Raw genomic sequence first — 60,948 nt, 5'->3', positions numbered from 1 at the left:
GCCATTGTGAAAAAGACAAAGTTCCTCTTTGAATGGGACAAAAGATGGAAGAGAACTAGCAAAGTAAAACAAAAAAATCAATTCCAGGGAGTATCAGTATTTCTTTTGCCAATGTTTAATTGAGTCAATCACAAATATTGGCAAAATGCTGTATCAGAAATGATGGTTGACTTGTTCAAAATCAATTCAAATAACCATCAGCTGCAAAAAGAGAAGAAATCATATTATCACTTGGTAATGCTGTACTTTAAGAGCACAAAGTGATATACACTTTAGACCTATAGTTGCTTCTTGATAAATTTCTGGAGTGCCTTTTGCACAAATCTCTTCACTTACCATACTTTGTCATTATGTCAGCAGTTTACAAAAAGCTGAAGCTGTAAAATGGCTCCTAAAATAATGTGCCACTGCTGAATTCAAGCTGCATCCTAAATCTACCAGAAATGGGAGGGGCAGGGGAGGAGGAGTTCACCTCTGTAACACCACTGCATCTCCTCATCAGTGAAAAGAGGGCCCTCTCCCACTATTAACCTCTAGAGCATACCTTAAAGTTCCTTACTCCATTGATTACAGAAAACCTGTGAAAACAAGTTATCATTGCCTCCAACAAAAATGACCAGCTCCCCCTCCCCCCCCCCCCCACATGAAAATTGCAACTACACTAACTAGATCGCCCTTTGATTAATTTGTAAAGAACTATTTCCAAACTTGACTGATGACCAAAGCAAGAATGACCATCCCGACGGCAATCATTCCCAGCATCCACCAGCTGGAGTTGCCCTTCCCCTGTTGGCGGTCCTTGGAGGACAAATCGTCCAAAGACCTGAGAACGTTGCTGACCCTTGGACACTGTTTCGGATCGAGTCTCGATGCCACTTCATCCGCTGCCCGCAATCCGGACTGCACAGCCCCACTCAGGTAGCCGTTCCAGTAAGTGGCCGTCTCAGTACCAGCCCAGTGGATTCTGCACAGGTTGGAGGTTAGATTTTAGAATGGTCAGACCTGTCCAATTGTATTCAATGATAATCACCATGTTCACATATGGAGTTTGAAATCTCTCTCTCTCTCTGTCTCCTTTTTCTCCCTCTTGTGAAACCAGCTATAGATTTGAATTTTGTGCATACTTTTTAAAAAACTTTCTATGTCATTGACTTTCAAAACTTTGCACACTAGATTTTCTAATTCCTAGCTATGATCAACTTATTCAACAATATGTTTAATATATGAAAATCACTTTTAGTTTTTGTTTTTTGTATTCTTCTGCAAGTCTTTTTTTTCATATTTTATAATCATATTTCTGAAGATACTGCAACCATTAGTGTAGTGTCAATATAGGGCTTCTTGGAGCCGTATATCCACATCTAAATAAGACAGCTTTTATTTAACTGATATATTACTATGTGCTCTTATACTGAGATTTCCACGCAGGAGCTCATGTCCTTTTCTGGAGGTCATTATGAGTAAAAGTGAAGATCAAGACTTCTGAGAAGATTAAATGAAGCATGAGAGACTTAGGGAGCTAAATGAGGATGATGATGATGACCTTGCCACCTCTGCTCATATGAAGAGAGGTGATGCATCACTCTAGAAGCTCACCTTCCAAAAGGTTCCCTGATCGCATCCCAGAACTCTGCTGCTCCGGTTATACACAGGTTGACAGGGCACCCTCCATTGTATGGCTCTGTGATCCAGTCCTAAAGGGGTGAGCCACACCCAGTGGGGGAGTGGGGGAGGGGGGTGGTAAAGGGGAGAGAAGAGATGTAAGGATGATGCAGAGATGGTATGTCATACACACTACACACTTTGGTCCGATGTACTATGGTAGGCCTTCTGTAGGACATTCTACAGAAAGTTTACCATTCATTTTATTACCATTATTTGTATCATCAGCATTATATCACTTAATCAATCAGTTATTTTCTCTTTGCGATGTTTCAAGTATGTGAATAGATTATTTCCTTTTCACTAACATTTATGTCATCACTGTATATATCTTTGTGAAGGCCTCATTGAGTAGAATAACCCTACTACTGACTTCAAGCATTCAAGCTTTTAGTAGAAAAAAAAAAGGTAATGTACACTTTGGCCCTGCATAATTCTTGTAAAGTATATTATATTCATGAAAAACTCTTCGTTGTGTGAAATATTGAAGTTACGACACATACAAAAGCTGGTTCTAAAAAAAAAAAAAGACGAAAAAACATTCGTAATGGGGGTTAGGGCATATAGAAAAAGCGTGTTTTCAATAATAGTTTCTTTCCTTTTACTGTTTCAAGACCACTAAAATACAGCAGTTAACCCAACTATGCTGTATGCCCGGGGAAAACATAACTGCAAGCTACTGAAGAACTGCCTCTTTATTTGTCTTGCAATAATCATAAATTCCATCCAAAATATATTACAGAACAATACTGTTTTTCCATCCTTGGATCCTAAGAAGACAAGCGGAACAATAAAATGAAGATATTGAAAGGAAGTTCAGGTTTTTTTTTTCTTTCAAAGTGTAAACCCAAAGTTTGAATCCAAATTTGAGTGAAAAATGTCTAGAAGCAAGACTAGCAGCATGAATGCAGTGACCCAGATTGCTTTCACTCAATATGTTATGTGTATTGCTTATAGGGAAATGCTGGAAAATAGCAATTAGTAAACAAGGAAAATGTTTCTTACCTTGTCCCTGAACTCAATCGGGGATTTAGCTTCCGGTCCAAGGAATTCTGCTACATGTTCTAAGACAGCTGCCTTCCTCTCCTCATACTGAAAAAAAAAACCCACAGCGATTCAAGTCTTGGCAAAAATATTTCATGTGTCAAAAAATACATCAAAAATGTTGTATGCTGTATAACGAAGTGACCTATACAATTATTTAAGAACACATTGTGCAGACTGCTATTTCAGACGACAAATGGAGAATCCATGATGGTAAAATTACAGGTATATTTTTATTCCAATATCCTACCTGCATTGAGAGTGTAAAAAGATATACAATCACCTCCTTTTTTTTTTACTCCTTGAATACTGCAACTCTACTTATCATCAAAATCAAATCAAATTGAACAGAAGTGACTGAAACCTCCTATCTAGACAAATCACAATAATTACAGAGTTTCGCCATGAAGGTAAATGTGTTTAGAATTTGGGTGCTGAGTAGAAAACTTCGGAAAATCCATACCAAAATAAAAGCTCCCAAACTTCAAACATTTTTCTAATCCACATTTTTTCTTCAACTAGCCTTGCTACCATGCTATGTGATTATAAATTCACACTCTCTTAAAAAAAATATATAAACAGCAAAGGAGAACATACACAAAACAATATCATTTAGAAAGATCTGACATAACAAGGAGTTGGTCAGTGGGTGGGGTTTGCATCAGTTGCCAGGCGACAGTTACCTTCTTCGTGCCCCAGTGATCGGCATTGTTGTAGAAGCCAACCAGACCTGGGCTTTCATTGGACGTTGTGCAGTCAGCAACATACAGCACTGGTCCGGCGTAGCTTCCTCTTTCCACCTTCTCATGGCAGAAATTCATGATCTCCCCAGAAAACCCCTTTTCTCTCCAAAAGGCCTGAAAAAAAAAAACACACCAGTATCTTCATTTGCCTTTGTTTTTTTCTTAACATTTACTCATTTTGTGTACAAAATACACTTCTCATTACAGCTTTTTTTCCCAATAATTCTCCAATAATTTTATTCCATGGTCAATATCTTTTGAATAGTTATTAGAGTGCTTACCCACATGGAATCGCACTTGATTATGGATTGTTTGTCGTTTTGTGTATTATTGACAGCTTCTACTTTGCGAAAGAGCACTAGCTTATCTCTTAATCAAACAATGTTAAAGAAGTGAGGTGGAGAATAGGAATAATGGGAGATAAATAGCAATTGAATGAGAAGTGCAGTGAGTAAGCCACAAGAAAATTAGAAACAGACAGACAGACATACAGACAGACGGTGTGGAAAAAGAGAAAGCCAGAGATATGTCTGCATGGTTGCAATGTGTTGACAGATTAACATCGATCCTCAATCTGAAACACCATCAAAGTCAAAGTGGTAGAATGACCAGTGATGATAAGTTAACAATGCACTTTGCAGTATGTGAAGAGTTGCTTTTTGTGATAGTTCTACCACTCACTGTCTTGTAGGTGATGATGAATTTGAAGAGGTTGCCCATCCTCATGTAAGACGCCATATTCTGTCTCCTAATGGGAACAGGCGAGTACTGGAGGGAAGCTGGGGGTGGGGGGAGGTTGTCCATGCAACAAAAACAAAGACAAATTTCACTCATTAATTTGTGTGAAGATAAAGCTGAGTGAAGAGTTGCTTCAATCACCTCACTCAATCAACATTACACACTCACAAACTCATTCTAGGTCACTTATAACATACCTACAACTGTACATACTCATCATGAATTCACTCAATTAAACATTCCCTAACATACACACAGTCTCTCTTCTATTCACTCACTTACACACAATGCACATTCCCTCACTCATTCATTCAGCATTCCACAAATCTCCTTCAAAATTGGTTATAGATCCCATTCCCTTGTCAAAAAAAAAAAAAAAAAAAAAAATTGGTAAAGACCCAAAGATCTACTCAATAGCAAGCCTGGCAATTCAAGTGTAACAATGCCCTAACCCAACAGACGAGCCATGATGACATGATAATAATTAGAGGGATTTAGGTAATCTCTATTCATGAACAATTAGTTTTCAGATATCTGAGCCAATCGCTGGGGCTAATCGGTGAAGAAAGAACTTGCGAAGTGCCAATTGGTACACAAAGCACAATTCAGGGCTATTTAAGTAGCCACATTCCAGTCATCATGGGCACTGGAAACTGAATCATCTCTTTTACAGGCCTCTCAACGAGTGTTGAAGATATTCATTCCTTCAACACTTCAGAAAGCAAAATCTAGTCATGCACTCTCTTTTCCACCCCTTTTTCCGTTGTATACTTGAAGGACAAGTTCACCATTATAGACATGTGGGTTGAGTGAATACAACAATATTAATAGAACACATCAGTGAGAGTTTGAGGAAAATTGGACAATCCGTTCAAAAGTAATGAATGTTTAAGTTTCTGCTCAGTCATGGCTGGATGACAAGACTACTATAGCTTGTGATGTCACGATATAAAGAAAGAATAGAGAAAATTGAACATATTTCCAGTTTTCTCAAATAACGAAAGAACACTCGACTTCTCTCTTTCATAAGGCAGGGGAAATAATATTACCCTTAACATATGTCAGTAATAAGTCAAAGAAATGTGCACTTTATTCAAAAAGTAAAGTTTTGTGAAATTCTCTTTTTATTTTCTTTGTATTGTTTTATGCATGTGACATCACACACTGTAGTAGTCTTCTCATCCAGCAGTGACTGTGCAGATACATATTCATAACTTTTGAACGGATTGTTCGATTTCCCCCAAACTCTCACTGATGTGTTCTACTAATATTCTTGCCTTCACTCAATCCACATGTATTTTCTGTTGAAAATTGATGATGTCAGTGAGGGCTTTATTTTGACCGATAACAAAGTAACACATACACGTCTGGTACCAGTATTCAAGCTTTTAAGTAGACTGCGACACTCTTACCTGCCAAAGCGTGCTGAATGGCATATGAAATAAGACTTGATAACTGTTACTTAAAAGTTGCTTTCCTGGCAGCAGACGGCTCCCTGCGCATGAAATCTTAATTATAAAGTATCTCATTTATTTATTCATTTTCTGAGTAATTGATCTTATGTACATTATTGCTATTATGCAGAGGAAAGGAGCAAATATTCAAATGTAAATAATGCACCTCCTAAACATAACGACATCAACAACAAAGAAGGTTACTTACCTGCACAGTTGGTTGGCATGGCACTAATGACATATTTGCAGGAGAACGTCTTGCCAGACAGAGTTTGAACCTTGACCTTTCCATCAACCTCGGCATCGCTCTGGTCAATGCAGAGGACCGGTTCGGTGAAGTGGAGATTGGACGAACCAATTTTTTCTGCAAGCTTCTTGCTAACGATTTGGGCTCCTCCCTTTGATTTTACACACACACAAAACAAAAAAAAAATCACACACACACAACAGAGAATATTGTGAATAAACACAGCCTCACACATAACACACATCGGGGGATCAGGGATATGAACGTGGATGCAAATATCTTCCTTTTCTTTAACAAGTCGGGTCATTCATGTATGCTCCATTATAGCGTTGAAACACCTTAAGAGTGGTGCCTTATGGATATAGGACATGACAGGGAAAGAAAAATGAAATCCAGCCATCCAATGCAAAAATGACTATAAATCACAAATGCATCTTCAGCTGATTATTATGCAGCAAGTCCAACAACCACCATGCAGATGCAGTTCTATCAATATATCATCTCAGTCAGAAACTATAAAAGATATCACCTCTTCCACAACAAAAACTTGAAGTCCATTATAAAAGTAAATTCAAAACACTTTGATTCAAACCATTAACCGTTTTGGGGTGAGTTCTTGATGAGTGACAATGACAATCATTTTGGTTTGAAAGTGGCAACACATTATGAAAAAGAACAGTATTGCTTGAAAACATAGTGTAGATCTTGTAATTTTTGGAAATCATCAAAAACTAGACAAATTTGACTAACCAAGCAATTTGACTTGGATTCCTCTGCTTCTCATGTATAATTATGTGCACATGGTCCTTTACTAACATTACGAGATGTCAGATGAAATTCATTGACCCTTGACCACTAATGAAGTATTGACCATTAGCCCTCTTGCATAAAGGAGATATATATCCGATTCATTTTTATCTGTTACATAAAATAGCATTATCATTAATCGACCTATCTGGCAAAAATCATAGACAACTTGACATTTCAACTTCATTTGTGTGGCCTCTAAACATGACCTTTGACCTTACTTCCTTCCTAGCTGCAGTTACAGCTGGAAAAAAGTATTAAAAGACCTTTGATCTTTAACCATCTATACTACCACTATGTTCAAACAAATAATTGTGAATCTATTTTCCAGTCCATTGACTTTAATCATCACAGAATATTTCTGGCTGATGAGTCCATTGCTGGATATGGCATTTTTGTGCAAATTTGATTACAGTGACCTCTGGCTAATTATCTATTACCACTTTGATTACAAGTACATATTATTTTTACCAGTCTGATATGCCAAGTGACATTATTACTGGACTTTGGCATACTAGGTGAGGTTGTACAGCTGAAAAATGTTCTTTTTGGCCTAAATTCAGTAACCAATGACTGTTCCACTTAAAGCGATTTTGCCAAAACCTAATGTGCACAACTATCGTACACCACATGGTCTTGTATTCAGAAAATTTACCTTAATCCTACTCTCTTGTGCTGCTCCGTCTTCATTGAAATACAGCATTCTATTGCTGATGCCAGAGTTGAGATAAAACAGATAGTTGAGGGCGCTGTAACCTCTTTCCTCTGAACCATTAACAGCGTAGAACACTTTACCTATTAGATCCCTGGCACCTTGTTCACCACACAAAGTAAACATTTGAATATTAAACAGAAATAAACAAAGACAGCAATTCACAAAAAACAAAATTCATTCCATAACAAACTGCAACCTCTTGCTACCTTAAAGATAATATAAAGTTTTGGTACCTCGAAAGTTTCCCTGAGTTTCCTTGTCTTAGTTTGTGTTTCAGGTTAAAGTACCTTTCATATAACTAACACTGTGAGACTTACTCGCCCCAAAGTGCTCTCATGTCTTAGTAATCATGCAATAATGGTTTCGTACAATACGTTTATAGTGATTCTCGCGGTACCGCGTCGAGTCAAACTAATGGCTCGTTCGCATTTTTCAGAGCCCGCTCTGCTCTGGTACGAAACCATTATTGCATGATTACTAAGACATGAGAGCACTTTGGGGCAAGTAAGTCTCACAGTGTTAGTTATATGAAAGGTACTTTAACCTGAAACACAAACTAAGACAAGGAAAATCAGGGAAACTTTTGAGGTACAAATGTACCAAAACTTTATATTATCTTTAATCTTGATTTCTTTAACCCGTTGAGGACGGTTTGATTTTGCCACAACACGCATTTCCCATAGACACCTGCCCGAGTATACTAGGGACTCGTCCTCAATGGGTTAAAGAACTTTTATTTGCATAAACTTTTTCATGTCAGTGAATGAATCCTGATCATTGCCAACATGTACATTTGAATAAATGAGGCCAATGTCCATCACAAAAGTAGTCTCTCATTAGGGGATCGAAGCCTAGTAACGAATCCATAAATCATCATATGTGTATATACATAATGCTGATACATGCATATCAAAGTGCAGAGGTGCCTTTTTATAACAGCAGACAGCAGAATCTGATTAAGATACCTATATCATAGTGTTCTGTGTTAACACTTTAGAACACACTCATTCCCAGTGGTGACTTCCTGTAGATAAGATATCTCTTCTACACAACTAACCGGAAACCTGCATCCTTATATTGCATAGCCTCACTTTGGATTTTATCAGGTTAAAGAGAGGTATAAAGGGACAGGGGAAAAACAATAATGTGTCTAAGATGTGTGGTTTGTTTTTTCAGATGTGAAAAGGATTGTCTACTACAATTAATACCACTGGCTCAAATGTGACCCAACATCACAAAACCAACAAAAAGTCGCCAGACATGGATTTTTAATTAAGGGCAGATTCTGAAAAAGCAGACTCTAAGCTTTAAAATGATGTATAACTCAATTCAAATGGACTCTCTTAACGTATCTAAATATTAGAAAGAAAGCACACGCTCTGGAAAATGTGAACTCGGAAGTACAGGCTCTGAAGTACAGGGTCTATTCAAACGCTAATCTTCACCAAGCCATGCTGGCTGTGAGATGAATGGAACAAAAAAACAGGATGTAAACCACTGGAGCAACAACAATGAAGGGATTATCAGATTAAGCTGAGATTGAGCATGCTCCATTAAACACATTCTGCCCATGATTAATGCCAACTTTCAGATCACTAGCATTATTTTTTTTTCAAAAAGTTATTAGAGTTGAAAGTGCAACAGTGTGCAAAGGATTTTCAAGAAATGAAAAGGGGCCTCTAACACATACCTGATCACACTACTCTACAAAAAAGAGGGGTTGTAGAAAAACTGATGAAAACACACTTTCCCATTATTTTATGATCCCAAACTTAATAAAGCATAATCCAGAAGAAGAACAGCTCTTTCAGAAAATATGGGAAACTCAAATTGACTTGGTTGACCCTTTTCACCTTTTTTGAGTCCTCGCATGAAATCAAGGCATGCGACTTTTTGTTGATTTTGTGATGCACGGTCACAAATGTCTATAAATCAATATTGTGTGAGCCAATCAAGGAACAATTGGAAGAATATATTTAGGTTATGCGTGACTGTGATATCACCTGCATAAAATCACTAAATCTGTTTGTCAGGGCAGTGTCACACGTTCTAAACTTTCTCAGAAGAAGAAGAGCTTGTTTGTTCTTTCTGTACAATTTTGTTGAAAATATATCAACTGCCATGTATATTGCTGCACCTCATAGAAAACCAATGCAAGTATACTCTATCAAAGCCATTCATCACAGAAAATAATCTTTCTGTCATTTTGTTGGTGGGGACAATGAGGAATGTTTTATCATCAAGTTCATGTGACTTATCAGGGTTTTTCCCATAAAATTAAGCAATTTTCAAATGATGGTAACATTCAAATTACAAATAATGACATTCAAATATTTTAGTTTCATATTTTAGTTTATCAATACTTTCTCTGATTTGTTCCTCTGTTATAACACACACACACATACACTGTGTGTATATACATATATATATATGTGTATATATATTTTTTTTTTCAACAGAAATTATCATCAAGAGGCATATAATATTTTCCTTTCATGTTTAAAATGTTTAACAACAGTATTGTGTTGCAGGTAATTGATACTGCCTGTGTTGCTGGTCCCTCAAAACAAGCCAGGTTTTATTTCAGTAATACAAGAAGTTATTTTGAAATCTATACAGAACTCATCAAGGAAGTTTGATTCTTTGTTCCATGGACAAAATAAGTAATTTTACACAGGAATAAATTGTATGATCATTTTCCCCTTCTCTTCTGTACCTTCACGAAGACAAAGTTGATATTTAAAGCATCATACACATGACCTACACAAACTAGATCACAAATAAACATAGATTATCATCACAAAATATTTTAAGATAACAGTTCCATATTTCATGGAATATTCTAATGGCAAATGCCAACTGCAGACAAAATCATGCAGCCTTTGGGAAATACATATGTCCTATGTTTGATATTGTGTATGTTATTTGGGTCTACTGTTGAATGTGTATTAGCTGATGCCTGTATGCATCACAGTAGGATCCAAGGTATTTAAGTGCCTGTAAAATATACCCGCACCGGCACTTGCAGACATTATGTACATAAGGCAGTATCTACGAGCAGGCTAATAAGGAGCATGTGATATTGCCTATCATGTATCACTGTAGGGTCAACGTATTAAAAGTGCCTGTACATTTGTATGCATATTGGCAGTGTCTATGAACAGGCTGGCCAAATAGGCATGACAGGGATAAAAGTACTGAGAGAAGTACAGCAAGCAAGGAAGTTATACTTACTTTTGGTCCAAGTATTTTGGGCAACATAGGTCTCAAAAGTCATGTTGTCATAGCGATCAGCATTGGGTGCTTTCCAAGGGGCATCGCAGGGCACAGTCTTGGCCACTGAATCTGTCTAAAGTGTGGAGAAATTAAATCATCAGTACACTTCTTAATGCAATATAAAACATAAAACCATTTCGGCCATGTACTGCCTATGGTACGTTATGCCTTTTGGACTTCCCAACAATTTTGCAGTTGGTTAAATTAGGCCCATAATTGGCATTTTTATGGGAGGGTTCAGAATTAGAAAAAGTGGACCTTTTTATATCCACTTCTGGGTTATATCAGCTGACAAGCAAAAAAAAAAAAAAAAAGGCTCGCCGTGCAATTTTTTTCGTTTCTTGTGCCACTTCTGGGTTTCATCAGCATATTATTAGTTTTGCATGTCTTTTAATTCCCATTAGCACCCAACTAAAAAAAATTGAAATGAAAAACCATTGCAAAAATTATGATGTATATTAATATGTTATAGGAGCTATGTCAAAGCATTGATGTGTTTAATATGATAAGTATGATATTGAGGTAATTAAAGGCTTGTTTCAAGAAGGTTCAGTTCTGCAACTATAAAACAAAGTACTGGCAACAGCTAGATACAACAAATCACATCATAGAGTATTCTACACTATAAGTCGCTATTTGTGCATTTTTTTTTTTAGTATTTTCTTCATCACTTTGCAATAATTCAATAACCCACTGAGGACAAGCTGATTATGATGAATAAAAAAAAAAATAAAGGGGGTGCAATGGGTGCGCATGCCCCCAATTTGATTTTGTCTTTTTTTCAAAGAAAAGCATGCATGCATGAAATTGCACAATGATCGTTGTCAGCCAATAGTACTGGCAACACAAATATATTTAAACTGCTTTGCCCACCAGCCCCCCCCCCCCCCCATCCCTTTACGGAATTCGCGGATATGAGTGCCCCTGGTAAGCACATTATAAATTATAGGTACTTTTGTATACCTTCCATTCAAAGTTCATGAGGTCTAGAAGGGCGAAGATGGAGAAGGCTGGAACCTCTCCCTCGAAGGATTGGACCCTGTGGTTGGCTCCGTACTGCTGCAGCTTGCGCCCCTTGGTGAACTGGGGGTAGTGCTCCATACCAAGCTCCTTGAGGAGCCAGAGGATGTGGTGCTGTGTTCTAGGGGAGGGAAGTTGGCATATCCTTTGTGTTCTGGTGCAAGTATGTGGCTGGCCATTCTCTTTAAACATAATGTGGCATGCAGGGCTGGCATGGTCTCAAACACATGCTAATAGTCAGCTTGAAAATCACACATAGTGACAAAAGTTATTCGGCAGTTGTTGGTACGGGCTGTTTATAGTGAGGTAATTGGAAGAGCATGAAAGTCATAATGGCAATAAAATTCAAATATGTTGATGAGCAATAATGATGACGATCATGCATCATTATCATATGATTATCATCACTATATATTCATATATTCATCATCATCATGCATCGTCATCATCATCATCATTTTTCTCAGAGTGTATAAATATATGATAAGAGTGATTTTTTGAAAGTTAAGAATTAAGGTGCAGTAAGACACCACAGGTCAAGGAAAGAGATGGGGGCAGGGAAGAGGAGAGGGTTCTTATCACCTGCTGACCCACTGTCCACCGAGGTCCCATGTATCAGGCCCATTGGCTCCCTGCATGGTGACTGTATGAGTTCGACCTCCGACCCTGTCTGCACAAGGACAAACAGTACAATATAACGAGTCTCCAAGGCAATTTCAGATTAGCTAAGTAAAGTGCTCTAGATCCAGGTAAGTAGTTGAAATGTAACACCATAGGCAATTATGCACACACACAAAAAAAAAAACTTCCATCAAGATAAGGCAAAATTATCAATATTTCTAATCATTTGAAATAATATCATTTTGGATGTTTACCCTCAGATATTACTATAAAAGAAAATAATATCAATATTGGTGGATCAATCAAAAGGAGAAATGACATGTTAAGATTATTAAATACATAAAATTATAAAGATTTTTACAGTAGGAAATGCTTACAAAGAGAGAGAGAGAGAGAGATGTGACTCATTACAGGATTCTAAAAAGGGTGGTTCTGAACAGAGGCAACTGCTTTATTTTAGCATGATCCTTTCCCTTTCTGATCATTTTTCTCATCATAAATTAATGTATACCAGAAATGATTAAATGTTAAAGACATATGTATAGAATGATTGAACTATAGTTGTTGATGTTGTTGTTGTTGTTTTTACTAATATGCAGAAAGATGAGTGTGACATTGATTTTAATCTAACCAAAATTAATATGTCTTTGTCACTTAATTTCATAAGTCACTACATACAAACATGAATAATGAAGACAGTTTGCGTTGGGGGCCAAGATTTTAGTTGGCTTTGGGCTATAGCCACTATTTCTTTCATTTTTTTTCTTGTTTTTTTTTTTTTTGGGGGGGGGGGGGGCTGCATGATTTATAAATTGTGTGCAGATAACAGAATTGCTAAAATTAAACAGCTTTTTATTTTTCAGAACTATATCCCACAAAATCCCACCATAAACAAACAAAATATGAAGAAAAATGTCCCAGAGGAAGCTAGAAAATGAGGAGTACACATGAAAGATGATGGCAGAAAGAAAGAAAAGAGCAAGAAAAGAAAAATGACATATAAAATAAAAGGTACAAAGGATTACGTTTCTTTGAGAGAATTAAAAGAGAGGGAGAAAAAGATACCTATGAAACATACAAAATGCATTGGAAGGAGCTAGTAGAGAGGTTAGGGGAAATGAAGAGAATGAAGATGAAAATATTAGATAGCTGATATAAAAGGAAAATTAAAGAACTGTCAAGAGTCAAAACAAATACCTTTAGCCTCCAGAACAGCCACCTTGCATCCTGGAATAGTCTTGGTGAGGTGGTAGGCAGCCGTCAGACCCGCTAGCCCAGCACCAATCACAATCACGTCATATTCATCTGTCACAGAGCCCTCGGGTTGAGCCATGGCTGACCTGTACTACTACTAGTAGCGGATACGATCGATTTTTATCGACACGTTTTAATAATCAAAATAGATTTTAACCAGGTGTTATGCACGCAGAAAACAGATAGGTACTAGCCTGTTCAGCGAAAATATAAGTAGGCCTATATAATCTCTAGGGCCGGTACTTCAAAACTGCTGCTTTTTCTAGATTTGGTTGGAAAATGACATCGCGTTTACTAATTGGTACAGACCTAATTACTGCAGGAACGTCTGTTCTGCTTCAGTCGCAAAACACACAGTCTCGCGGGCCATGCAGACACGTACAAACAAGCTCGCGAGACATATCATCGTATTGTTATTCATGGGCGTCACCAGGGGGGTGCGTTGGGTGCGATGGCACCCCCTTAGATCTTTAAAAAAAAAAAAAAAAAAAAAAAAAAAAAAAAAAACACCTTCAGTCTGCGAGCGAACTCAACGCCGGACGCTAAATGATTATTCTTTTCTATTTTTTTTCTTTCAATTTTGCACCAGGGACAAAAAAAAAATATTACATTTTATACATATCTATTTACTAGTATTCTATACAGTGTTTACTATGTATCGACCGTACTGTACATCTTTACACGGTACGGAGCACGTACACGTTTGCATGTTCGTGTGCTACCAGGGAGGTGAGAGGAAAGTCTCACCTCCCTGGTGCTACTTACAAATATGTAGGGTCTATGTACGTTACTTCAGACCAATCCATATTGCCAGTCCAAGAGCGAGCCTTAGCCTCATTTAAAAAAAAAGAATGGAGGGGCAAGCATATTATTTTGCCTACCCCCCCCCCCCCATAATTCCAGAGACAAGAAGATTTTCTTACCTTTTTTTTGACAGAAAAAAAGTTACCCCATAAAAATATTGGAGGGGCAAGCATGTTATAATTTTGCCCCCCCCCCCCCCATAATTAATAATTCCCGAAATGAGAAGATTTTCTTTCTTTTGAAAGAAAACAAAAATGTTGCCCCCATAAAAGATATTGGAAGGCAAGCGCACCATTTGCCCCACCCCACATAATCATAATTCCCGCGATGAAGAGATTTTCTTGCTTCTTTGTTAGAAATCTGTCCAATTATTTCACCCCAAAGCAGTGGCGTAACTACGGAGGGGGGGGGGGGCGCCCTCCCACCCCCTCCCTCCATCCTCTGGTTTAAAACCAAAATATTAATTCAAGGGTTAGTAAACTGCTTTTGAATGAAAGGGTGATCAAGAAATAAGATATTTTTCTATGATTTCTTTTAAAGCAGAAATTTATAGAGAATCTAGAAATATGACAAGTTTGATATCTACGGAAAGCTAAGAAGCTAGTTAACAAAACTGGATATCTTTTAGACGATGTAACTTTACCCCAAACTGTTTTTGAGATTGAAAAACACCCAATTTCCATGACCACGTAGCTCCGTTCGCTACAAGAAACATCGGATTTGAGCGACGTCACCTAATGTGTATGAGCTGATTTGCCGTACGTCTATATGAGACCCGCTCTGGCAAAACCCGAAACTTCTCGGCAAATGTGATTTCGCGCTACAGCCCGAAAAAGGTCAAAAAATGACCTACCTCAGGGACCAAATTGACATTTTGATATCACGTTGTAGGGGAAATTTTCTAGTTTCTGACTGATATCAACAACATTTCAAAATACAACCTACAAAATGTGGAATTTTGAAGAGAAAAGTGGGATGTCAATCTCAAATGTTGGCCAAAATCTTACGTCTAAAGACCAAATCGCCTTCGCTTACGGCGAAAATGACTGTTCTTTTGGCGATCGTGTCTTAGATATTCTGCGTTGAACCCTGACACATTTGGTACCTACAGAAAGCTCTACCTCTGCTTATTCCAAGTATGGTCATGGCATGATGTCATGCTACTCACTTTCATTCATAAATTCGTCTGAAACATCGCGTAAACAGCCTTGTTGCTTATCAAGACAAGAAGTGATCGAAATACGTGTTCACGATTGGTCAACTGCGCCGAGGACCCCCTTGTTTACAAGCAACCTACGTGTTACACTATGGGGATCGCTGCAGCAGCGATGCATGCTTGCAGTGTATCGTGACTGCTGCTCAGCACGGAAATGTTGCAGTTTCCCGCTTTGTTAGAGTGTTTTTTTTTAGCAAGTTGAGGTAGAAATTAGAATTTAAACCAACACACAAGAGAAAAAGAAGGTCACATTTATCTAACAAACCTTCATCATGCCATTTCGAAGAAGAATCAAGCTGAAATCATGGCATCAAGGAATACCTCTTCACTGCCGATTCTGCTGGTACTGTTGTGCGTACACCTGATCACGGCAATCGCGAATCTTGAGCTGATTACGGTAGGTTTTGTGCTTTTCAAACGTCGTATTTCCGTAAATTTATGGGTGTAAAAATGATTTCCAATCAATTACAGCCCTTTGACTTAGTTATCATCCTTCATGAGTATGTATACCTCAGCTATACGCAATTCCCCCACAATGATCGATTTGTTGTGTCAATAATAACAGCAAATTGTTGCTGTACGAAGGAACAGCTGATCACGGCAATCGTGAATCTTGAGCTGACGATAGGTTTTGTGCTTTTAAAACTTCGTTTTCCGTAAATCTATGGGTGTAAGATATGATTCCAATGAACACAAACAAACAAACAATTTCACGACGTGAATATATAGTTTTGGCGGACGATTTATTCTAGATTGACAACAAATTACACACCAATTTCCTGAAAAGTGCGCACATTATTTGCCTATAGATACGTAAATCCCACTGGGTTGCATACACACGTGGTGACGTCACAGATTTGGCACTTTTCGTAGCCGCATCGAACTTTTTCCAGTGCTCAAATTTGGTAAAAATAAAGATTCTTATATTCAAAGCAGAGACAACTTTATTGCATGATTTATGTTAGAAATTAATCAAAATAACATTAAATGATGGAAAACAGTCAATTTATATGATATTATTTCCTATAAATTTCTTCTTTAACCATAATCAAATAGGTATCATTATGTACATGTAGTGTGAAACATTGTTCAAAAAGCCCGGAGCCGACAAAAGATTGTGATTCAGCGTGATTCCTGGTTGGCATTCTGCATAATAAGCATATTATAAATATGTGAAATAAATAAATAAAAAATGTGCGCAGTGTGTACTCAGAACATCCGAACGGGAGAGTCGCTACAATGTTGCGCAATGTGATGTAGAATTTACACCTTTGTACCTTACGCTTCGTTATATCAAAGCTAGATCATTGATTTTGCAGTGTTGCTTTACATACAAGTCTATATAAAAATGTCTTGCTTCGCCAATAAAAGACTTGACCTGGGCTAGTTCCTAACTTTTCCATGTATAATTATAATACACACACACAACAACACGCACAATGGGATGCTCTATAAAGTGCAGATTTTGGACATCATTTGCCCGCTTGGTCACTTCGACGCCACCTTGCTGGTCATACCTCCCCAGTCATGAACATAAACCGACACCCTTGACTACCAGTGGCGGATCCAGGGAGAGGGGCGCACCGGGCGTCCCCCTCCCCCATTATTTCCAAGCGAAAAAATATAGCTTCAAACGGCAGTTTTGGGACTGTAAAATGTCAAAATTTTCAAGCTCGCTCGCTCCGCTCACTCGCAGTTAGTCATAATGCCATTCTCCTGAAGTTGCTGCCAATAATTGCCGGCAGTTGCGCCCGGTGCACCCCCCCCCCCCCTTAATTTCCAAAGCGAAAAAATGTAACTACAAACGGCAGTTTGGGGACTGTAAAATGTCACAATTCTCCTGATATTCGTGCCAGTAATTGCCAGCAGTTGCGCCCGGTGCGCCCCCTAATTTCGAAAGCAAAAAAGGTCGGGGTATAGCTTCAAACAGCAGTTTTTGGACTGTAAATGTCAAAGTTTTCAAGCTCGCTCGCATGTAATCGTTATGCCATTCTCCTGATATTGCTGCCAGTAATTTGTCGTTTCACACCGTCATTATCCTATAGTCCATAATCCATTTATGGGGGGGGGAGGGGGACAACCCCTCTCACAACCTCCCCCTTATTGCTCGTTCCGCTTGCTCGGGCTCGGTCGCGTTCATGACATCAGTGTAAGAATTATTACTAAAAGTCTTGTATTATACCATTTATAGACAAATTATTCAATATCATTTACTTCAAAATGTACTGATACCTTAAACAAGTGGGACTGTTTCAAGTCGATAAAACACGCAAAAAACTGCATCAAATTGCACTATTTACAACATCAAAATGCAAAAAGTGCTCACCGTGCAAAGGGGGACACTCCCTTCCACATCCTCCCCCTCGCTCACTCCTCTCGCTTTTGCTTGGCCGCGTTCATGATATTCAGTGTAAATATTAAAACAGGAGGTTTATTCGGATGATACTATTTTACAGCCAAACTGTTCAATAATAATCTATACATGAAAATATATACTGCTACCTAGCCTACCTTAAACAAGTGGGACTGTTTCAAGTCGATAAAACGAGCAAAACATGCATCAAATTGCATCTCTGATACAACATCAAAATGCCATTTCAGTTCTAACCATGGGAGGGGGGGGGGGGCAACAGGCACTTCCACATCCCCCCCTTGCTCGCTCCCTCGCATACTACCCCCCCCCCCCCCCCAAAAAAAAAAAAGATTAAATCCTAGCTTGCCGGTGCCCTTTTCCCGCTTGGTTTCCCTTAAAAAAAAGAAAAAGATTAAATCCTAGCTTGCCGGTGCCCTTTTCCCGCTTGGTTTCAAAAAAAAAAAAAAACAAACAAACAAACAAACAAACAAACAAAAAAAAAAACAGTAAAAGTCTAGGGATGAGAGCTTCCTATATTCCAAATGTCTGTCCAAAAAAATCTCGTTACATTTAGTGTCAAAACGCAACCCCCCCCCCCTTGAAAAAAAGCTGGTGACGCGCCCCTGTTATCATCACGCGTAACCTTATGATAATATAATGAATGATTACAGCTGATGTGAACAATTACTACGTGACAAGATTACTCGAAACATGAGATATATCGCCTGTTTCGGTTTCATATGGTCTCTCTGTATGGATTCCTACGTTAGGTTATTAAGTAAAAAACGGCAAAAAAAGAAAACATTAGGAGGAATATTAAAAATCGAGTATTACCCCTGTATTACCCGTTTCAACTCACTTTTTGTCGAAGCAATTAAAGAGCCCCTGGTGATATTCCCTATATGAGATCGGTGTATTACGAACGCGTCGTGAAGCACGACAGCCAACGACCGGTGGTGGGTGATGTGAATGAAGTGGACTGAGTTGCGATATTGCTCAATAACATGTCATTGTACGTCTACCTACATGGCTGGCTCGCTGTTTATTTTAGCGACGTTTGTGCGGCTGCTGCTGTTTATATAGTTCCAGATCATAGTCAGTATATGTACTGCACGTAAACGACAAACAACAGACACTGGTATGTTATGTACGAATCTGAGGTAATGCATTATATACGTGGAGATAATTGCGGCTACAGTATTTCGGTCTGGTAGTGCTCTCTCTCACCGATGAAAGTCTATGATTAACAGCAGCACGTACGTCTGACTGAGAGACTCGCTGCTTCAACATAATAGTCGAGTTAAGAGTGACGTTTGTGCTATATAATATATATATGTTTGTATATGTTTAGTTTGTGATATATACATATATATATATATATATATATATATATATATATATATATCTGTGAGAGTCGTGCATATACTAGAAGCTCCATGCATGGATCCTTTGAGTATAGGGCGTATGCATGATCCATAAGAATATAGCCTTTAATATAGTTATGTCTTTCTAATACTCGTGAAGTAGAATCACAGATCAACACAAGCGTCATTTTTTCAAAATCACACCTCTGCTGACCCCCCCCCCCCCCCCCCAAAAAAAAAAAAAAAAAAAAAAACTATTCTTATTGTTTAGGCACTTCTCTATCTATCGCTAGCTGTCTTTGCAATAAACGCACTTAACCTAGCTAGCAATCTCTGTTTTAATCTGCTGAAGAATTGAATAACTGATAAATCCCATCTGTACATCGATATATCTCTGAATAATAATGAAGAGTTGATCGCAAAAAAAAAAAAATGAATCACCATTTAGGAATCACCATTTACAAATCACTATTTTCAAAACATTTTAAAGTAAGTCCATCATCAGATAAAGCAGTTGAAATGAAATCTTTCCAGTGATGCCTAACTTGTGCATAACATGGATATTCTTGTAGCTATGATTAAAAATGCCCCATATTTTCTTGTTCTCTGTTATTCCAGCAGAACTGCAAAGACAGTTTTGTATCTCAAATTGGCAAGAATTGAGTTAACTTGTTTTGTAATTAAACTTTTCATATGATATGAATTCAAGTTATACTCCCCATTTATCATGCACCATCTTTTCAATCAAATCTAGCCCTCTTTTCCTTATATTCAAAGCTATCACTCCACATAATCTATCTGTTTATCTATCATAAGTCAGCAATCCACATACATAATCTCTTTACTGATTGTTGTGTATTGCCTGACCTATCAACACATACCTACCTCTTGCAATTTCTCTGGCAATCTACTAACCTGTCCATCTCTAAATGTGTTTTGAACTCAAATGCATGTCAGCCTCTGATATCTTTCATCCCTGGAAAATGTGTATAGACATTTACCACTTGGATATTTAGTATGTGAAGTTGGTTGTTCATTCCTCTAATCTGTCATGTATTTTGACAAATCAAACAAAACGAAATATATACATACCTAAACGTATAACATATCAATCACACTTGTTTGTGGATATCTGTACATTTGTTTTCTTTTTGTTTTTATTTATTTGAATTTTTAATGATGTATTCATCAGTCTGTATCAATTAGGTAAAAATGTAATGAAGTTTGTGAAAATGCAAAGTATGTAGAGAGAGAGAGAGTATAATTATCGTGCATAAATGCATTGCATATATGCATCAAATTTACAAAATTATTAATATGTATAAACATAATGTAGTGTATACCTCTTTCTTGCCTGTTCCTCGTATGATTTGTGCTCTAGAAGCAGCCTAAATTTTAATTTTGCCATAGGCGGTCTCTTCTTTTCCAGTGTACCTCGTCCATAAATATTTATACATTGTGTGTCTCTATGAATTGTATTGTTCATGCAATAACAACCCACACACACGCACACTTACACACATACACGTAGACGCACACGCCCACACACACACACACACACACACACACACACACACACACAGAACATATCAAACCTAATGTCTCTGCTTAAAAAACACAAAAACAAACAAATTTGTGTATATTTTCCCCTGATTTTTGTGCATATTTAATGACTTAAAACCAGTTTCACCTATTTTTTTTTTTGGTCACAACAGGGTGCACAGTACAGGTAACGATGTTAATTTCTCCATCCAAATTACCCTCGAGCTTGATGGGTTTATTGAGAGATGACAGCATCAGTATTCACTATAAATTTAACATAATTGTTATTCATTGTCTGGAGCATGTTTCATTTTTCCACCATAGTTTGCCTGTTTCTCAGTTTTAAGTATATTTCAAAATATAATAAAAATCTCAAGTGGGAGCCCATACATAGAAAAGCCAATGGTCTCTGCTGCTGGCTCCTTATTGAGAGATGACAGCATCAGTATTCACTATAAATTTAATATAATTGTTATTCATTGTCTGGAGCATGTTTCATTTTTCCACCATAGTTTGCCTGTTTCTCAGTTTTAAGTATATTTCAAAATATAATAAAAATCTCAAGTGGGAGCCCATACATAGAAAAGCCAATGGTCTCTGCTGCTGGCTCCTCCATATCGTCCGCTGAGAACGATAAGGGCGTTAAGTTGCCACTAAACCCATAGTGTTCATGACCACTTAGCGCCCTTCTCATTCTCAACAGACGATATTCTCTCTTAGAATTCTATATTTTTTTCTCTCACTCTTTCTTGATGTGAAGAATCTCTTTTCTTTTCCTTTTTTTTTTTTTTTTTTGGGGGGGGGGGGGGACATTTGTAATCCAATTAATGTAATGTTCTCACCTTTGCTCTTCTTTGCATTTTAATGAGAATTTGGAAATAAATTAAATTAAATGAATGGGAATCAGGTGTTAAAAAGGGACGATACAGTTTCGGCCGAGATGGGGATACAGGTTTTCAACGTTTTTTGACGACAACTTTTTGAGATAATGAAAAACCTCATATAAATTATGAATGGGCTTATAATTCTACAAGGAATTCAAAGTTAATTTGATAACAGTTGTTTTTGTACTTGCTGAGATATTCAAAACCCAGCAATCCTGATAAAAGGTGGGACCCACCCTTTAATGAGATCACTTTCTTTTACTTTGTTTTTGAATACCTGAGCCACTTCAAAATTGATTTTTATCAAATGAACTTTGATTCCTCTTAGACTCTTATGCTCTTTAACATTTCTTTTTTTTTTACTTCATAAAGTGGTTTCTAAGTATCTTGCAAAAAGTTAAAGGCTGAATCCTCCTCAACCAATACTATACCATCCCTTTAACCAGCTCCTTGAAATCTGCAATAAAACAAATTAATCTGCAGTCACTCAATGCTGTTACAATCTATATGATAGTGGCTCCTGTGGAACTGAACATTATTGAACTTGAAGCAAATACGAGTCTTTCACCTCACATTGGTAGAATTGGGATTCACGTCTGATATAACAATGAATAAATAAGACTGGCATCAGACTGTTTTATTATGATAAGCTCTTTGCTTTAATATTATTTTCGTCCACAACGACCAAGAGTAAATATTGCAAATCCCGTCTCCTGTTTGTGACATCATTCATACAAGATGCATGATTCTGAGAAATTGAAATCCCACACTACACTAATACACCTCAGGTCTGGGCAACCCACGTTTGTACTGCTACAATAGAGCAAACATAATAATAAGAATGGTAAAGGACATTTATATTGCGCAGCTACTATAACAATACGCTCTACTGCCCATACACACATACCGCGGTATGTGTTTCTGAATATGCATTACTTTGATATTTTTCCTTCTAAAAGGAAAGAGAGATAATCTCCAACAAAACTGATATCTGATATCTTAAATAAATCCTTTCACTATTTCATTAATGCATACTTTCAACATTTTCACATCTCTGCCCCCAGATCTAACGCCAAGAAATAGACTGACACCAAGGGTGGTATTCTGAAATCCTTCCTAGGAAGAAATTTCTTCCTAAGTCAGGATTTCTTCCTCAGTGGTATTCTGAAAATCTTCCTAAGTTTCTTCATGAGTAGACTTAGGAAGAAACTTAGGAAGGGGGCGGGAATATGCAAATTTCTGACTTAGGAAGAAGTTGGTATTCTAGAATGCACTTAGGAAAGAATTTTAGGAAAATATTTAGGAAAGCTCCACCCCTGTCCTAAGTACGTTGTTAAGGATAGCAAACTGCAAGCATCGTGATAGGCGCGCTTGTCAGTCATTGCGCGCACATGTACTTTGATGCGCGAAATGAGCGTGAGAAAGGGGACATGCCACGCACTCGTGTATTTGACCCTACGTCATAGTAATATGCGATTGTCATTGGTTAGTTCCTTATGATACGGCATTTTGTATTGGCTTAGGAAAGGACGTGGGTGGGGATAAGGATGGCCTAATTTGCATTAAGAAGTGCCTAGGAAGAAATTTCAGAATACCAATTTTGTCTTTCCTAGGCACTTCCTAAGTTTCTGACTTAGGAAGAAACTTAGGAAGAAACTTAGGAAGATTTTCAGAATACCACCCCAAGTCTGTAAGAGAATGTTGTCTTCAAAACATGTCATGTCGATACAGTATAATCAAGTATATAAGTATACCACACCTTTAATAATGGCACATGTAAATCTCACAGGAGCTATAGATGTATGGATCTCACATGTTTGGATTTCACGATGGATTTAAAAAACACAAACATATGATGTCTTTGTGTTTACACAGACATCTAACTGGTTTGACTTGAATGGCTGCAGAGCAGAGAAAACAATGCAACTTTGGCAGATACCAGGGTAGACCAATCCACTGACTGAAGATGACAGCTCTTTATCATTAACATTTGAGGGGATAAAATGGTGCGATGCATAGTTGCATCACAAACTTGCGAGGTTCTAGTTTGAACACAAAAGTGCTTGACCTTTCACATAGATGTGATGGTGGATTGTACCTTTGCCATCAGAAAAAAAACCAACAACAACAACACCAAAGGCAAAAAGAGGAAGGCAGTAAGAGCTAACTTTTAAGTTTTTGGCATCTATAATGTTATCAAAAAACAAAAGTGTAGCACTGCATGGCTTAAAGTCATCAAAACATTACATTGAACATGGCTGATGACCTCTCATAAATTTAGCAGTCATGGATGCACAGGAACAAGAATAAGCAGCAACCAAATCATTCTCTGCAAAGTTCATGTTATTCAACAGAGACAATAGCTGTATTTTGAAACTAGCTATACTAAAAGGGTTTTGCACTGTAAATTCCATTGCAATAGGTACTACAGGTAATGAAACATTCTTGATGAGAAACCACTAAGTAGGTTTGTTCATGAACAATTGGTTGATACCAATAATCATCTCATATTCATGATTATGTCTTCAAGGAACGATAATGTTGTGATCATTTGTTTTACTTGGAGTTGACAATCATAATGCTACAAGGTAAGAGACAACTTAATAAAGAAAGTTAGTGATATACAGACACGTAAACATTATACGACAATAGACAGATCTACTCAAATGAAATGAGGGTTGCTTCTTGCGCTTGGTCTGGTTGTGGGGGTTGTTGGACTTGTTGCTGCTGCTGTGGCGGGGGTTGCATGCCTGGTGGTACCATCTGCATGCTGGGCGATCCCATCATCTGCTGCCCCTGTGGTGCATATTGCTGCTGTGGTTGCTGCTGTGGTGGGGCATACTGCCCCTGTTGCTGCTGTGGTGGCATCTGACCAGGGGGTGGTGGCATCTGACCAGGGGGCAGTGCACCAGTCATGGCTTGCATGTTGTATGGATTGCTAGGCGGCTGCTGCTGCGGCTGCTGCTGCTGTTGCTGTTGTGGCGGATGTGGTGGCTGTTGCTGCTGTGGATAGTCGAGTGATGACAGTGGCGAGTAGGCTTGGCTGGGGGGCATACTGGCCTGCTGTTGCTGCTGCATTGATGCCCCGTGTTGCTGCGGTGGCATGCTGGGAGGTGCGCCGTACTGCCCCGAGGGATACCCACCGCCACCCATTGGGGGCTGGTACGGCTGCTGCTGGGGTGGCACCTGTTGTTGCTGCTGGTGTGGAAGCTGGTAGCCTGCAGGTGCCTGGTTGTAGCCAAGTTGTGGTGTCTGTGTGGTGGGCTGGCCACCGTCCATCTGTGTGGTTACCGGTGGAGGGCCCCCGGGGTAGCCAGAAGGGGGAGGAGCCATACCATAAGGGGCGTGTGAAGGGGACCCATACTGAAAACACATGAAAGAATGACATCTCATTCACTACACTGATTATGTTGTCTACAATACAAGAAGACTCATACAGCTTGCATCAATTCACTTGCAGTGGTAGCTCTCGTAAAACTGCTAAAATTGACAAACCAGTAAATGCAGTGCCTTCGCCAACATGCACATACCAAGCAATGCACATACCAAGCAAGCAAGCAAGCAAACAAACAAACAAACAAACAAAAACTATAAAAGGGGAAAATTTAAAGTTGGTAGGGTGGATTTGGTACCTCAAATAAAAAGTTCTATATATGGTATATTCTGTCTCTTTTTCATTAAGTATTAACAATCTGTTTACGGAAATTTGATTACATTCAGAAGAGAATTCACAAAACTAGTATTAATCAAGTCCGTGGACAGTGCAAGTTTCAATTGCATTACAGACATGTATAACAGTGAATGCATGCTGACATTCCTACATGCAAAGTACAACTGTATGCCCTTTCATGCTTGTTCATGGACTAGATATAAACCATGAATTTGATTTAATCATGAATGTTCTCCTAAGTTCATTTTCATTAGGTTTTGGTTATTCCCCCTGCTGGAAACCTCATCAAGCATAGTAAAGCTAGAATAGAAATGAAGGCCAAGCTAGTACAACTGGGTTTAGGGGGACTAACTGATATCTATCTATTGACAGATAGTGTTAGATGTGCATGCTGATAACCACCTAAAGTACACCATTGTGATTTTGGTCATCACTCCTACAGTCTCAATATGAGCACAAGGCAATTATGGCTTCCCATCCCTGTGTGAGTGCATCTGGACAACTATCCCCCGAGCAAAAACCACATACCTCCCACCATAATTACCCCCTGACAACTAACCCTGGGACAATTACCCCCCATTACAATTGGTCCCAGGACAGTTGAATACCCCAAGGAAAAGTACCCCCAAATATCCCCATCTCTTTCAAGACAACTACATGTATGCACCTTGACAACTAATCCTCTTAAGACAATTACCTGTACCCCCTTTTTAAGAGAACAATTACATCCCCAACTATGTGGCAGTAATTGTTCTTGTGTGTCTGTATTGGTGGGGGGGGGGGGATTATTCTGGGGAGTAATTGTTCTTGTGGGGGGGGGGGTAGTTGTTGGGGGAGGGGAGAAGGGAGTAATAGTCCTCCAAATGATTGTCCTTGGGGGTAAGTCCTCTGGGTAGCTGTCAAGAGGGTAACTGTTCTACCATGGGGGTAGTTGTTCTAAAATCCTCTGTAAGCCATACCTGTGGTGGCTGCCCATACTGGCCAGGTGGTCCCTGCTGAACTCCACCTGCCCCCGGTACCATGCCTCCAGGTGGCATCATTCCAGGCTGGCCCATACCTACAAACAGCATGGACGGAGAAAACATATTACTCCCGTCAGCAAAACTCACAGAATAAGAGAACAGTTATCAAACACTGAGAAAGAAGCTAAAAATAGAGGGGATGGAAATACTCAAAACAGTACAGCTGCTATATGTTAAAGGCGACCTCTGGATGATTTTCAGACTTTTACATTTGAACAACTATAAATTAGTTTAACTGAGTACAGAGTTTCAGAATTTATCATGATTGGGATGAGGAATGAGAATGTTTTCTAAATTTATAACAAATTTTATGAACAAGGATGATGACATGGCAGCCTCACCATAAGAATGCATGAATTGGGGCTCAAGGAAGCAGAACAAAAGAAAAAGGCATGCATAGATTCTTCATGGGTGAACTTGTTGAGCAAGCGGTATTGTAATGGAATCACACTACTACATTTCTGAAATATGTGAGGCTCTGATGTCATCAACACCATTCAGTGTAATATGTATAAGATTTTCAGTTTATTGGTTTCTGTGCTCAAGGACCACAATAAATTCCATGAATCCATACATGGAGCTGTCAATTTACATGTATGTGCTACATGATGTGAAATTCTGAAAATCGTCTGGAATGCCCCTTTAATATGTTTCATGGATATAGTCCTTAGCATAACTCTAGTTTAACTCCTTCAGTCCCATGGGTAACATGCCTACATACAGTCACAGAGTGCCCACGAGATTTTAGGATGGCGAGCCTGAAAGGGTTACAAATGCACATGCAACACCTAACATATCTCAACTGGACCATTGAAAGCAGAGAAATAGAAACCTCGTGGACGTCTCTGCTTGATTTAGTCTTTACACTTAGATTTTATGAATGCACAAGGAATCCCTCCAGACTTCCAGATTGCATGCTTACACAAAGACTTTGCAGGAGCCACATACATTGTGAAATCTGTTCTTTCTTCTCTTCTTTTTTTTTTCCTAACCCTCTAACTCTACCATTCTCTCTCTTCACCTTTGATATATCACCAATAGTCCTCATAAAGTTTGATACCTTGAACTTGCAGGATGGAAAGCAGATAAGCATTAGCCGACTCTGAACGATACCAGCATTAATCCTTCCTGTGCTTTGTTCGCCAATTGGTACGCACCCTGGGGTGCTTTCTTCCCTGATTGGTACAGGCGTCTGGAAACTTATTGTCAATGATCATAGATTACCTATTAATTCCCCTGAGCCCTGTTGTGTCACCATAGCCTTGGACTGAGGCACACTGCGACACCTGAGTGGGCTTGCTAACTTTACTACAAGGTCAAGTTTGGAAGGATTTGAGAATGCTGGTGAAAAGGCTGGCAATCTAAGAAAGTGCCTCAGCATATAGAGGATTAAACTCCAACATGCTTGCATTCAACATGACTAGGAAGTTCTTTCACCATCGTACTAACAAAACACAAATGAGACAAGGTCTGGATAGACCAAAGGAGGCTGGGGACGTGGGCTTGGTGATGCCTTCCCCCAACTGGGTATGACACAGGGTAAGAGACTGGGCATAGCACCGCAGTGGGGGTAACGCACCTTGCTGCATGCCGTAGGTGTACTGGATCTGCCTCATCTGCTGCTGCTGTTTCTGCTGCTCCAGCCACATCTGCCTCTCTCGCTCCTTCTCCTGCATCCGTAGCAGGGCTTGCTGCTGCTGGAACTGAAGCATCTCCTGTTGAGAAGGAGGAACAGTACCAATGTGACCATCTGACCTCAATCTCTTGATCAGCTAAAAAATCAACAAAATTCTGTGGTCTGAATGCTGACAGAAAACTAACTTCATGGCTTAGTTGCCACTTTGAGGCAACCATAGAAATCTAGGAGATGTACAGATATATGCACATTGTGGTGTCACAAACAGCAAAATATAAGTCTACAACACAAGTACTCACAATGATGACTGAAAGTAATCATTTCACAGACCTTTCTCCATTTTAGTCCACCAATTGCAAACTAGCATATTTTAAAGGCAAAATGATTTCAGAAAACCATGGGCGTAGAAAGCTTATAATAACACAGATATTGCCAAACTGCATGATACACGTTTTTCTGGCTGGGCAACAAGAATGAAGGAAAAGATCACCTATGATTGCCAAACATTAAATTTGAGTCACCCAGGGTTATGTGAATCCACTAGTTTTGAGTACTGTTTTAATGTATTCAAACGCTCCCTACAACATAGCTTGTCCTTCACGCTTGGGGAAAAATAACATATAACCCCTGAAGTTGCTCTCCACGACTTGCCTGCTTCTTGCGTCTCATGATCTCCAGCTTCTGGGCCATCTGGATCTGGCGCTGGCGCTCCGCCTCCTCCGCCTCACGACGCAGCTTCTCCCGGTGCTCCTCCCGCAGTGCATCCAGGGCCTCTCGCGCATCTCGGATCTGGGCCAGCTTGTCTTGGAGGCCCTCCATTTGAGCTGGAAGACAAAAACCAGAAATAGGATGATATAGTATATTGTTGTTGTGGGTTTTTTTTTTGTAACATCAATGTGCATGCAGGTTTGCAGAAGTGCTCCAATGGAAAATGTGGTAAAACTTGCAGATGATGTAATGCAAAAAAAAAGAATTTCAGATTTTTTTTTTTCTGTTGGGAATGACTAAATCATCATAAGCATCTACACTAGAATAATTTAATGACCTGCCAAATTAATATCATGAAAAAACCCCAATGAAATATGGATGCTCAAAACCATAAATGAAAACACAGAAATTGAACTTTGATAACTTTTATCGATTGTCAAATTCTAATATCATTTCCACCACCAGTCAATCTCCATACTTCTCACTGTCATCTGTCAAGACTGCATCCTCTGCCTTTACCCCCATTTCTTCTTCCTTGTTATCATCACTGTTATCAACATGATCAATATCATAAAAACCACTTACCCATAATCACCACCATCATTATACTCAAAATCATCACCACCATCATCACTAATCATAATCACTACTTTATCACAGTCATCATCCTCCTCCTGATTACTAGCCTAACTAATCATTAGCATCACCTTCATCGTCAACATCAACATCATCATCAGCATTATCACAATCATCATCATCATCACCATCACCATCACCATCGCCATCATCATCAGCATCATCATCTCTTCACCTCTTTTCTCCTCCTTCTCCTGGAGGATCTTGATGAGCCTGGGGTGCATGCTGGAGAGAACTTGGAAGAGGCCCTGCACCGTGGTGTCGCTGGCAATGCTGCGACCACGGGAGGAGTCACTCTTCATGCGGTTGACGAGGACGTCGATGCTGCTCGACATGTTGCGCATGAACTCCTCGTATTCCGGTTCCACAGCTCCGTTCTGCGTTTCCTGTCATTTTACACGAGACATCAATCAGAGATACAGACAAGGAACACTCAAACATATTGATCATATGACTCTGCAATTATCATTGATACTGCAGTTATACCAATTCACAAAGAGTTGCAAATATTATGTACTGGAAATGTGCATCCCACTCATGCACAATTAACATGAAAGGCACACACTTTACTCCATCACTCTGCTTTGGAGTCCAACTTTTCATGGGGTTGGGTAGGACAAAATGTGGGAATTGGTAATTAAGAAGGAAAACAACATGAAAGTTTGATTTAAAAAAAAACAGATGTTTGGCTCTCCAGATCTTAATTCTACATGATACCGATACAGAGTTTGAACATCACCGTGCAAATTTTGCCACATTTCTAATCGAAATATTTGCAAAACTGCAAATAATTTAAACATTACCACTGGAATAGCCCAAGCTATACACACTGAAGCAGCCAACATATTTTCTTTACATCATCCTCTACACAATGACGTATCACAAAAAGTAATCTCAAGAATGAAATTTGCAGCATTTAGAGAGGATGATAAAATGTCTCTAAGTATTTTCTACTAGTGACATATATATCTGACATGAATCACATTCATTTGAAAGAACTATCAAGATATGAAGCTCTCCAAATGGCACATTTCTTCTTTGTCTGATCACAAATTGATTTCAATGACTGTGGTAATGTTACCTCAAAAGTCTTGACCTGAGCATACATGGGCTGGGACGAGGTGGATTGAGAAAGGGGTGGGGCCGTTGCTGGGACAACATCAGCCCCTCCCGTCGGGGCGGAGGGCATGGTGCCGCGGTTCTCCTCCTGCTTCTGCTCCCAGTAGGATCGGTTCAGGTAGCGGGCCAGCTGTGGAAGCGCAGAGGCAGAAGGCCACATCTCCATCAGTCAAATGTCACAAATTAGAGGCATACCGAATTTGCAACACACAAACTATACTACAGAAACTATCAAATTGGATATAGAGATCTTGTAGTGTTAGTCTATGTGAATGATCATAAACATTGACAAATGTATTATAGCAAAATTTTCAGAATTTGGAATTTCACTACCGGTAAATCATTTGATACCAAAGGAGTTTATAAACTTCTTTGGGGGAAAAAAGTGCACAGCAGAATCAATATTTTGTAACAAGCATGTACAGGGTCAGCAGAAAAAAAAAAAAATTGCATCTTTACAATTTAAAACTACAGATGAGGGTGTAATCTGTGATACTCTATGAAAAGGATGCAGTAAAAGAAAACAAGAGACCCGCGGGTCTAGCGCTCACCTGAGTATCGCAAGTTCACCTTTCACGCAGTCACTAATCTAAATTATTTACAGCTCTACCAAAATTTGACCAGGCATTCTCAAGTAGAAGATGAAACTGTACAATAAGGGCCCAAATTTTTTAAGATTCCTTAATTTGGGGGAATTGGGGCCCCCTGGGGCCCTCTGGGTGGGGCATGGTGCCCATTTTTATAAATTGAGATCCTGACCCCCTAGGGATGCTACCTGCCAAGTTTGACGAAAATACATCATGAGGTTTTCAGGAAGCAGATGAAAATGTACAATTCAGGTCCCCATTTGGACCTTCCCAACCAAACCACCCCCCCCCCCCCCCTGCCCCCAAGAGGGGCACCCCTTGATCTCCTATGAACAAACTTGAAAATACAGTCATTAATGTACTCACTCATAGCATTATCTTACCTCTATAACTTCTGATTCTAGAGAAGATTTTTAAAGATTCCTTCATTTTGGGGGTTTGGGCCCCCCTGGGGGCCCCCTGGGTGGGGCATGGTGCCCACTTTAACAAATTGAGTTCCTAACCCCCTAGGGATGCTACCTGCCAAGTTTGGTGAAAATGGGTCATGGGGTTCTCAAGAAGAAGATGAAAATGTACAATTTTGGCCCCATTAGAACCCTTCCCCACCCCCTCCCCTGGGTCCCAAGGGGGGCACCCCTGATTCGGCCATGAACAAACTGGAAACTACAGTCATCAATGGACAAACTCATAGTATTAACTTAGCTCTATCACTTCTGGTTCTGGAGAAGAAGATTTTTACAGATTCCTTAATTTGGGGGCATTTGGGCCCCCTGGGGGCCCCCTGGGTGGGGCATGGTGCCCATTTTAACAAATTGAGTTCCTAACCCCCTAGGGATGCTACCTGCCAAGTTTGATGAAAATTGGTGTTGGGGTTTTCAAGAAGAAGATGAAAATGTAAAAAGTTTACGCACGACGCACGCCGGACGCCGGACGCCGGACGCCGGACGAAGGGCGATCGCAATAGCTCACTTGAGCCTTTGGCTCAGGTGAGCTAATAAAGCCAGGCCTAAACTTCTCGCTAAAAATGCTACACCTACTAGAGGAATCTTAAATTAACAACAATACCAAGAAATCAATTTCTCTATTAGACTGGAAATCACCGAAATAATAAAGATACCTCAGGATCCAACTCCGGCTCAGGGGCTGGAGCAGAAGACACCTTAAAGGATAAAGAAAGAAAAGACAGAAAGACATGTTTTTTTTAAAATGACGTAACAGATCAACCTCAACGTATGGAATGATAATGATACAGCTTTTCCATGCCTCTGCTCAAGGAATTTAAGGGATATAATTACACTTCTCATGAGGAACGAAAAGTTTATATCACTCGACAAATTCGGGAACAAAATATTGCACACATAATGCAAAATACTGAGAAAGTGTTGTCGAGGTCATGTGACCCAGACAGTAGTTGAGGTCTCTATAGAATGTCACATCAGTTGATTTACAGACAATGCACTTGTCGGAACTGATATTATACTTGTGCCTTTACACTCCAAATTTTACTGATCAAATGATTTGCTCCGGCAAATCTCACGTAGGACTAATCCTGTACAATAACTTTTACTTCAGCATCATTTTTTCTTTCACAAGAATGACACAAAAGGTCTTCATCCAGCATCTATTTCTAACAGACAGTGCACGCCCACATTGGCAACATACTTCATTTTAGTCTGGCAATCCATATTGACCCAATGAGATTCTTCAATTTGCTATATTAACAGGTGAATTTTGTCATAAAGTGGTCGGAAAATCCTCTTATATCAAGATGATTTTGCTGGTCCTAAATCTTTATATTTTTCTGTTCACAAACCGCGTATAGTGAGAAACCTGATATAACAAGGTAATTGTCAAGGTTTTGGGGACCTCTTCATAACAAGGTTCCCTCTGTACATACTGTGTGACAGAGTTGTCAGTACATACATTCCCCTATCTAAGGTATGGCATGCAATACATACCCCAGTGTTGTAGGCTGGAGTAGGGCTCGACATGGGCGCAGAAGACACACTGGAACCAGACTTTCCTTTAATCTATTAAAAAACAAAAATATATAGAAACAGAAAATAACAATAGCAGTAACCGATCAAGTTTAAATGAATATCACAAAGACCATCATTCAGTCAACCCACATCACTTAACATGCAAAGGGGTCAACTGCACAGCACATTCAAGTTTATCTCATAGACCACAGCATTTGCTCTTTTGAAATTAAGTTCAGGTGCTAGTACTTGGTGTATCAGGGTAACAAGAGAATGTCAGCATCATACATACTGTACATGTACAAAGTAAATTATTATTTGCAGTGTCCTGTGGGAGTCTCATACAACATAGTTCAGGAAAGCTTAAATGATTATAGACATAGTAGTACCTGGTAGTCAAGTTACAAAAAGCTATTCACAGTCATAATGTAAGAGCACTTGAACACGTTTGATAAAGAAAGAACTTCCAGACATCAGCAAGAAATAGAAAATATATTTGAGGGGAATTTTAATTTAAAATGCAAGCAAATCAGGCGTGTACTGTATGTAACTTGACAAATGTTACTCAGACAACAATCTTATCTGCTTATGAAGCTTCATGGAAACTTGGGAGTGCTCATTAATAGGTATACAATTCTGAATTGTGTCCTAAAGGCCCTGCTTTCAGATTTGTGCATAAGGCTTTCAGCATGCAACATTTTGAACTGTGGAAGCTTGGAGGGCATGGGGAAAGAAAATAACTAACACTGTCCAAGGTTTCCTTCCTCCCCAACATTTAGTTGCAACCATCCACATACAAGCATGTAAACTGGTACCTCTATAATCATATGACTGTGGATCACTCTACCTCAAGTAGTGACCCTGGGCTTCCAATTTGCTGCATGCTGCAGACAATTGTGTACATTCAATGAACCACCATCATCTGTCCAAAGTCCAAGGCTCAAGAGTGCACCTTACACTACAGAAAACGGCATGTGATACTGACTCTCTCGCCAAGTCGCAAGCCATGTACTCATAGCTGTTTTGCTCTGATCAAACAAGTTTGTCCAAATATGCACTGCAGAGTTTTCAATCATGCCTGCAACAACGTCAAACCTCTTTCACTGAAATTACTTTCGATTTGCATTAAGAGGATGCGGCAAGGAGTAAATATTTCAAAAGCAAACAATATTGTGGGCAAAGTTCACTTTCTGAACATATAATGGCAGAGTTTAAAAACTAAAAAAAAAAAAGGACAAACTACAACGTATGAAGTCTGCTTTGGTTAAGCACAGATTCAACAAATCTCATTTTGGGGAACTAGATGTAATTGCCATATCAATTATAACAAAGGAATAAAATGATTATCATAATGCATCACAACTTTCATAATTTCTTATTCAGACTGGTGTTGCACTATGGTATGCTTCTTTTAATTATTTGGGGGGGGGGGGGGGGATTGTTGTTTCAATCTTTTGTGTGTCCGGGAAGTTCTTATGACTGAAAGTATGAATATTCAGGGATATCCTACAGCTGTACCTGTCAAATTTTTGAAAACCAAGACGAAACCAAGTTCATGTATTCGCAAATCAGTGAAAATATTGACTCTGATCTCAATGTGCATTCAACATACACATATACATTTCTCCTTTCATTACTGTACTCCCCGATCTCTAATTCAAGCACTCACAAAATTGTAGGGAAGTCCTAATTAACACATACACACAAAAAAAAAAACTAGATATATCGCTACGGCGACTGATATGCCTCCGCCATAATGCATGGTTCTCCTAATAGGTCTATAGTACAATGTCTTGACAATGTGTGATGACAGTTTCACACAACTGGCAAAATATTAAAATGACAGGTTTGCCACAAATGTGCTGAATGTTCACTTTCCTAGAACTAGGTTCAATTGGATGAATGATTAAAATGTCAGAGTGCAGGTATTTGGGGAACTGATGATTTTTACTTGACTTTTGACCCTTTTTTAAGTTTATGCATTGAGTAATTTTCAAGGTATTGAGAAAAATTATGATTTCAGTATCAAATGGGAAAATAGCATTATCTAAACCTGGCCTTTGACCTTTGACCTCACATTTCAAAAAAGAATCACCGTTAGGTTGAACATGCATAAATATGTAAGTTTCATGACCTTTTGACCTTTGACCTTTTGGCAAGGAACTTCCCCAAAAATATATATTGGGTAATACATGCCATACATCAAGTTTTAAAAAAAAAAAACCTTCAGGCATATTGCATTTTAAGGAATGTAGTGATATTTTGAGGAGTTGACCTTGACCTTTGACCCCCTGACCTTTGACCCATGACCCCCCACCTTCCCTAGATAATCACTGCCCATCGGTACAAGCATATATACTAAGTTCCATGAAGATACCTTGAACCATTTGCGAGATATGGAGAAAAACATGAAATTTCAAATTTTTTTTTTCCACAAAATAACCTGTGACCTTTGACCTTTGACCCTGTGACCCTAAAATCCACACAAAGTATTATCCCCCAAGGATATACCCTCATACCAAGTTTGATGTAAAACCACCACACAGTTCTTGAGATATCGACAAAAACACGGACGGACGGACGGACGGACGGACGGACGACCCGAAAACATAATGCCTCCGGCCACTTCGTTGCGGAGGCATAAAAACCAACAACATAAAGTTGCTAAGAATTAGACTTGCTAAATATATGGCATATACCGAAGAGAGAGCGAGATAGAGGGTGAGAGAGAGAGAGAGAGAGAGAGAGTGCGCTTACCAGATGCTTGTTCTGGGCCTCGTCCAGAGAGAGGGCCATGGCTAGCTGGAGCTCCTCCTCCTCTTGCAAGTCCAAATCATTGCGCTGGGGAGGGAGCTATGGTGAGAGAGAGAGAGAGAAAAAGGAGCATAGGTCAAAGGTTGTGGTGTAATACTTTTTCCCCCATCCCTTAAGGGGCAACAGCACTCAACTGTACACCACACAAAAGTATCACTGTAGCTGTCAATCAGGAATTGATGAGTTGAAATTTCAAGTCAAGACAATCAATGTCAGCAGGTCATAGCAATTCAATGACTGGTCTAGGTAACACCGGTGCAGAAATTGACACTTTTTCCCCCATCTGTTTTATTGCAGCCTTAAAATGCTTAAGTATTGAAAGGAATTACAGTTAAAGGTCCAGTTTACCTTTGGGAGCAGTGATTTCAAACATTTTTAAAATATCACATTTGATGCATATGAGTAGGTCTGTTATATCACAAAACATCAGACCATATAAAATTTTGTCAGTAAAGCCTAAAATGTAAGGAGATATCAGTGTTTTTCTCAATAAACCGTAACTGTAGACGGTTTAGTCTGGAAACATTTTATTATAACTGTTGTTATTATTTTGTGTGTGTAATGACACTTAACATCGATTATATGGATTCAAATTTTTACAGTGGTTGTTACTATCCCTAACTCACATTTTAGAACTATTTTAAAGCACTAGTGCTGGGTTTTTGTTGCATCTGCAAATGGTAAATCATGCCTTTAAACTCACATAAGTCGATCTTCTCGGGACTGAGCAAAACACATCGACTTAGGCGATTTTCGACTTGTGCGTAAGTTGAAAACAATCGACTTAACAACAGTTACACCACACGTACATTATGACACAAATGTACATGTATGTTGTCTACTCTGGAGCCGAGAGCTGGAGAGGTGTGCCGCAGCATGGGTCGCCTGGCAGGGCGGCGGCTAACTTTGCATGGACAGTGCATTAGTATTGGCACAGGTCCGATTACTTTACACCCTTGTTAAACCTTGGGGAAGTGAATATGAACGATATTTGAGCAGTGATTGATTCCAGTTTACCATACCGTGGGTTGAAATGCGTGTAGAGGTGTAATTCTGATTTACCCGCGCCCGTAACGTTCCCCCTACTTTCCGCTTTGAAAATTCAGCAGCTTCATCCATCCACTGCACAGCGCAGACTGCAAACATACACAGACTATACACAGCCCAGTCGCTGTACGCACAGTCGCTGTACGTACGTAGCCCTAGCGCGACAGGACTGTACCAGCGGACCTCCAAACATGAAGAGAGTTCAACAATCACATACGATCGCTTTGAATTTTGATACTTTAGATCATTTTTTTGTCACCTGTCTGGTCGGGCTAGTTCTTATGCAAACAAAAACTGGCGTCTCGTGATTTTGACAGTGATTTATTGCACAATAAAATCTCATTCGACTTAGGCACAGTGAATTTAATGGTTTTTCCGTGAAAGTGTTCTTGAAATTTCATCGACTCAGGCGAGTATTCGACTTACAAAATTTGACTTGTGAGTGAATTAATACACGTAAGTCAATGGGAAAAAATCGCGACTTTTTAAAATCATCGACTTGCGCGATTATTCGACATATGCGATGTCGACTTAGGCGAGTTTAACTGTAGGAGTAAAATCTAAGGACATAGTTCTTTTTTTTTGCTATTGTTCTTTCTCTCTGTTAGTTACTCATGAAAAATCTGTTTTTCAAGCAACTGAATATCTGAAAATAAGAACGACCTAGGTCCATTAGAGAAAATTTCGAAAAAATAGAAATAAATAGATGACTTTGTAAAGTTTTTAGTTTTTTCTTTCAGTTATTGGAACGTTATATACGTGTATACAAACTTGCATGTAAAACAGTCACTTGACTGATTATCTATCTTTTCATGACTTCATAAAGGGTCTCCAAAGACAATAGCCAAATTTGGACTTGGGTTGTTTTTATATTCACGTATTCAATTGTAGTCAATGCCTCATTCTCAGAACAGGATGCTTTTGTTTGTTTGTTTTTATTAGAATAGCATGGAACGTAAGAGGGATGCAGCAATTTCACAAGTGGTTCACTCAAACCATACTCGGACTTCCCTGAATGAATTCCACATAAATTGACCAAAGCAACAACAGCAACAACAAAAACAACAACAAAACACATCACAAAACAAAATGAAACGACAACGGTGATCTATCACTTGGTCTACTCCCACTTCGTCCAATAGCCATCTAGTCTCAACCCATATGGTCTAATTCCATTTCGTCTACAACCAGTTCGTCTAATGACCATTTAGTCCAATTGACACTCAGCCTCATTACCAGTTGGTCTACTTCCATATGGGCTATGCCCATTTTGTCTATGATACAGTTTATTAGACAAAATAGGAAAATAATCCAAGGAGACAAAATTGCAGTTAGACCATCTCGTTATTAGACAAAATGATAATTAGCTAAACTGGACATTATACCAAGTGAGGATTGGACCAAATGGGCATTACTCGAAATTGATAGTAGACCAAATGAATTTAGCTATAGTGGAGTTAGATGAAGTGGAAAGTAGACTATCTGATATCAAACCAAGTGGCAATAAACCACGACTACAAACAAAACTTCCGCACAAAATTGTCAGTTTACCTGAGATTGCTGAGAGAGGGGGCTGTTCAGGTATTCGTCAGGGAGGTCACTCTCCTTGTTACCTGGCTTGGCGCCACTGCTTCCTCCGCTCCCTCCGCTCCCTCCGCTCCCTCCGCTCCCAGCTTTCCTGAAACCAGGAAAAGAGATCACCAGAGAGAAATATTTCAGATTCATACTCATATTGACACAACAAGAATTTCTTGTCTTCCCTAATTTCTGTCTTCATGTCATGTTGATTTATTGGCAATTATCATTACAAAATGAGTAGGAAAAAGTAACAGAAACACTTTTCTTTTCATTTCATCTACTGTCCATAAAATGGAAAATCTCCATGATCAAATAAAAAACCTAATAAAAATCTAAAATAAAACCTTCAAATCTTGCATTCATACGTGTATGAGTCATTTACGAACAATAGTTTTGGTACAAATCAATATCACTGCAGTATATTCATCTAACACTATGAGACATGCGTGTATATCACCTTTAACAACAAATGAGAACCTAGTGTCTCATTGATTCATGAGTTAAATCAAGCAAATCTTTGCGGGACATCATGTTTTTCAATCCTTCTCTTCATCTCTATCCATTCATTCTCCTCCCATCTTCTGTTCCAAATGTCACAAAAAGCCATTCAATCTAGGACCTCTTTCTCGTTCCCTTTCTCATATCACAAAACATGCATGTCTGTTCCATGTACTCCATAAAATTATCAATATATTATGGCATAACTCAATACATTTCACTATGTACCAGTACAATACTACTACACCACAACTCTGGAATTTAAAAAACAAACAAACAAACAAACAAACAAACAAACTCTAAGACACAATACATGTACTTACAAAATACACCACAGTGCACCATTCTAGACAATATCAAACAAATTACACACATCTCAGTTAACACCATACACATACACCAGGGAATAATTTTCCTGGTATCGCATCGCAATTCGCTATGCATTTTTATACTACTGCTACACAAATTAACTTTTGTGTAGCAGTTTTTTTCCATAGAAGTGTACAGAATACTATTTAAAATAATATTCATCAGCTGAAATTGCTAATCAAATTTGAGTCGGAAAATTATTCCCTGTACACTACACATCAACGTACACCAGAGCACCCTTATCGCACACCAGAAACCAGACCACACACTGATCTGAATACAGCCTTGATCATGGACATGTATCATACCCCTGGAGCTTGTCATGGCAGGTGTCACAGACCCGCACCGGCTTCTCGATACCAAACTTGGGGATAGTGCAGGATTTGGAGGAGCATTTCCCACAAAACACCTGGCCACAGTGACGGCAGTGATGCTGACAGGAACAATGCAAACAGAGAGCAATAAACAAACCGTAGAAATTGGTTATGGCTGACCATAGGTTAAAACATTTGTTTGTACTGTACTTTACGGTGAATTTTTAATACAAGTCTTATAAAGATTTGATGTCCTCCTGTTATGGCATGTTAGTCAAATATATATTCCACAAATATGCAAATTTCAGTTCATTTCAGTTTTCCTACATGCATTTCACACAAAGAGAGAGTAAGGAACTGCAACTTTTTATTTCTCTTTACAGAAACCAAAAAGTACACCCTCTGGTTCATCCATTTGTTTATTCTTTCAGTCATTTGTTTTCATATTCAATCTGACAAGAGGGCTGGATGGCCCATGTTCAGCTCTACTAGCTGGTCCTCCATGGTGTTATGGTAGTTTGCAGGCACAAACCCTTGTTGGTCATAAAGGAGTCTGCACCAAGACTACTACATGCACCAGTGATGGCACTGCAGCCTCTTGTTTGGAGAAGCTACAGTACAGGGCCTATGGGAAAGTGCCAGCGGTGCATGTAGTAGTCTTGGCGCAGACCCCCTTTATACAACCAACAACTGGAAGGCTTTGTGCCTGCAAACTAGGGTTATGGAGTCTTGCTCATTAACGAGCAGATAAAATGCAGCCAACCACACACTCACCTGTCTCTGCATCAGTCCAAACTCTGTCCGACAGGTGTAGCAACGCTCCCCCTCCACCCAGTCTGGGGCCTGTAGGTGAGGTGCAGAGAAGGGCATGGGCAGAAGTGAACACCTTTATATTGTCTAGGGTCAACCCCCCAAGTGAAAGGAAAAGCACAAGCAAAAGTGAGCAACATATTGTCTGGGGCCTGTATGCCAGGTGTAAAGAAAATCTCAAGCAAAGGTTAACACCAAATTGTTTGATGATAGAGAAATTAAAAGCAAAAGCAATAGTGAACACCATATTGTCTGAAAATAGAGAAATTAAAAGCATGAGCAAAAGTGAATGCCATATTGTCTGGGGCCTACAAACCGTGTGTAGTGAAAAGCTTGAGCACAATTGAACATCATACTGGGGCCTACACGCCAGGTGTAGAAAAAATGCATGAGCCAAAGAAAACACCACAGAGGAGAAATGACTGGCAATTCATTAGAAGGAAACCTCCTTCTTACCAGGATGATGTTCTTATATTGAGCTTGTGAGCACAGGAACAGGGTGGATAGATACATAAACATTCATTAAAAAGAAGATCCTGCTTTTTTGTGACAGAGATGAGCAGTGTGAGATCATCGATTTTCCAGAAATGGACTTCAATAATTATGATATATGCAAGCTGTTACATACCTTTCAGTGTGTACAATTGCTAATGGAGAATTTCTAAAACTTTGAGAGAACTTGATATGGTATGGTTTAAAATTTGGTGGTTATGTGTACAGTCACTTGTAATAGGTGCTGACTAAATCTAGATTCATTAGGAAGGAACAGCCATTAACGTATGCTCCATCAACTTCCAAGGAGAAAATCTTTATTAAAAAAAATGAAAAATAAAAAAAAGACTTGAAACAAATACAAAAGACACAAGGCTACCTTCAAAGTGTCCTAAATGATCTAAGAAATGGTGAGTTTGGTCAGCATTCTAGGGGAACTTCACAAATACCTCAACTGACCACTGTTTGCAAGTTTAAAAAAAAAAAGAAAAAAAAAAGAAGAAGAGATATTCTGCTTGTGTACACATATGTACATGTTATATCTACTGGACATCCCAGTCAAGCTTTGAGTAGCTTAAAACGATGCACTCATATTAATGTATATGACACAGGAATGATTATTCCATGTACAAACCAATATGTATATGTATGCATTTTGTGAGTAAATTAATTAAAGACATGCATATAAAAGAAAAATAGCATCATATCACAAATGAGATTTTCTGAATTGCCCTCACCTTCTCAGCCACAAACATGGCATCACTTTCTTTCAGCTGAGGGAATGTGTGACCTGTAATGCAAAACAAGAAGGCATAGATTTGGTAAAGAGACAGACCACTAGCCATACAAGAGAATGACTTAAGTTAAATATTCCTTCTCACCATTTGATCCTTGTGAATAAATTGTTGTCTGCATTCATAACATCTTGTTTGGACAAATTTGCTTTTCCAGGTGACATGAATAAACTGAAATCATAAATTCTGATCCTGTTCAAAGCATGTCAAGGAGGAAAATAAAGACAAGTAACAGTTTATCAACACTATATTTGATATCTAATATGCTAATTCCAAAATCCATTGCATGTATATCATGAATTGTTTACAGAGGTAACACAAATATCATATTTTTTAGTAACAAAGAATAGATAATCCAAGGAATATTCCTGCAAATATCTAATTAATTTCTTTTCAAAAACAAAGTTCTTTTCACCTGGCAGGCAAGCAATATATAAACCGCACGAGAAATTCAGCAATTTTCTCTTTTCCTTTGATCGATCTTAGTAGCACTGCCATTCTGATAACATCTGACTCTTGCCTTCACTTGGCTGAAGGTAGCATACATTTTTCCATTTCTCTGATGAAGTTTAAAAGACTGCTATTCACGACATTGTCCTTTCAATATTAGCTGTACAACAACTGTCTACCTTCTGCCTTCAGCTGACTAAAGGTATCACAGACTATCTTCAGACTGGGTTCATTCCTGAAGGCATGGGCCCAGGCCTGGAGTAGCTCCAGGGTCTTGGATTTCACAGCTTCATTGGAAGACTGGAAGAAGAAGAAAAATATAGAAACATATCTGAACGTATCAAAACAATAATCATAATAACAATGATAAAAAAAGATAATAAAAGAAATAATCATCATAATCATATTCGGTACTGCAACCACACTCATTACTTCATGGAAAATATAACAACAAGAATAAGACATCTGACAGGACATCTTTGCATCTTTATGCAGTGCTCTCAATGTTTCACAACCCTTTCTTGGAAGCATTCTTACTTGGATGCGACCACTTGAAGAACACATGCTAAATCTAGCTCTACTCCAATATTCAACATCCTCACGAATACCCAACCACAAAGCTTGGTGGAGAAAAGCATTGCGGCTACCAAGTCTTTTTAAAAAAGCAACAACAACAACAACAGCACCCAAGCAGCATTTAAAACCTCTGGGTATTCACAGAAAACATAGTGTATGATCCTGGACAGAAATTCTGCAAAAGTTGAAAATAAATGACCATTGGATAACTATTACTCACACTTGCCAGTTCCTTCATATCGTCCATAAACTGGGGCGTGGCGACCTCCTCGTGGATACCAGTACCACAGTTCTTCACACAAGACTCCAGCACCTGATAGGTATAAACAAGGTCCAAAGAGTGTGAGAATGTACTCCTTGCTTGCCTGGCTGAATCTCGCATCACTTTCAAAACATGGATGTCAAAAGGCACAGGAGAGAATCATTCTGACACTGGCATGTTTGTGATTTGATTGATAAATTTGCTATAGATTTGGGTTTAGCTGAACAAAGATTACAGAACAAAAGTAATCTTGCATTTTGGCATCTCAAGCTATTGTTCTTTCATTAATACACTGTAGGTTACACTAAAGCAAAACATACCAAATGGCTTCAACCTTCTGCCTGTAATATTATGTTCAGTGAGGAATCATTTGAGCAGTACTTTAATTTGTGTCAGGCTATAATTCAAGACTTAATTTGTAAGAATGAGTATCATGATCCTTTCTGTTTTTGTGATAGTGGCATTCTGCTCTTGTCAAGGACAACCACTGATAATCAACTGGCTTATAAAGATTTTATTCATTTATTCAAGTATATGGTGCAATGTGCCTGGTTGACATAGTTTGCCGACTATTGCTAGTTGCTGGTGGCAAGGAACAAGGGGTCAGCATCATTCGCCCATTTTCTGGATGGTGTGTGGTTGGATGGGGGGGGGGGGGGGGGGAGAGACCACTTCACCGGGTTGGCACCCTGCTCTTTGAAATGAATGAATGAAGTGGGATCTTTTATGTGCGTGAGTCGTGGATAACTCACACATGGGACCACCATTTAACATCCGAGGGACAAAAGAGTTCCATTGTCTATGAGGAGACTGAAGCTGTATTAGCTGTTATTTTCAAAAAGGTTTAATTTTTGCAAATTTCACGAATCACAGTTGGATCGCAAAATCAACAACACGTGAAAATGCCACCATGCGCTAGCCTAACGATTTATTTACGTTAGCCTTGGCGTCAATTCGCGAAAACAACATCTCACAAAAATGTTTACGACCTCCTCATTTGTAAAAAAAATATCTGCATGCGAAAATAACAGCTTGTACAGTAAAAGATTGCATAAAATGATGATGGTTTACCTGCAGGGCATACAGAGTCACTCTTGGATTCTTGTCAAACATTTTCTTCCTCATGTTAGCCAATGCATACTTGGGTCTGTTTCATAAGCAATGGGAGAGAATGCAGTTGAATATCAAAAGCAATAGAAATATTCATTCTTCAAACAAGTACAACAAAACAAATCAGCTACTATGAAATCATCTGTCCAATGACCTACATCTACTAGTAACTACAGAATTCTGTCTTCTCTGTTCGCGCCCTATTTACGTACCAGTAAAACTTAGTCCACGATGCTTGAAGTAAGACACTGACATGGAAATTACTTGAATGTTGTTTCCTTACAATGAGGAATATCAACATCTAATGACACAAAACATAATTTCCCTTGAAAATTGAAAAAAAAAAAATGAAATTGAAAATCATTCAAGTTAATTTCTTTTAATAGGGTTTATGAAAAAAGAAAACAGCACTGTCTGCAGAGATACAATGTACAAAATCTGTAGCAGTGTGCCTGACAGGAAAATTAAGCAAAGTTATTTCAAACTGATTTAATCAAGGATCTAGAATTAACAAACATGATTGTATTGTATGGTATTTTTTTAAACTGCACAGTATACAAAAGTAGTACATGTGGTCACTTTGTTTTGCAGTGATGGATTAGTCACTTGAAAAATTGCATTGTACAATAACTCCTGATTCTTTTGGACCATATCAATGCAAATCAAACTACTCCATTTGCACTAGATGTTCCCTGTCATGTCAGATCTGCTCATAAAGCCATTGTTTTGTTTTGGTTTTTGTGAGGGGGTGTGCGATTTTTTTACTGCACTGTTTCATTGAGAAGCTGCATTACCACTTTGTGCATGATCATCTAACAGCTGCAAGGCATGTTATTGCAACTTATCGCAGCAGGGATAATCTCACTCAAATACAAGTCTCTCCTAACCCTAACAACCCAATATGATTCACCAATGGACCATACTGTAATTTTGTATTTTCAACCGTGCACATAATTTTCTGTGGACTTTTCTTACGTGACATCCTTCTGTCTGATGGCATCGCAGATCTGCAGCGTGGCCTCCCAGTCTGGTTCAAGAAGCAAATGACTTGTTGCCTTCTCTGCAATTAGACACATAGAGTAGATGGTAAAAGCTGCAAATCAGACCTTTAATGAACGTATTCAGTCAAACAGACATTCAGAGTCTACTGTATTTCAAAATTGTGCATTGCATTAAGCTGACTTGTTGCACAAGCAAAGAACTCTAGCATTGCTGTATTTGGCAGAAATAATTTCTATTTCACCATCATCATCCAGGTGATATATATTCCACATGCATCACTACAAATACAATGTATGACAATCTAGAAAGATTCATTCATTGAAAAAAAAATATGTCCTTCCCCCAAAGTGAAAAATCTCTGTGTGGGCGGGAAGAGCTATAAGCCAAAAGGTACAAATGTGTTTGAATTTGGTAATTTACTATGTTAGACACAATTACACCAACATGATGGTGTATGATGTAGAGAGTGCTCGAAAGACAGGTCGAGCACCAAAAGGTGGGTAGGTTCCACTTCCAGATTGAATGTTGCAGACAAGTAGGAGTGACAAGCTGGGGGTGTTTCACAAAGTCAAACTTAATTTAAGATTGACTAGATCTAAGGTAAAATATGGTATGCCACTGCACTGGTTTACCTGCTCAATTTCATTAGCCTAAATCACCACCCACTTCAAACTGTTAATGTTTAAATTACAGAATAATTCTATTGGTCTAGAGGTATCTATTGATCGAGTATTGTTATTTACAACATGTAACATTAGATCTAACGCGTTAACGGTTAAACATTTAACATTATTTTATTTTTTGTATTAGAATCTAGACCACTCTAGAATCTAGACATTCTATCAATGCCCATGGCTACAACTTACAGGGCGCTAGTGTACTTTCGCACCTGTTTGTCAAACGACCTCCAAACATGCACAAACTCACCCTGGTTATTCAGAAACCTATAATACTTCCATCTGAGTCTCCAAAGTCGAATATACGTTAAGTTTTTACACTTTTAGCGTTTACAAGTGTCGGAAAATCATTGGAAAATCTTGATCGCTATTCACTGGAATTGCTGCCCTGCATAGCTCTGCTCTGTACACAAGCACAATGAATGTAGCGACACAGCGGCTTTTTCTATGGTGTCGTTGAAAAGCTAAAATTTGGGGGTTTTTTTTCCTTGTCCTCGGCCAAGTCTTCCGTTAGCGGTTGTATCTTCATGGCGGCGGTTGAATGAGCGCATGCACGAGTGTATGCTGTCACTTATATCTGTTCTCTTTCTTTTCTCTCTTTTCTTCTTTTATTTTCAGGTAGAATGTATTCCCCCTTCCTTCCTAGCAATCATTTCTTTGTGATTTTTCTCTTCTCTATCTTTCTCAATTTCCTTTTTAACTCAACTGTATGCCCTACTTTCTGCCTGTTTTTTTGTTTCCTTCATGGGTTGTTTTTCCCTCCAACTACGAGGGCCTTTCCTCTCTATCCTCTCCAATCTTTTTCTTACATGTCGTTCTAATAATTCTTTTTTCCACTTTATTTTCTTTTCAATCTGTATATTTTCTTTCTTGTCTTCATATTCATCTTTGCTCTCATCCAGGTTTATTTCATCTTTGTTTTCAATTTGTATTTCTTTGTAGTAATTGCTTTCCTCTTTTCTTTTAATGAACTCTCCATTTTGTAAACCTTTCGTTTTATTTTTTGTGGGTTTAACTTTTTGATACACTAGCCTGCTAGTGTATCTTTTCTTTTATTTCCTTTCCCCCTTTTCCTAGACTTTCCCTTATATTCTTCACCCTTGTCTTACCACATTTTCACAATCTTCTTTCATTCACACCAAATAACATACACACACACACACACAACTTTTTTGTCTTTGTCAATCTTTTATTTTTCTTTCTTTTTCATATAAACATTAATATACAAATTATTTCATTGCAAAATAACACTGATACTAGTATACTAAATTATAGCAACATAAATTCTACATTGTCAATATCAAATAAAAAATTCTTGATTTACCTTAATTCAACATCATGGTAAATTAAGGTAAATCAAGAATTTTGTATTCATAAAACAAAACACACACACAAACACACACACAATATGAACAACCCCAATCCTAAATCGCTATGCCGCGACTCGGTAGAAGCCAAGAGAAAGGTGGAAAAGTATTATCTTTTTAAAGACACCATAGAAAAACTTGCCATGGTCACTATACACTGTGAGATAGCTACATTCAGATTAATCGTGGTGCTCGCTGCTGCGTTGCCGTGTGTTTTGTACATGGTGCAACGCAGTTATCGCCGAGCGAGAAGCTGCGATCGAGATTATTCCGAGAAGTATATAAGTGACAAAATGGTGAAAATTCCATTTCTACTGGACTTGAATCTCACTCAGATGCAAGTATTTAGGTTACTGAATAACTAGGGTGAGTTTGTGCATGTTTAGAGGTCATTTGACAAACAGGTGCGAAAGTACACTAGCGCCACTTATTGACCGATTCGGGTTCGTTGAGGGCAGCAGACATTTTACGGCACAGGGCGCAGCCATAGTGGGTGTATCAGCCGACCCCCCCTGCTCTCCCCCACCCCGGGGCAACATGTTTACACACACTTGTAACAAAGGTTCGCGCACTCAGTACGAGACGCCTATTGGCTAAAGCAGTTTTTCATTCTGCGCGCGTGCTAATGTAGGGAGAGGGGTGGGGGAGTGCGGAGGGGGGGGGGGGGGTCAGCTGATACACCCACTATGGCTGCGCCCATGCCAAAAATACACATAGCGCGTCACAGAATCGGTCAATAGTTATACAAGTAAACTTTACAATAGTGAATAGATCCTATTCCTACATGAAAAAAAAAAGTCTCGAAAATCTTCATTTGAATCATTCATATTCACATTGGTGCATGGTGTGTGTCTTCAAAGTTGAGCAACATTGAAGACACACACCAATACTAACATTAGGCAATACTAACCACACAGCATTAATAGCATAATCTTTAGTAAATCTTAAATTTTACGTAGGGTAGGCCTACCAAACTATAATATGAGGAGGTATAGGTGGCCTAGCATAATATATGATCACTGATGATGATAGGTACCATTGCATTGCCTATATGATGATTACTGAATAAATTACTATAATACCGGTAGAAATACTACATTAGACGATTAGACTAGAGTCTACAGAGAATTACATTGTTACGCACCTCAGCTACACTTTACGGCTACCAGTAGATCTAAACTAGATCTAGATCTATAGAATAGGCTGTCTAACTTGTTACATGCCTTACATGGGTTAACATGGTATTTTGGTAGTTTACATCAACATGACCAGCTGATGATCAACATGGTTCTAAATTGCTTACCGACATTGCGGTCGTAAGTGCTCTTAGCTGATGACCCAAACATCGTAACTTCTTCGATGGAATTTCCCTTTCTTGGTTAAAATTTAGTTTGTCTATGCTTGCTTGGTCTCTCAGTTTTCCGCTGGAATCAACATTTGAGCCACCGTGGCCGTGTGTTATTCGTGTGTCTAAACGCTTTGCACACAATTATGTACCAGCAGCACTAGCTGTGCTGTGGCACTGGAGCTGTCCAACCATGACCCTGCAAGATACGGGGACGAGGAATCCCTTCCGGGTGGATGTAATTTTCTAAAAATAACGAGTTCGCGTGCGCGTGTCTATTCGTCATGCATAGGTTGCATAAGAGAGAGAGAGAGAAAAAAAAAATGAATAAATAAACAAGAAATATCACAAAGCCCCAAGAAAAAAACAGCATACTATGTAGCAAACTACTCGCAATAATGTATAGAATTGCCATCTTGTAATGTAGAAATTTGACTACATAAAACACAGATAATGCCAGTGCTTTTATAAGGAATTACTTTTAATTGAACTTGAAGTAACCAAACACTGTCATACTGAAGGCACCGTACCTATTATGCATGGCAATTAGTTTGAACTGTATTAATTTAAGAAAGTGATATGTGACTAATCAATGGTTATAGCATCAAAAAAGTGACATATCCGACTTCGTCATGTGATTGTGATGATGCTAACTACATTTTTTTTCTTTGTTGAAATGTTTGAATATGTAAATGCATGTAAATATATGATTTTTTTTTTCATTTTTGAAGCGCCATGAGCACTGAAAAGTGGACCTGTGCGCTATACAAGTAGCCACTATTATTATTATTATTATTAGGTCCTTTGGTCTCAAGCAGCTTACACACCTCCCTGCCACAGTGTATCCGTATTAATTATTTTACGGGATAACACTTTACAGAGACATGGTACGCCGGTGTATATGACATTATTTGAATGAGATTAGCTCGCTCAAGCGATCACCAGTATTCTGGAAGGATCAGCAGAGGATCATAACCCAACCTTATCGATGAACTGGTCCTGTCCTACACCGGAAAACTAAAAAATTAAGTAAGTAACTATAAGTAAGTAGGCTAAGTATATTATGTATGTATAAGTACACTGCAAAAAGTCCGGTGTCAAATATGAAACACCGAGCTGGTGTTAAATTTTCGGTGCTAATTTTTGGTGTTAAATTAACACCTCCTGGTGTCACTTCAATGTATGAAAATGTTTTTTGACTAGTTACTTGGTTACTGTTTTTCTTGTTGATTTTTAATTTTAACAAAACGATCAAGAACTTTCCGATAAAGTACTTATTTTGGAAAAAAAAAGGTGTGAAAACATTTACACCACACAGTAACACCAGTTGGTGTGGTCCCTTATTGAAGCTGATGGGCGGGTGTTATACCATTAAACTTAACACCAGCAATATCAACTCAAGAACACCATGTGGTGTCAATTTTGAATTAACACCAACGCAGTGTCAGAATATCACCAGCTATACAGTGTCAAATTAACACCACGAAGTGCCAGGTGAAGACTTTTCGACACCATCACAAAATACTTTCAACACCTGTCGGTGTGGTCCTGTATTGACACTTGATCGGTGTTAGATTTAACACCCATGGTGTTAAATCTAACACCGATGTTTTTACAGTGTAAGTAATAGGTAAGTATAAGTAAGTATGTTTTAAAGTGCCCCTATACTCTCGCACTACCAAAGTGTCACAATTTTCTTGTAAGAAGCAATATCTCCTCGACTCAAAGAGAGAGAATAGAGTAAATCCTATTTAAAAGAGTAGACTAATTCATTGCGCAATTATTTCGAAGATCTGGTAGAAATCAATTCGATCGATATACTTGTATCTGCTGTTACAGAGATCAGTAACGGTTGAGACCTGGCCTCAGGTTTGTGCGAATGTGTTTTTGTTTTTGTTTTATTATGTATTTTTGTTTTGGTGAGATAATGAGAAAACTGTCTCATGAAATAATGAAAGAGCATGTAATTCTAAGAGGAATTCAACATTTCATGAAAACTGGTTTTGAAATGGCTGAGATATCGCAAACATATACAACAAGTGCTCCTAATTAGGAGCACTTTGTTTTTCTATGTTTTTGGACATCTCAAAACACATTTCAAAACCAATTTTCATCTACATAATCACTGAATTCCTCTCAGCTCAATAACATGCTCTATATCACTTCATAAGTGATTTCCTATATAGTATCTCGCAAAAAAGTAAAAGCTCAATCCTCATCTCAACCAATACTATACCATCCCTTATAGTGACTGAAGGCATGGCGTATTGAGGTAAGGATGTTGCTCTCTACAGTTAGTTAGCGAGATCACTGTGGAGTGTACTGAAGGACAATGCGTTGACAATGCGTTTCCTTGTACAATATTATTAAAATGGGCCTATAAGTATTACCCCGGAAGTATAGGCTCTAGTAAGTAAATTGTCTTTTCATAAACACTGAAAAAAAAAGAAATGCAATGTATGCAAAGGATGGTGAATGAGAATAGGTATGGATGCTGAAGACGAATTGTAATTTATTCGCCTTGTATTTTACAGAGCTTTTGTTTGGTTGATTGTTTTTAACTTCGTAAACTTCTCTTTTGTTTTTACCTGGAAGGAAATTATTGGATAAATGAGTACAGGCTTTATGCCTATTTTTTTAGTCGATTCTTTATGCCTGATAATGATAAAAAAAAGAAAGAATAGGCTGAGGGATGTTGTTAAGCATTCGAAAAGCTTTCTTGAGGAGGAGAAGAGGGACGTATACCCCCCCCCCCCCCCCCCTTGGTCCGGGCACCTTCATACTCATAGACATTTAATAGTCTTGAAAGACGAATGCGTGCAACAAGACGTGACAGATTTAACCGTATAACCGTTGACTTTTCCGCACATATTATTTTTTCTTAATTTTTTTAATTGAAATTTTCCAAGTATGCCATGCGAAGGGACCTTCAGGTCGTTTAATTTCAATTCTATAAATCTCCCTTCGGCGGGAGATCCCCTTCGCTCCCCCCCCCCCCCCCACCCAAAAAAAAACAAAAACAAAAACAAAAACAAAAACACCACACACACACACACAAATAAATAAATAAACAAACAAACAAACAAAACATGATGCGTAAACGACCGTAAAGACATGACGAATGCCCTATATTCCAGCAAGACACTGCAGTGGTTATAACGTTGATGTATTCAGGGCTTTTACTTTCCTGATGCACATTACAATCCAATAAGAACAACCCTACTTGTATAATGGTGCATAATAGGGCCATTCTCCGAAAAAGTGTACAATTACCGTTGTAAAAATGACAAAAATTAAACATCAGAGATTTCATTCATTTTTTATCAATTCAGAAACTTCAATCCCTTAGAAATACGAAACAATCAATGGGTGATTTTTGAGAGCTCATATCTTTTCTAGAAACATTTTTAAACGTAGAGTCCTTTTTGCATGTTAAAACCAAATATCAGATACGTTACCAGAGGTAGCATCTTAGAAAACTGTTGTCTCCTTATTTCTTGCTTTAAAATGGCAATGCTTATGTAAAACTGCAAGGTTAAACATCTACAAACATCATGAAAACATTTTGGAGTCAACCGTGATCTAATTTGTAATAAAAATGATCGTAAGTAATAAAAAAAAGTAATAAAAAAGTGATCGTCTGTAATAAAAATGATCGTAAGTGAAGGCTAAATAAAACTCAAGAACATATACATATTTCTGCTGAAAGTATGTTACCCTATAATCCATCTAACTTTTTTTACCTGCGTTGAAATTTTATCAATGATCTCATTGATTATGTATGAAACTTTATGAACAAGTATTTTACTTCTCATAAATAGCAAATGCTGTACAGGTAACATCTCTGCAAGATTAAATACATTTCGGATCGAAAGAAGAACGGTGTGTGGTAACGTATCTGACGCATCAGACGTTCCGTTAATATACAATTTTAAACCCAACACCAATCATGCCAATATATTCATTTTAACTTGTAAGAACATCACAATATGATTATTTTCGTTAAAGCACCGCACTTCTAAACATAAAGAATGTTCTCGTCATAGATAGCAGATTAGATAACTCTTCAATAAAGCTTTGAGATGTACGTGAAATATAGAGAGAAGCAGGCTCAAATCCACAATACTTCTTTTCTTATATAGTTCCGAAATTTTGTTATTATGATACACGGAAGACGGTAAGAATGAAATTGGAAAAGATTTATGCCAACGATACACATGAATTCAATTTTCCTTTGTTCCTGTCTGTAATAAATTACGTCTCAAGAACCAATAAACGATGGTAACGTATCTGACAAAATATTTATGTTCATTGACACAATAAACTACCGATTTACATGGAAACCCCGATCACGCAAACATGTGAATCAAAAACCTGATGCAAACATCAGACATCAATCCTATTGTCATTTTCAGAACATAAACCTGCAAAGAAGGAAGTGCTCTTGACTTCAACCATAATAGTAAGCCCATTTTATGTAGATAAGATGCAAAATTATAATGAACAACGGTATACCGTTCATGTTGTTGTGTTTGCTGTGAAGTTGAAAAAAAAAAAGGTGGGTACCACACATCAGCCCTTAAACATGTTAAGATCCTTCTATTTTATTGTGAAGCAAAACACACACACATGTACACATGAATACAACAAAGCATAAATAAAATGAATTTGTAACGTATATCTGACGGCCCTTTTTGCAAATGCCACAATTCTAAGGGATATTACAGTTATGGTATAGATGAGTATTTAGGTTTTAACTTTTTGCAAGATAATCGAAATCCACTTATACGAAATACTAGAGCATACTACTATAAGAAGAATCAAATATTTATTTCATGAAATCGGTTGTGAAATGACTGAGATGTCCACAATAAAGTACAAGAAAGATGTCCAAATAAAAGTACATGAGCCATCACATTTTGTTAGGACCTGTTTCTTTTACTTTATTTGGATATATTGGCCATTTGAAAACCGATTTTCATCATATAAACTTGTAATTCCTCTTAGAACTATGTGTCCTCTTAGCAAGTCATAGCACATTGTCAACCAGTTAAAAATCATCAAAAATCGCAAAATCGTGTCGCGGTTATTTGCTGCACGATACATTTTATCGGTAACGTATCTGACATTTTTGATGGTAACGTATCTGATGTGCCGTTAACCGTTCTCACACTGTTATCTACAAAAATTTCATTTTCTCCAACAATTTCTGTTGTGTGATTAATCATTACCTTAAGTACTGTATTCAAAAGTGTCTGAGCTTTGTTTTTATTATACAGCATACTTTTTTCTAAATGAAGCAAAGTTTAGGTAACGTATCTGATTTCAGCTCATCGTAACATTAGGCTTCCGCGGCTTCGGATCAATTATATATATATATATTTTGTAACAAGAGATTCAATGAATAAATCATGGCTCCATGTATGCGTTAGGTTGACTTTGTTTAACACATGAAATTACACTGCTATGCGGCATTATTTTTATCTTCTCTCAAGAGTCTGAAAAAGGGTAACGTATCTGACCGCGATTTGGCGACATGATATAAATGATCTCTTAGAGAAATATCAAAACATCATATTGTTATGTAATATAATTTTTCATTCAGGCACTCGAGGGCAATAGAATGAGGTACAACAGATTTGATTTGAATGATACGTTAACGAGTAACAACTTGTTATATGAGCACTTCCTTGTCTGGCGACATGGGGTATATAGGGTTACATCAAACTTCGGATCGTATTTCTGCTATTATCCCAGATGTCCCAATATAGCTTCATTGATGTGTGTTTTACAGGTCTAACCTCTCGGATGAATTTAACTTAAAAATGATTTCTGAGGAACAAAATATCAATTTAAACTGTATGAACATGCTGGCGACACGAAAATCACAGTTTTGCACACTTTTTGGGAGAATGGCCCAATAGTATTAGTGAGACGACTTCACACAATCCAACCCCATGGCCTCAACGTCCAGGAGGGAACTGACTAACATTATTTTCCTAATGTACACCTGATATGCATTTGCATATGTTCCTCCCGTTTGGATTTCGCTTGTATACGATCCACAAATTAATATGCCATGGTATTGCCTAATCATATAGGCCTCTACGTTGATGTCTTGTACTTTGCATTTGTTGCCGCATTTTATACACCAGGTTAGTACTCGCTGTTTGTTCAGTACGTCCCCCCCCCCCCCATTCACTCATGTTGTTGCTATTTCACTCTTTTCCTATCATAGATTATCATTTTTTTTTTGTTCCTTATCTTGTTTGATGCTGCCTCCCTATTCATCTTTATCCTTCACAGGTTGTCCCGTATGATCCTCGGGATTATCACTAGCCACCTCTGCCTTTTGTCTGTTCACCCCTTGCTTTAAACCCTCTCCCACTTACCTGTTTGGCTCCCTGCCTTTGACTTATAACCCTGCACCCTTTTTGTTTGTTTGTTTGTTTTTTTTTGTATCCCTAGCCCTCCCTAGATTGTGCTTGTTACGTGTGATTGCGTTCCTTATTTATGTTTGTCATTTTACCTCTGACGAAGAATGCTATAGGATCGAAAGCTCAGGACCCTTTTGACTCCAAGTAATGAATTTGTCATCAAGGGCGTAAATCCCGGGGGGGATGGGGGGGATATATCCCCCCCTGAAATGGAGGAGGGGGGGATGGCCTGTACAATCATCCCCCCCCCCTGAATTTTGAAGAAAAAAAAATGGAGGAAGCAGAAATGTGATTGTATCAATTTTGGCATATTGCATGACGTTTGTAAGCCGGCCTTCAGACAGGTAACAGAGCTGAACAGTATTCTATCTTGTAGGAAATCGAATGCATAATTTTCTCAAGCGCTCGCTCGCTTCGCTCGCTCGCGGACATGGACATACACTGTAAGGTATGGCTCAGACGTTGACAACGTCAAATAGTGTAGGCCTACATATAAACATGCTAAGACGAGAGTAACTTGGGACCATCTGCAAAATATGTACGAAAACAAACAAACAAACAATAACAAAACTATATTGCCATAATTGGACCCCCTCCATTTCCTGAATCATTCATGAGGAACGACAGTGACTGATAATTCAGTCAAGATACATCTATGGGTATACCCAGGGAAGATCAGGGGCGTCGAAAATATCTCGGGGGGGGGGGGGGGGGCAAAGGGCATTTGCCCCGCCCCTACGAAAGTGTTTAGGCAGGCAAATCATTTATCCCCCAAGCAATTTCCGAGATGAGGACAAATTTCGAACTTTCTTAATGGAATTATTGTCCAAATACCGCCAGAACTATACACCAAATCGTTGAATTGCAATCATAAACATGCAAAAGCTCCGCTATACTGGATCCCTCTCGATAAGTACACTGTTGAGATTTACGTATATTTCCCTAATTTGTCAAAGAGTGTGCAGCATATCTTTCACTTAACAAAAGGTCCCTCATATGCAGAGGCGTCGATGGGGGGGGGGGGTATGGTTCCCCCATAAAAGTGGGACAAACCAAATCGCAAAATATAGCTAAAAACGGCAGTTTTTGGGGTGTAATATGTCAAAATTTTAAAGCTCGCTCGCTCCGCTCTCTCGCATTTAAGCGCTAAGCCATTCCCCTTATGTTGCTACCAGTGATTGACAGCAGTTGTGCCCGGTGCGCCCCCCCCCCCCCCCCCTAATCTCCAAAGCAAAAAATATAGCTACAAATGGCAGTTTGGGGGACTGTAATGTGTCAAAATTTTTCAAGCTCGCTCGCTTCGCACACTCGCATTTAATCATTATGCCATTCTCATGATGTTGCTGCCATAAATTGCCAGCAGTTTTCGCCCGGTGCTCCCCCAAAGCTAAAAATAAAGCTACAAACGGCAGTTTTGGGACTGTAATAAGTCGAAATTTTGAAGCTCGCTCGCTCCGCTCGCTCGGATTTAATCATTATGCCATTCTCCTGATATTGCTGCCAGTAATTGCCAGCAGTTTTCGCCCGGTGTGCCTCCCCTTAATTTCCAAAGCGAAAAAACACAGCTACAAACGACATTTTCTGGGATTGCAAAATGTCAAAATTTTAAGGCTCGCTTGCTCCGCTCGCTCGCATTTAATCGCTATGGCATTCTCCTGATGTTGCTGCCAGTGATTGACAGCAGTTGTGCCCGGTGCGTCCCCTTTAATTTCCAAAGCGAAAAATATAGCTACAAATGCCAGTTTTGGGGACTGTAAGATGTCAAAATTTTCAAGCTCGCTCGCTTCGCACACTCGCATTTAATCATTATGCCATTCTCATGATGTTGCTGCCAGTAATTGCCAGCAGTTTTCGCCCGGTGCTCCCCCCCCCCCCCTTAATCTCCACAGCGAAAAACATAGCTACAAACGGCAGTTTTGGGACATTAAGATGTCAAAATTTTGAAGCTCGCTTCACTCACTCGCATTTAATCATTATGCCATTCTCCTGATGTTGCTGCCAGTTATTGCCAGCAGTTTTCGCCCGGTGCTCCCCCCCCCCTTAATTTCCAAAGCGAAAAATATAGCTACAAACGGCAGTTTTGGGACTGTAATAAGTCAAAATTTTGAAGCTCGCTCGCTTCGCTCGCTCGCATTTAATCATTATGCCATTCTCCTGATGTTGCTGCCAGTAATTGCCAGCAGTTTTCGCCCGTTGCTCCCCCTTAATTTCCAAAGCGACAAAATACAGCCACAAACGACAGTTTGGGGGACTGTAAAATGTCAAAATTTTCAAGCTCACTCGCTTCGCTCGCTCGCATTTAATCGTTATGCCATTCTCCTGATGTTGCTGCCAGTACGAACTGCCAGCAGTTGCGCCCTGTGCGCCCCTTAATTTCCAAAGCGAAAAAATACAGCCCAAAACGGCAGTTTTTTACTGTAAAATGCCAAAATTTTCAAGCTCGCTCGCTTCGCTCGCTCGCATTTTATTGTTATGCCATTCTCTTGATGTTGCTGTTAGTTATTGCCAGCAGTTTCACCCGGTGCCCCCAAAGCTAAAAATAAAGCTACAAACGGCAGTTTGGGGACTGTAATAAGTCAAAAAATTTTGAAGCTCGCTCGCTCCGCTCACTCGCTCAATCATTATGCCATTCTCCTGATGTTGCTGCCAGTAATTGCCAGCAGTTTTCGCCCGGTGTGCCTCCCCTTAATTTCCAAAGCGACAAAATACAGCCACAAACGACAGTTTGGGGGACTGTAAAAGATTTTCAAGCTCGCTCGCTTCGCTCGCGTATTGTTATGCCATTCTCTTGATGTTGCTGTCAGTAATTGCCAGCAGTTTCACCCGGTGCCCCCCCCCCTTAATTTCCAAAGCTAAAAATAAAGCTACAAAAGGCAGTTTTGGGACTGTAATAAGTCAAAAATTTTGAAGCTCGCTCGCTCCGCTCACTCGCTCAATCATTATGCCATTCTCCTGATGTTGCTGCCAGTAATTGCCAGCAGTTTTCGCCCGGTGCTCCCCCTTAATCTCCACAGCGAAAAACATAGCTACAAACGGCAGTTTTGGGACTGTAAGATGTCAAAATTTTGAAACTCGCTTCACTCACTCGCATTTAATCATTATGCCATTCTCCTGATGTTGCTGCCAGTTATTGCCAACAGTTTTCGCCCGGTGCTCCCCCCCTTAATTTCCAAAGCGAAAAATATAGCTACAAACGGCAGTTTTGGGACTGTAATAAGTCAAAATTTTGAAGCTCGCTCGCTTCGCTCGCTCGCATTTAATCATTATGCCATTCTCCTGATGTTGCTGCCAGTAATTGCCAGCAGTTTTCGCCCGTTGCTCCCCCTTAATTTCCAAAGCGACAAAATACAGCCACAAACGACAGTTTGGGGGACTGTAAAATGTCAAAATTTTCAAGCTCACTCGCTTCGCTCGCTCGCATTTAATCGTTATGCCATTCTCCTGATGTTGCTGCCAGTACGAACTGCCAGCAGTTGCGCCCTGTGCGCCCCTTAATTTCCAAAGCGAAAAAATACAGCCCAAAACGGCAGTTTTTTACTGTAAAATGCCAAAATTTTCAAGCTCGCTCGCTTCGCTCGCTCGCATTTTATTGTTATGCCATTCTCTTGATGTTGCTGTTAGTTATTGCCAGCAGTTTCACCCGGTGCCCCCAAAGCTAAAAATAAAGCTACAAACGGCAGTTTGGGGACTGTAATAAGTCAAAAAATTTTGAAGCTCGCTCGCTCCGCTCACTCGCTCAATCATTATGCCATTCTCCTGATGTTGCTGCCAGTAATTGCCAGCAGTTTTCGCCCGGTGTGCCTCCCCTTAATTTCCAAAGCGACAAAATACAGCCACAAACGACAGTTTGGGGGACTGTAAAATGTCAAAATTTTCAAGCTCACTCGCTTCGCTCGCTCGCATTTAATCGTTATGCCATTCTCCTGATGTTGCTGCCAGTACGAACTGCCAGCAGTTGCGCCCTGTGCGCCCCCTTAATTTCCAAAGCGAAAAAATACAGCCCAAAACGGCAGTTTTTTTTACTGTAAAATGCCAAGATTTTCAAGCTCGCTCGCTTCGCTCGCGTATTGTTATGCCATTCTCTTGATGTTGCTGTCAGTAATTGCCAGCAGTTTCACCCGGTGCCCCCCCCCCCTTAATTTCCAAAGCTAAAAATAAAGCTACAAAAGGCAGTTTTGGGACTGTAATAAGTCAAAAATTTTGAAGCTCGCTCGCTCCGCTCACTCGCTCAATCATTATGCCATTCTCCTGATGTTGCTGCCAGTAATTGCCAGCAGTTTTCGCCCGGTGCTCCCCCCTTAATCTCCACAGCGAAAAACATAGCTACAAACGGCAGTTTTGGGACTGTAAGATGTCAAAATTTTGAAACTCGCTTCACTCACTCGCATTTAATCATTATGCCATTCTCCTGATGTTGCTGCCAGTTATTGCCAACAGTTTTCGCCCGGTGCTCCCCCCTTAATTTCCAAAGCGAAAAATATAGCTACAAACGGCAGTTTTGGTACTGTAATAAGTCAAAATTTTGAAGCTCGCTCGCTTCGCTCGCTCGCATTTAATCATTATGCCATTCTCCTGATGTTGCTGCCAGTAATTGCCAGCAGTTTTCGCCCGTTGCTCCCCCTTAATTTCCAAAGCGACAAAATACAGCCACAAACGACAGTTTGGGGGACTGTAAAATGTCAAAATTTTCAAGCTCACTCGCTTCGCTCGCTCGCATTTAATCGTTATGCCATTCTCCTGATGTTGCTGCCAGTACGAACTGCCAGCAGTTGCGCCCTGTGCGCCCCTTAATTTCCAAAGCGAAAAAATACAGCCCAAAACGGCAGTTTTTTACTGTAAAATGCCAAAATTTTCAAGCTCGCTCGCTTCGCTCGCTCGCATTTTATTGTTATGCCATTCTCTTGATGTTGCTGTTAGTTATTGCCAGCAGTTTCACCCGGTGCCCCCAAAGCTAAAAATAAAGCTACAAACGGCAGTTTGGGGACTGTAATAAGTCAAAAAATTTTGAAGCTCGCTCGCTCCGCTCACTCGCTCAATCATTATGCCATTCTCCTGATGTTGCTGCCAGTAATTGCCAGCAGTTTTCGCCCGGTGTGCCTCCCCTTAATTTCCAAAGCGAAAAAATGCAGCTACAAACGACATTGTCTGGGATTGCAAAATGTCAAAATTTTAAGGCTCGCTTGCTCCGCTTGCTCGCATTTAATCGCTATGGCATTCTCCTGATGTTGCTGCCAGTGATTGACAGCAGTTGTGCCCGGTGCGTCCCCTTTTATTTCCAAAGCGAAAAATATAACTACAAATGGCAGTTTTGGGGACTGTAAGATGTCAAAATTTTCAAGCTCGCTCGCTTCGCACACTCGCATTTAATCATTATGCCATTCTCATGATGTTGCTGCCAGTAATTGCCACCAGTTTTCGCCCAGTGCTCCCCCTTAATTTCCAAAGCTAAAAATAAAGCTACAAACGGCAGTTTTGGGACTGTAAAATGTCAAAATTTTCAAGCTCACTCGCTTCGCTCGCTCGCATTTAATCGTTATGCCATTCTCCTGATGTTGCTGCCAGTACGAACTGCCAGCAGTTGCGCCCTGTGCGCCCCCCTTAATTTCCAAAGCGAAAAACATACAGCCCAAAACGGCAGTTTTTTTTTACTGTAAAATGTCAAAATTTTCAAGCTCGCTCGCTTCGCTCGCTCGCATTTAATTGTTATGCCATTCTCTTGATGTTGCTGTCAGTAGTATTTGCCAGCAGTTTCACCCGGTGCCCCCCCCCCCTTAATTTCCAAAGCGGACAAAATACAGTCACAAACTGCAGTTTTGGGACTGTAAAATGTCACAATTTTCAAGCTCGCTTATAACAGTTTGTCAGAAATATATCACTCTCCTCCCACTTCATATTTCATGCAAAA

The 60,948-nt window shown here is 39.1% G+C and overlaps 2 protein-coding genes across 2 annotated transcripts; both read right to left on the bottom strand.

The window, feature by feature from the left end:
* Window positions 1-250: 250 nt before the first annotated feature.
* On the bottom strand, window positions 251-13,712 carry LOC140231991 (probable flavin-containing monoamine oxidase A). The gene is made up of 11 exons (XM_072312143.1): window positions 13,525-13,712; window positions 12,289-12,376; window positions 11,650-11,827; window positions 10,645-10,759; window positions 7,351-7,508; window positions 5,850-6,039; window positions 4,131-4,228; window positions 3,390-3,563; window positions 2,668-2,754; window positions 1,597-1,694; window positions 251-964 (listed from the first exon to the last, which is right to left on the bottom strand). The coding sequence occupies exons 1-11, from the start codon at window positions 13,658-13,660 to the stop codon at window positions 697-699; spliced, it is 1,590 nt and encodes a 529-aa protein (XP_072168244.1). The 5' UTR covers window positions 13,661-13,712; the 3' UTR covers window positions 251-696.
* A 7,260-nt stretch (window positions 13,713-20,972) lies between these two features.
* Window positions 20,973-48,607, bottom strand: LOC140232094 (hepatocyte growth factor-regulated tyrosine kinase substrate-like). The gene is made up of 18 exons (XM_072312245.1): window positions 48,565-48,607; window positions 45,191-45,275; window positions 44,177-44,252; window positions 43,064-43,156; window positions 42,447-42,567; window positions 41,761-41,813; window positions 40,496-40,564; window positions 39,716-39,840; window positions 38,514-38,610; window positions 35,859-35,954; window positions 33,081-33,152; window positions 32,240-32,281; window positions 30,498-30,665; window positions 29,592-29,802; window positions 28,724-28,896; window positions 28,016-28,151; window positions 26,374-26,471; window positions 20,973-25,107 (listed from the first exon to the last, which is right to left on the bottom strand). The coding sequence occupies exons 1-18, from the start codon at window positions 48,605-48,607 to the stop codon at window positions 24,403-24,405; spliced, it is 2,463 nt and encodes an 820-aa protein (XP_072168346.1). The 3' UTR covers window positions 20,973-24,402.
* Window positions 48,608-60,948: the final 12,341 nt, after the last annotated feature.

The sequence above is a fragment of the Diadema setosum genome, chromosome 8 (assembly GCF_964275005.1).
Source record: "Diadema setosum chromosome 8, eeDiaSeto1, whole genome shotgun sequence".
NCBI lineage: Eukaryota > Metazoa > Echinodermata > Echinoidea > Diadematoida > Diadematidae > Diadema > Diadema setosum.
The sequence above is the reverse complement of the archived record's forward strand: the minus strand, read 5'-3'. Positions and strand labels throughout refer to the sequence as shown.

Bases quoted from the DNA above. Each gene is read 5' to 3' on its own strand.
- LOC140232094 (XM_072312245.1), bottom strand. From the start codon at position 48,607: ATGTTTGGGTCATCAGCTAAGAGCACTTACGACCGCAATGTCG. The intron at 28,897-29,591 runs GTGAAGAGATGA...TTTGTCTTCCAG, and splicing joins GGAGAAGGAGGAGAAAAGAG to CTCAAATGGAGGGCCTCCAA. The intron at 26,472-28,015 runs GTGCGTTACCCC...TGCTGTTTGTAG, and splicing joins CACCTACGGCATGCAGCAAG to GTATGGGCCAGCCTGGAATG.
- LOC140231991 (XM_072312143.1), bottom strand. From the start codon at position 13,660: ATGGCTCAACCCGAGGGCTCTGTGACAGATGAATATGACGTGATTGTG. The intron at 10,760-11,649 runs GTATACAAAAGT...TCCACACTTTAG, and splicing joins TCATGAACTTTGAATGGAAG to ACAGATTCAGTGGCCAAGAC. The intron at 7,509-10,644 runs GTAAGTATAACT...GTGGTGAACAAG, and splicing joins CCAAAATACTTGGACCAAAA to GTGCCAGGGATCTAATAGGT.